General features: G+C 37.4%; 2 long non-coding RNA genes across 4 annotated transcripts; both read left to right on the forward strand.

The window, feature by feature from the left end:
- The first annotated feature begins 8,004 nt into the window (after positions 1–8,004).
- On the forward strand, positions 8,005–15,011 carry LOC111925968 (uncharacterized). 2 transcript variants are annotated; one of them, XR_015282746.1, is made up of 6 exons: positions 8,005–8,109; positions 8,861–10,588; positions 11,732–11,840; positions 12,226–12,356; positions 13,780–13,904; positions 14,004–15,011. It is a non-coding gene; the product is annotated as an uncharacterized LOC111925968 (long non-coding RNA). The 2 variants fall into 2 exon arrangements; XR_002862607.2 differs by lacking the exon at positions 8,005–8,109 and having other exon boundaries at positions 8,155–10,588.
- A 12,259-nt stretch (positions 15,012–27,270) lies between these two features.
- LOC111925967 (uncharacterized) lies at positions 27,271–42,646 on the forward strand. Of its 2 annotated transcripts, XR_002862605.2 has the most exons (4): positions 27,463–27,745; positions 28,106–28,199; positions 30,689–30,868; positions 40,840–42,646. It is a non-coding gene; the product is annotated as an uncharacterized LOC111925967 (long non-coding RNA). The 2 variants fall into 2 exon arrangements; XR_015282747.1 differs by lacking the exon at positions 30,689–30,868 and having other exon boundaries at positions 27,271–27,630.
- The last annotated feature ends 29,443 nt before the right edge of the window (positions 42,647–72,089 follow it).

A 72,089-nucleotide genomic window follows, 5' to 3' on the forward strand; every position in this document is an offset into this window, starting at 1 on the left:
CAAAAAACAGTTTCATATTCATCATAAAATGAAATATAACCAGTCCAACAAGGACTTGAAAACACCCAGGAACCTAGGTGGTTTCAAGTCTCTCCAAGACTTGAAACGTCATTAAGTGCCTGAAGATCAACAATTCACACCTCTCTGGAGCCCAGACTCTATTTGATGACCTAGATGGAATAATGCAAAAAAAAAAGTGATTTTATGATAAAGTACCAAACTACAAACTGAAGAACAAAGCATGGGTCTTCTAGGTTGTGATTTTTAGTTCCCCTGAACTAACAGATTCTTCTGATTATTATTACTACTTATACTACTGCAGACAATGACAGTTGTACTTCTCCTGCTGAGTAAGAAGTGCCCCAAATTATTCTGTCCTGGCAATAGCATGTAACAGTCTTTGCTTCTGAAAGCCTCTTGGGCCTTGACCTTGCAAACATTTGCGTTTTTGTTTAACTTTAAGCACCCAGTAATTCTGCTGAGCTCAGTGACTGAACAAACGAGGATTGACAGCTGGAGGCTCCTGCAGTGCTGATGGGAGGCACAGCTCTGCGTGTGTTCCCCTTTGTTTGGAAGTGAGGAATCCTCCTTGCCCAATCACAGCAGATGCTGTAAGGAGAAAGGATCCCTCCCCTGGGGAACTGAAGCAGACAGGGATGAGAAGAAATGAAGAACAAAATACATTCAGAGAAATTTCTTCTGGGGCAACACTGAAGAATTCATATGCTTTATTTTACAATCTCCCCTCTTGTTTCTTCTAATTTATTACGAAGGTCATAAACTTCAGCTTGCTATGTGACAGTACCTGTGGTGATAAGGACCATGCAATAAACATGTTTTCAGTATTATATCTGATAAAAATCTGGATTTTTTTTTTCTGTTATATTTTCATTGTTTTTTATACTGGTTCCTCTGTTCTCAGTCCTTAGATGATCAGAGAGTAAAAATTCATACACCATGAACAAAATAAAATATACAACTGAATCTGGACTTCTCTTACTAATTTGAAAATTGCAACAGCAAACCAATCAGACAGTTTGGCAAACAGTTCCAATGGATATTAGATAGCAGAACTCCACCAGACAAGCATCACCACAGGTAGTGACCCTTTAGCAGAGGCGACAAGGGCAGCACTTGAAGAATTTCCATTGGTGTGCTGCATGCCTGGAGGCTGGAGGTAACGCTGCTTCTTCCATATTTGGCTTTATGTGGGAACTAGAGCTGCAGACAGCAGTGGGAGACTCTTCTAGAGGTGACCAGCACCTTCTTCTGACACAAAGGCATCATCAGTGGTGTCCTGGCTCCCACAGGCAACCAGGAAACCCTGCTTTGCAGGAGAAAGCTACCTGATCTTCTGCATCTCCCTTCTATGAAAGGTGACATCTCCAAACTACAACTGTGCTGTCTCTGGTACCATTAACCTTAAAGCTTTTTTTTCCCTTACTTCATGGCAAAGCAGAGAGTAGAACGTGTATCTTGAAATATGTCCTATTACTCACTGCATATATATTTATTTTAGGAAATGCATTCATATCTAACATTTAATACCACAAAGGTGGTACATCCACAAGTGGATACTTTATGCAAGAGCTAAAACTCACAAAGAAATATGGATCCTGGACAAGAATTTGTGATATGACTACCTCTGTTTGACAAAATAGCCTTTTCACTCAGTGCTGCACAGTAAGAAAGACAGACTTCCAAACAAGCAATTCTTAACACCCTGTGTAGGCCAAATTCTGCCATGCAGACTACGAAACACCAAATATCCCAACCAGAAGTATTCAAAATGGTCTACAGCCATTCAAACACTGACAATTGTCAAGGCCACAAGTGGAACAAGGCTGATGTTCAAATGCAGTCCCTGTGCCTTTTCTCAGTAGATACATACTGAGAACGGAGGGGGTGGAGAGGAAAGGGAAGAAAGTTATTTTAGCCATTCCTGGTACAGTAAATCTTGGGATCTGAATAACAAGCAACAAATATATTTATTCAGCGTGGGACTTGGCTAACTTTGGAACTGTTTAATTTATCTATCTTATATTGAGATGAATCACTCTCAGGAAGTGTTTCTGAAGGGAATGAAGCCCAGCTAGCCCCAAGTGAGATAACTAATAGATGTCTTTGCTAAGACAGAAAAATTTCTTATCTTTTATCTCTACTTTCTCCTATAATAGTACTTTAAATGTAACATCAGCTCCTCAAAGCCAATAAAAACTCTTCTGCCTTAACCAGGTACCCTGGAAGCCACCACTCTGTACATCTATAAAAAACGCAGAAGTTGGGAGACTCTTAAATCCGTCAGAGAATTGCCTGTTCAGATAAAGCAAAATCAGATTAGTCATGCTGCTTTAATGCAAATAATTGCAGTCCTTGCTTACATTTTTCATGGCAATGCCCATCTTTTGTGAGATAATGCCTTTAAACACTACCCAGCACAAGCTTTACTGAGTCTTAGCCGACTCCCTCAATCCCAGCAGTGTTAATCCATGATTAACTCCTAGATCTGTTCACAGGTCTGTTCTTTAAACCTCAGAAAATGTAATTCCTCTTGACTGCTCCTTAATAACTTGTTCTCCTGCTCCCCTTCCTTCACAGTTTAAGGCATTGCTCTGCTCTCACTCCTTGCTGGCTCCTGGTTAATCAGTACCCAACACGAAAGTCGGAACATCATCTCTGTACGGCTGTCAGTCAGAAAAAGAGCCAATGTTTATGAGACATCCATATTATAATCCACCAGAAGGAAGATATGAAATAAGAATGTCTAGTGCTGCACCTTAGTCAGGATGATGGTCAGACTATAAAATTTTAGGACAAAAAAATATATTTTTATGGTATATTTGAAGTATTTCTACCACTATTACCTTTTATTACACAACCAAAGCTTCTGCACCACCATAGCAACAACTAGTAACAGTAACTATCTAGAGAACTCAGTGGAAAAGAACAATTTCCAAAATGCAGGGATTTGAGAATAGTCTGTTTATTAATATGTACTTATATAAAGTGTTCTAAACTTTTAGTATACATCACAGAGCTGGGAAAAACAAAGGAACAGAAGATAAGTTTGAATAGAAACTAGATCTGATTGATGATTCGGGTTCTTTGTGAAGTTGACATGATTGAAAACATTTACAAATGTCATAATCACATTGTAATGCAAAAAAAAAAAGTATTTTGGTATTTCACTCTCAAAATAGTAAACTATATCACGAAAAAGTCAATTTTGTTTTAAATAGGCTCTCATAAATGTAAGATATTAGATATATTTTAGGGAAAAAGCCTATGTATTTCAGAGAAATAAAAAACTGCCTGAAAATAGATCAGATTTCACAAGTAGGTATGTAGGAACTGAATAATCTCATACTGGTAGGGAGAGGCATAGCAAACAGAGGTATTTTTCAACATTTGTTACAGAATTCTCTGCATAAAAATATTTGAAATATTCATTGGCTCCCTCATAATACAGAAATGTCATCTACTTTTTCCTTTTAAATTTACCCTAATGTAAAGTTATTTAAGCATGAAGCTAACATTTGAATAGAAGAAAGGTATTTCACATAGACAGTTGGGGAAAAAAAAAAAGGGCCTTGGTCCTTACCACAATGAGCAGCAGGGAAAAAATATTACAATACAAAAGCCAGGGAGACATAAAGATCAGGGAAACGATAGAAAGAGAGAGAGAAGTAGGAGGAGGTAGAAGAAATAAGTCCCAAGAGAAAGAGACTTTACACAAATCAATATGGAAAATTCCAGCCCAGGTCTCATTACACAGAATGGTTGACTGAGAAATTGAATTCAAGTTTGCAAAGGTGAATAGGGATAAAGAAAGAGAACTGCTCTGTGGTCAGGAGCCCTCCCTTTTCAACTTTTTCCACCATCTTCAGCAGAGATTTTGCTGTAGTAAATTCAGTGTGTACCCAGAATAAACCAGGTAGGAGTAACAAAAGAAATTCAGGTGTAATTTTAATTTTAAGTGCTGCTACCTCGTTGAAATAAAATGCATAGACAGAGGAATATTACACCTCTATTTCTTCTGTCTTCTTCATATTATTGTATCTGTAATCTATCTGTATGAAATACAATAGAGCTGGATCCAGTTTAACAATGAGAAGGCAAGGGCAGAAGAATACATTAAAAAAGCATATGTCACACATTGGAAAAAGAGTCAAAACAGACAGAAATAATAGCTATGATTAATATGGGAGAAAATTAAAATCATGTGTGAGTTCAATGAAAACAAAAATTATCAAAAGATAAGTAGAATCATGTGTTGAATAAAGGTACTATACAACTTATTTGTCTTAAAAATAGATCTCCTTTTCCATCACTTGTTAGTCTTGGCATAACTGCAGAATTTTGTTCCCACTGCATATTTAGACCTGACAACTTGTACGTTACTTTTTCTTCCTGGAAAGTTCAAGCTAATTATTGATGCAGTGACCCTCTTTACCTGAGCATGGATTGCTCTGGGAATCAAGACTTGGCAGAACAATCTGCACATCATTCCAACAACCTCTGTCATTATTTTTCCTAACCCAGGCAGCCAAAAGTCAAATGTGACCTTGAAGTGTAGACAAATGTTAACTCCTTGGAATTATGACTAAAATCCTTTATCAGAGTAAATTCCTTTATGATTCACTGGTAGTTTAACAAAACAATTCCTCCAGATGTTCCCTTGTTGTAAATATCTTTACATGTTCCCCTTATTTTACAGGTCCAAACCAATACTTCAAGATAAATTTGGTAATATTTTTGATATACTTATAATTCATATTATTGCAGATTATGCATATATTTATGAATTACATTATTAAAATACAGCACTATTTCGTATTAAATTAATTTTTCCTATTGGAGTCAAAGGAAAAACTATTGAACTCAAAGAGAAATGTGTTTGGACATCTTTTCGTACTAGAGAAATATACTGTGCATTTTGTGGAAAGAGAGACCATAGGTTTACTTAACATGTCCCCTTAAAATCCTTGGCAGTAAGGAAGACAGAAGAGCCATCATTAGGCTTTTGTGGCTGTTACGTTGCCATGGAATAAAAGTACATACTATGGCAATAGACATTTACTGTGTGTTCACTTAAGTTCCAGACACTTTGATAATGAAAATAACGTATATAAACCTATATAGTAAGGAGTTATGAGGCTTGTTCCTGAATCACAACAATGCTTTGCAGTCATGTTAGTGCTCATGAATAAAATAAGACAGAATACAGGATGTTGGAGGTTAACATTAGGAGTGTTATTCCATCAGTATTATGTTCATTTTCTTTCTCTGCTCTATATAAGTGGGTTCATAATCATTTTCAGAGCATTAGAAGTCAAACTAAGACTTCCCTTGCCCCTGAAAAATGTATGGAATGTATGTTAAGAGAGAGAATATATTTCTTTTCAAAATATTACAATAAATCACATCACAAAGGTCAGAGCTGTGATTGCACGAACAGACATCATTATGTCAAATCTTAATTTTTGGAGTTAGTGATGTAAGCTCAGACTAGCATTTTACAGAAAGAGATCCTAGAAAGTATTGTATGTATTTGTTTTTTAATCAGCTAAAGGCAGCTTTCACTGCTTTAACTATCAAAGGACTTCTTTACATCTCCATACAATACTCATCTTACCTACAATTGGTCTTCCACAAATGCTCTTAGCCCATTTCTTTAACATTCCCGGCATTCCTACATCTCCTATCCTTTCTTATACCATTTTCAAATTATAACCTGAGTATTTCTATATTACTATTCCTTTTGGGCTTTCCACACAGTTTCAGAAAGCTAGATCTCTCTTTTTTTCATATTCCCCCATAATTTTCTGCCTCTTGCATGACTAAGTTTTTTCATCTTGATGGCCACTTAGAGCACTGCTTTGTTTGTCTTTGTATGGGTAACAAGTTTCTTGGGAAGGCTTCTTGGGAAGGAAAATGGAGAAGGAGAGAAAAAAAATAAAGTTTATTTTAAAGAAAATCAGTAACAAGGACAAGTATGATCTAAATGCACATGTCCCATGAGGAGAGAGAAAACCAAGACACAACTTTCAGAAGACAGCAAGCTGAGCACCACTAAAGATATGTTCAGAAGAAACCCATTCCTTTCACAGCCATGCATTTTCTAGTGCCCCCATTGTTTAGGGCATTAATAAGGAAAAAAAGTAAATCTGGAAAAGTGCTAGGACTTGGTGTTGATTTTGTCTGTGTGACTGATATACTACTGCTTGTCCTTTTGTCTTTCCAGGATGCATATCAAGACATCACTGAAATTGTGTTATGATTTCATAATGCAGCTGAAATGAAGTTTCCTCAATTTTGTAACTCTGACATACCACATAGTAGTGCAGCTACTGCTGAATGGAGTCTAAAAACATCGCATATAAGTTTCTTACACTTCTGGAAAGTCTTAGACAATGTTCTGGATTAGTTCTGGCAGGTACAAGTGATTGAAATGGATCACAGTTTGTTAATTGGAAGTAAAATTAAGGACTTTTTTTTTTCCCAATAACATATCAATAGTTCATATCACTTAATAAACAAACAAACAAACAAACCCAAACTATTTCAGCTTTGCCAGCCCAGATAAGTCTCTAATGGCAGATTCAAGGCAAGAGAGAGCACTGCCAAGTAAGGATAAAAGACCAGACTAAGGAATAGCAGCTTTCCTCTCTCGCTGTTCTCCCTATTGTTGTGGTTCCTCTCAGAAGTGTCCATTACCTTCACTTCTTTTTGCATTTTTAGGGATGGTAAAGTCAACATCACTGCTTTCCCTTTCCACATACCACATTCAGAAAATGAAGGTGGACGCAAAGAAGTTTATCTTCTCTACATTCGGTAACCCAAATTAGAAGGTCTGTCAACTCTGTCAAGTGACTTTATGCATCAATTTCTGTTCGAGGTGAAAACCTACCCAGTTTATACAGAGGCTTTGTAGAATAGCAACCATAACTTCAAAACATCATATAATAATTGGAATTGAATATATGTGATCAAAAGATAATAACTAAACAATATTATATCCCTATAATTTTGCACAGTTACCTCCTCTTACAATGTACATTCACTCATTTATCTGTTGCATATGTTTCTAAAAGTTATGGTATCCACTGCCCTACTAATGTGGTAAAGATTGATAATGTACTTAGAACCTGCCAAGGTATTTTAAATAGGCATTTTTGCCATTGCAGTTAGATTCAATTTAAGAAACACAGAAGAACAAAGCCAGTACCACTTTGACAAAGGAGCAATTTTTTCATCTATAACAGACTTTTACTGTTTGATACTATTTCTCTCATTTATTCAATTCTTAAGCCTAGTGCCATAAGCCAGATGGTAGGAATTTTTATACCATAGGTTGCAAAGCGGCAACAAAGATCAGCCAATGAACTTGTACGATGTAAAGCAAAGGACTTATGAAAATTATAACCTTTGTCTTTCTCCTCACTGTGCCCAAGGTCTGCCATCGGCCTCTGCCCGCAACTCAGCGTATGCAGGTCTGAAGTATCCAGTCCTTCCTGCCCAAGGCAGATTTACAGATGGAGTTTAATTTAACTCTGTCTTCCTTTGCACTTCTTGCACGTCCCTTCGTTATCAAATGATCACTTAACTACCTCAGTCTCTGCTCCCCTGTGCCGAATGGGTGTGCTCCAGCAGGCTGGCCTAGCGATCCCTGGCGACTCTACAAGCCGTGATGGACCGGAGCGGCAGAGGCAGAGGCGGTGTTCGCCGGGGACCGCCGGCCCGGGGGACCGCCGGCCCGGGGGACCGCCGGCCCGGGGGACCGCCGGCCCGGGGGACCGCCGGCCCGGGGGACCGCCGGCCCGGGGGACCGCCGGCCCGGGGGACCGCCGGCCCGGGGGACCGCCGGCCCGGGGGACCGCCGGCCCGGGGGACCGCCGGCCCGGGGGACCGCCGGCCCGGGGGACCGCCGGCCGAGGCCCGGGCAGCGCCGCTCCCCCTCAGCACCGCGAGGTGTCAGGGCAGCGCCGCGGGCCCAGCCCCGGCTGCAGCGAGAGCGGCTTCACCGCCAGGAACACCGCGAGCCGGCCCAAGCGCTTAAACACGCACCTTCAGCAGAGAACCTCTCCCTTCTTCCTCTTTCACTGACAAGTAAATGAGTGGCATGAGTGTCCTTTTTTTTTTTTTTTTCCCAATTTATTAGTAACATTTAATACAAAATTTTTAAGGCGATGTGGGATAAACAAGATAGCTACAGGACTAGCGAAACAAAGTTTGGTTATAAACTGACATTTCATGTATTCTTTTAAAAGAAAGTTCCATATCTCTCATCTCCAAAATTAAAAGGCAGAAGGTTAGAAGTTTCTGGTTCCCAGAAAAACAATCCTACTTCCTACGCTTCTTCAATTTCTTACAGAAGTCTCCATCTCTGCTCCTACTAGGCTGAAATTATTTAAAACATTAAATAATACTTTACACCTGCATGCTTTCCTCCAACAGGACATTTTCTCATGGCTTTAATGTACCCATATGCATTGTTACAATTTGATAACCTTAGTGGTACATAATCTTCGCTCAGAAACACTCCTGCAATATAAGCCCAGGGTGATGAAATAACCTTGTAATGGGAACAGATTAATTGCCTAAAGCCATCTGGGGTCAGCTCCCAACCTTTTCCCTCAGGAAGGACTTGCTGGAAGTCCTCACTGAACAGAATTTATTCATTTGTAGCATTGCCCAAAATGGGATTTCCTGCTGCAAATTTTTCCTCTTGCAGAAGTTCATTATTTAAAAGCTGTTGATTTCTTTCAGCTGATCTATAGTGGTCTGTCACCAATGCATACTCAGTGACCTCCTTTTTGTGCAAAATATATTTATTCTAATTTTTTTTTTTTATTTATAGATCATATAGACAATTAAATCCTTGCTAAATTACTTCCAGAGAAGAATCAAATTTAGGTATGGTACAAAGGACAGACACAGCTGCTTCTGAAGGTAGAATAATTTAGCTTTATATAATATGAACCCAAGTAATTTCACAACTTGAACTTCAGCAGTTATCCTTTAAGAAATATCTTCTGGTGCACTAAGCCCTTTTCTGGTGAGACAAGCTGCTCAGGAAAGGACCTAGTGGGATATAAGTGGAAGAATATTCCAATACAAGTATAGAAGTATTTCACAAAACGGGCAGATAGGTCTTTCGGCTTTCCTGTATTGAAGACAATAATTACAGGCCAGAAACCTCAAGAAATAATTTTCTGCAGAAGGCCATGCACTTTAGGTTTAGCTAAGCCATTCAGCTTCTTTGTTCAAGCAGAATAAGAACAGCATACAGGATCCAAGGTGCAGATTGATTAAGCAATCAGTTGCAAATCTGACTCATGAGCAATCAATAGTAGCACAGGAGTTTTCAGGCTTTCTGCAAATTGTTTTGCAGGACAGTCATTTTACCGTTGTCGGTCAGAAATGACAGATTGCAAGTGACTAATTTACAGTGTGACATCCCTTCCCAGAGCACAAGGAAGCTGTTCACAAAAGGGGAAATGCATGACTAATTATTTCCCCCATCTGCATTTCACTGAATATAAAGGATAATTTGCCCAGCCTTGTTTTGTTACTGGCTAATTGTGACCTGAATGATGTAATCTGAGTGAGTAAATGCCCCAACAGCAATACAGAGCTTGGGGGAGGCTGCAGATTTTCTATATGTGGCCTTTGCAAAGTGAGGCCATAAAAACTTTGAGTTACTGAGTAATTATGGAGCTAGTAAATCTTCACTCTTTTTGTTTAACACCTCAGTTTCCACTTGTCCTTTCATTCAGATCTTTCCAAAACAGACACTTATACTGAGCACTTTCTCTGCTTCTCAGGAGAAACATAAGAAAAACTAAATTATTTTCAAAAAATGAGTCCACTTTTATCAATAGCCCATGCTTTCCAGCCAAGAGAAAAATATAAGTAGGCAACCACATAGTTTTTACCATCCTTTGGGAAAAGCAATCCAAACATGATGAGATCACAATACTTCAAAAGTTTCAGCTTGTTGACACCAAAGAAACATGAATTTGTTCATTTAGCAGCAAATGGGAATGATTGTTTTCTCTGCAAAGACCACACTGCACTTTGGTGGTCAAGTGGACTGTTTGCTCTTCTTTCTACTTTATTTCTCATCGAGGGAGTTGAGACTGTGGATACCACTGTCTGCCAGTCCATTACTGCTTAATTAGAAACTCAGAGTTGAAAAGAGTGAGCATAGGTGACATTGTGTCTTAGCAGGAAAGCTGCAGGAGGCAACAGGAATGGATAGACACAAATAAGGATGGCAAGCATGACTAGGTTGGAAAAGAGCAGAAAAGCAGGAAACTAGATGAATCAGAAAAAATCTGCCTGTGCAAAACTGTCTTTAAGTCACTACAAGACACATTTTTCTGTGGATCTTTGTACTCTGAACATTCTTGTCCTTCCACTGCTGTAAAATATCTGGACCATTGAAAACGTAATGAAATACTTTCTCCTCTAGAGGGAAGAGCTACCTACTAATGCCAACAGTATGTTTAATCAAGTGAGTAGTTTTGTTAGTGACTTCTATTTATGCAAGTGACACCATTCCAGGCTGCCAGAATAACTTCAGGTAAGCAGTTCTCTAACAGAAAATACTTTAAAATTCAATCACTTTTGTCTGCACTTTTTTCTGAAGGAAAGAAAAAGCACACAAATGTCAAAACATCTGATTATTCCACTTAAAAATAAATTTTTATTCCAATATACAAGTGTTTTTTGCCTTGAATTTAAAGTACGGACATTTCAGTCTTATGGAATTTAAATGCATGTACATCTGCAACAAATTTATTAGACATCTATTTCAGGAATAATATTTTTTACTTTGTTTGAAACAGAAATAAAAATAAGCTTCTAATAAAATAATAAATAATAAAATAATAATAAATAATAAAATAACTCTGTGATGGAAAAAAAAAAGGAAATATGTTCTTTCCCTAGTTTTGTGATGTATACTATTTCATGTGTGGAGTTGGTTTTTTTTTCCAAAGGATCCTCACTTAATTCAATATATAGAACATGCTAGAAAATGCATAATGGTCTTTCCTCTCATTTTATATTTGTATTTATATGTATTTGTATATTTTTTAGTGGCTGCTCTATAGAAGTGGTGACAAAGGTGGAAAATACTTTCTCCCTCTTTCAGGGGGCCCATTAGGGATCAGACTAAATCACAGCTCTCACCCCTGTGAGGGCAGGGAAGAGAGGTGGCCGTGATTCAGCCTTCTCCACCCTTGGTTCTATATCAGCAGCTGGGCTACATCTACCAAAAACTGCTTTTAGAAAACCTAGCTACACCATTCCTAGCAGTTCACAAAGAAAGCTTCTCTGCTCCTCCTTGAGGCACATGCCTGCCTACCAGCCATTCCAAAGGCTCTGCCAAAATGCCCCCCAACCCTTGGATCCCCATTCCCCCCTAAAAAAGCCCTTTAGGTAAAGAGGTTGGTTCACATGATGGTAGCTCTCCTGGTTCCACCTTCTAAATCCTATTAAAAGACAGCTAAAATATGTGATTATTATTCAGGATATTACTTTTCAATCCAAACTATTCCAGCAGCTGTCACATGGACAGTTTTCTCAGTCTCAGAATGGACTGACAGAAAAGAAAAGCAATAGTCTAAGAAACTGCTAATAGGAAGAAGATGGGCAAACATTTTTATCAAGATATAGAAAAAACTTGAGAGCTCTGTTATGAGAAATGTATGTTTTCCCTTAGCAGGAACAGCCAGGGAGGCAGAAGACAGCAATTTCCTTCATTTGTGTGAGTTCATCTGTTGTTGAACTTTGCTTTCCAGCAATGACTTCTTTCCCTTAGGACCATAAGTGTGAGTCTAAGCCATACTTCCCTTCTTTCTGAATAATAGTTAGGGGCAGGCATTTCCAATGAACTCCTCTGTTGAAGCCTATGCTCTTTCAGCTCTCTCTTTTTAGCACCTTGAAGCTCATGTTCACTCTGCTCTGTACTGTGAAAGCTCACAAAACAGATAGCTCAAGGAAAAAGCAAAAACTTTTCCAGACACTTGAACTTGATAGAAGTTTATTTGCCCATAGCAATCCCTTCCTCCTCAAATGCAGTGTTTATGAAAGTGTTTGTGAGAAGACAGCAAAGTAAACACATTATTGCTGCTGTTTCTGCATGTATTTTCTCTGCAAATACACTTTGCCTTCCCTAAGGATACCAGAAGGGGCCTTCCTTTTGCTTCCTTTCAGTGTAAGCTGAAACTCACTTTACTGAAGAATTATGAAGCAATGCCAAAATAAAAAAAAAGAAATCACAGGCAACTGTGTGCTGTGGTGGAGGAGCTTGTAGACACTTTACATGCAGCAGGAAAAATGACAAGGTTAGTGCTTCACTCAGCTAAGTAGATTACCAAATGTTCTGAATTTACAATTTAAATGAATCAATAATTTTGGCTATTACTCTAGATTTACTAGTGGAGTTAAGAAAAAAAAATCTGCCCATTGTTTTTAAGGCAGCTGTTAGATATATGAAAATTAAAACAGGCTTCCTAATGCAAAAAAAAGTACCCTAACAACCAAACAACAAAAAACCCTGACACCCACACATATATCCTACCACTGCTAGCAAAAGTACATTAGAAAACTCAAGATCATTACAGAGGCAAAAAATTGCCATAGACTACTTTACAATGCAACTAATTTGTTGAATTATTTGATAAATCATCTTTCTCTGCAAAAGAGCAGGTTTAGACAAAGGTTTTCAAAAACTAAAAAAGGCAGTTGGCACCTAAATCTCATCATCTTCAGTGAAGATGGTGTTCCTAGCTTCCATTTATTTTATTTGGAATCATCATCGCACTTAGATTTTCTTTTCACTCTAAACTCTTAGTTCTTCAGTTTCCCTTGACAAATCTGATGTGAGCATAATTAGAGTGATGAAACAATCAGATCCCTGTCCTGGTCTGGATAAGCCGAGTGGCTTTTCAGTTGTTTTTGTTAGAAGTTTTTGCCTGCATGAAAAATGTTTTTCTTTCTCTTTAAGAAGGATGGACAAACGTGCCATGGTTAACAAACAAACTGCAGACATTTATGAGAATGTACAGTCTCATCTGGGAAACATTATGCAGTGATTAAATTCAAAGTAATTTCAACCTAGGACTTACTATTTTTTCTTGTTTGTTTGATTTGGCTATCAAGATTGATCACTGTGGAGAAATGAATCACAACAGTGGCAAATCCTAGGACAGACCACTTAATTAGACCTGTTGCTTTCATTAAGAGTTAGGTTTACCTTACAAAAGAAGACACTGAACTATTTAATATAGCTAAACATTAGCAAATTAAAAATACAGTACATCTGTAGAGTACATCAATGTGAATTGATCTATACTGAAAACATTCATCAGTAAGTGTCCTTACACCTGTAGGATGGTAGCATGTTAATGACCTGGTTGAATGTGAATAATGAGGAAGACTCTTCCAATCCCTGCTTCCCACTGCTCATTCTCCAGCATCACCCATATCATTCATCCCTCTTCTTTTATCTCCTTCTACTCTGATTTTCACTTATCTTCACACTCCTCATCACTCCACCCCTCTTCTACTTGCAATGCTCAGACTTGGGAGAAGAGTTTCCTCTTTGTCTTTTTACAACTATCCTTCTTTTTCCTTTGAACCCTCCTGACTCCATACAGCTTTAACAAGAGTTCCTAGTTTACAGTGGTTTACAGTGGGTGGGCACTGAGCTGCACTAGTTTGAGGACAACTCTGTGATCACAAGTTCCCTAAAAACGCCGCTTGTAGGTGGCCCTGAGCACCTCCGGAGGGCACTGTAAGGACACCTAAAGGAGGCTCTGTCTTTCTCGTCTGAGGAACCAACAAACAACGCTGAGCATCTCCGTCCTGCCAGAACCTAGACCACCACGCAGGTAACTGTTACCCTTTACAGAGGGAAAAATATGGGGGTGCTGGGGATTTTTGCTCCCTCCTATTAGTCACTATATAACTGTTTTTGTTTTGCTGGTTAGACTGAGACACAGAAGCTTTGGGCTCATTAATCTCCTCTGCTCAGCCTGACAAGAATTTCAGATGAGAGCCCTAGCCCCAGACCTACTTTGTGAAGAGGGATCTCTTTGTGAAGATCTCTTTTGCTGAAGAGGGAATTCTATCCAATGATGAGTTCTAAGGCAGACCAGGAAAAAGTCTGCTACAAGTAGTGTTTCAGACCTTACTCCTTGCAGTATAAATGGACACTATTAGACCGTAATAAGTCCCAGTTTTGTACAATCCTGGGAATATGAACCTAAATATGAGAGCATTACTCATCAAATGTCTGCTCAGACTGTTGGGGCAGAGAGTGGGGCAGGAGAATCCCTTCCCTTTTCTGAGTAAGAGTTTGCTCTTTATGTTATTATGCAAAAAAATAACATTTCCTTGCATCCTTCCCCAGAGCAAGGTAGTCTGAACTATGGTGTGGGTACCTAGTTCAAAGCATCCAGTCCACCCAGTGTTCCATGTACAAAACAAGACAGGGACAGTGAACAGATGTTCTTGCTGCTGACTGGGAATCAGGTGGAACCTATGAGTCAAAATCTCAGTATAAGCAAGACTTCAGGAAGCTCGTTCTTGTCCCTTTATACATTGACTGTTCTATAATCAGGACTCAGAAAGCGAAACCATGGCTGCTATTCTTATTACACTGATAATATTTTCCCTTCCTTCTTCTTCTGTTTAATAAAAGATATTTCCTAAGCATAGACTTGCTCAGCCTTTATTGTCACATCTTCCTGGCTAATACAATAGAGCTGATAGATGATAAGAATCTGGAAATGGTCAAAATCAGAAAAATGGCCACTGTACTAAATCAAAGTTTTGGTTGATAAACTTCTCTCAACACACTTTTTAAAGCTTGATACTTATGCTGAATATCATTAACAGTATAACCATGTTTACCACTCAAGGTAAATTAATTTTCCTTCCTTAGTTCTACTTTTAGCAAACACAGCCATGCCGTATTGGTTTACCAAAAATAAAAATAACTAGAATGATCAGATGCTTTCTGATGAAGCAAGAAATCCATTTTAAAGCCACCCAGAAACTTAATCCTCAGTGTAACTCAGCTGAACTGTTGTACTAAGTAAAAACTGACTGAAATGAAGGTATCTGAAGATCCACATCTGAAAGAGACGCCACTGAGACAATCCACAAGTTAGTGTAATCCTCTAATATCTGATCTGGAAGCAAGTGATCAGAAGGTAATTTTCCATGTGATAATGTCAGTGCTTGTACATCATGACATAACCCCTCCTTTAACCGCACATTAGAAAAACACATTACATCAGTACATTTAAATCATCCTGATTTTTTTTTTTTCTTCTTTTACATTGTGTTAATCCATGTTTCCTGACTTATTGGCAGAACAAAATGAAAACCTATAGACAGCTGGATGTCATATTTCAGTCTGTAAAATTATTACTTTGCAAACCACATTTGATTCATTCCAAAGCTTCAAGAGGAGTTTAACCTCAGCAGGCACAACCCATCACATATTTACATATGTAAGAAAATGTATTTAAAGTCTGACATATCATCTGATGTCAAAACAAGTAAAATCTATGAAACTATAAAACTGTGGTAGTAGTTTCTCTCTTTTGTTTTTACTGGCTATATAAACATGCTGATACAGATGTCTTTATGCTGCCTCAACCAGTTTCAGATGGAATGAATAAATTTTGTTCTGCCCATAGATTTTTTTCTTTTAGAAGAGCAATTAGTAGGTATTACCACTAGTAATTATACTGTAAAATGGTATAAAGTTTCAGGCACCAAGGAGTGCATTGTGCTGAGGCACTTCAGAATCACAGCAGAGAAGTGGTCTCACCTCCAAGTAATTTTACAGCACATGTGAATCATCTCAAGGCTACAGATATCTGAAATCTGTTTTACTGCTAGCTATTTTTGCTACTTCTAAATCTATTATCTTACTAGTCTGCTTCATTGGCAGTGAAAGCAGTGGTTTGCAAATTACACCATATTCTCTGTACAAGTAACCCTGTAGTTTCTTGCCTATTTATAAAAAGTCATGATTTCCTAAGTAGCTTTTTAAGATTTTGCAACATACATTTTGCTTTCAAACATCTTCCAACATTTTACACCTTTTGAAATGTCTCTCTTAGAACAGTCTAGGATCACTAGCAATGCACAGCTGACAGGAAAATCACTGGGTTTTACTAAAATGACTAATAAACAAGTCCTCCTACCTTTAAAGTGAATGGAAAGTCTGACTTTGTCTTTCGTGGGCGTTAAATATAACTCAAAAAACTCTCTTCAAATTCATGCAGCCAAAAGTAAAAGGTAGGAAAAAAGAATATATAGCATTTAAGTTATTTTTATTTAACTGTCCATTTGTTACCACCACATTAGAGGGAAAGATCAGCTATAATTTGTGCCTAACTGGATATATTTTTACCCTGATAAGTCAGGTGATAAATCTCTTCACCTGATTGAATCCAGTAACAAATATTTAGCTCTTGCATATTTTAGGTATTTCTGTATTTTGAAAATGTAGCCATTTGCATTGGCTCATGATGTATGTAAAAACCTCATAACTATTGCTGTTATTTCAAATACAGTAGTTAAGCATCACAATAACTCTATGAGAAACACCATTACTATGTCAATTTGTAAAAAAAAATATTTTTTTTTAAACCAGGCAGGGGTAACTGCCTTATTTTTGTAGTTTGTTGTTTTCAAGAAAATGTGATCACAGAACAATGCATTTTTCATACAGCTAATATTATCACTTCTATCACTCCAAATGAAAACTGATATTTAAGACAGAATTGGAAAAAAAAAATAGAGAAAGAATAAAGGTAAACTCATCCAAAAGTGAGCCTCTCTATCTCTTTTGCCTAACCCTGAAGATGCCATTAAGTACACATATACCTAAGGAAGGAGAAGAGTGATTTCTTTGCATTTTCACACAATCCCAAGCACTGACATCATTGCAATGTCTCACCTTGATCTAGTTGGGTCAGGTTGCATGCAAAACACATTAGCCAATACTTAATTTGAAATAATGTTGGTATTGGCAAAAGCTAGAGTCCCCTTTAACAGAGTGGTCCACCAACAACTTGAGATCTCATGCAAAAATTAGAAGGCTAGGGAAGGACTCCAAGTTATGGATCTCGGGTAAGGATGTCTTCCTAAGGCATGCAGGCCCCAGGGAGTTTTAGACTGAGAATATTTATCTGTCCAGTTTAACTTTCATGCGACTTGCTAGCACTTGTTTTTAGGAGCCCAGTCTTCTAAATTTCTTGTGCAGGGGCTCAGTAGAGAAATCTGATTTTTAAATGAGGACAAGATGCTATGTTAAGAGTTCCCAGCCTTTTATCTGAGTCTTCACCTACACCAAGTTAAAAAATAAGGGAGAACAGTTAGAGGTAAGAAGTTTTTATATGCTAATGAATGCCATCTATTTAAAACCTCATTCCACCTGCACTGTGCCACAGCTGTTACCACTAAAACCAATAAGCAGAACTCCCACAAGCCAATAATAAACATCAGTGACATACACATCATGCAAATCACCAGTTATTAGTAATATAGAGAAAAGCAAAAAAGGTTAGCAAACACTGATCTTCCCTTGTCCCTATTACTACTATTACTTAATCTAATTTTCACTTTTTTGTATAGATGATTTATGGTAACCTTATTTTTCACAAAAGCAAAAAAGTGATGTCACTACAGAACAAGTTGTGATATTGACCTGTTTTTGCAATTACACCCAAGAAAATCTTTTGCTGAGCTGGTACAGATCTAGGAGTACTAGGAGACCTTCAGTCTTACACTGAATATAACCAAACTTTTTATAATATTCAGATCAGTTTTCAATTCTACCACTTTTGAATCATTTATAGAGATTTAGATATGTCAAGATTCGGCAAACCAATGCAGAGGACACGTGGCAAGTTTTTCCTTCTTGTCTATTTCCAGACCCATGAAAAAATGAAATAATAATCTAAGGACAAGAATTCAGAAAAATTAAAAACAATACCTGCTATCACAAGATTAACTGATTTGATGTTTTTGTTTTGCTCCTCCATATATCCTAGGTATAATAGCTGCTGTGATAGTTTAGGCATGGATTTAAAAGGAAAAATTCCTGCATTTGGTTTATTTTTTACTACCTTTCTTCTCATATCTATAAAAAAGTGCCAGTTATGACACTGGTTTTATTCAAACTAATTGTAAGACTACAATTGAAGAGAAATTAACCTAAATAACAATTGATTAAAAAAAAGACATTCCTCTTACCTATAAAAAGTGTTCCTTTTATCTTCTTCTGTGTCAGAGTAAATACTGAATAAGGTCGTTTGCCATGGCATCCACCACAGATGGCAAAGGGTGGCTACATCAAGTACAGAGTCCTCCTTCTTCTCACAGGCAGACACAAGACACTGTGCCACAAACTGACATGGAAACCAGCCAAAGATGTCAAAACCGTCTCTACACCTGGAGATTGCTGCCTTGCATATTTATAAAAGGAATAAATCAAAATGTGGGATAGGAAACTAAAAAGAAATTTATTTACATAAATTTTTTGTGGTTTATTTAGAGAGAATTTGTCTGCATGCATTCCATGTGAGGCAGGGGGAGAGAGCATGCACAGGTGCACATGGCAGGGTATGGGTGCAGGCACTCAAGGTAGAGAAAGGCTCTAAGGACATCCACATCCATTTTCTGTCTCAGAGTACAGAGAAATTTGTGGAGGGAGTCCTGTCACAAAAGATTGTGACTGAGTCTGGTGCATGCACACCAGAAAAAGCAGAAAGGTTTCATTTGCTCTGCTATTGCCTTCTAAATCAAGTTAGTATTGACAGTTAACTTAAGCTGACATAAGACCCTATGACCAACATAAGCTGACAAAGGCCATTGCCAAAACAAATATCTTGCCCTTTTCCATTCTCTTTCCCCAAATCCTCATGCCAAATGCTTGTCCCTGCCACAAGGGAATACCAAAGAGACTAAAATGTAATCTGACAAAAACAAAATAGTATTAATTTCCACCTGGACCATTTTTTTGACAAGCAAATCCAGTCGCATAGGTAATTGCTACTGCAGACACAGGGAACACAGCAGGACACATGGGCAGAGACTAGGGATAGAATAGCACCTAATGCTTTAATCAGTTTAAAATGTTCCTCAAAGCACCAATAATTCTCTTTCAACAGAGAAACAATAGTCCTGTGTGCTGTTGTGTGCCCTGCCCTGCTCTTTCATTCAGTCAGATTTTGCTAATCGCACCCCTGAGAAAATGGCATGTCTGGAGGACTTCTGCCAAGAGCATGAAAAAATATCAAGTACCTTTATTCTATTAGCATTTTATGCAGTGATTAGTGTCTAATTACAAATCATTATGGTCATGGTGCATTTAGTAAGTATATCCCAACAGCACAATTTCTCCAGGCTCAGTATCAGTTGAGTAAGTAGTCACCTGGAGGAACTGAACCTGGAAATTCAAGTTAAACTTTGGCTTTCTGTTACTAGAGCTGAAAATCAGATCTCAGATCCAAAATTTTCTTAACCCTCACAGCACTAAAACAGGTACACATGGATCATAACATCCTCTTTCAACCACAAAAGCCTGTGCCATGTTCACTCTTTTAACCCATGCTCTGGGAATCACACTTGTATCTCTGATACTTGTGATGGGATGACACCTGCTGATATTAATTTGAAAGCACAAATCAATAATAAACAAATAAATAGGTAATATTTATTTTATTTGTAAGCACAAACTTACACTAATTCACCTGAAAAAGCCTTGCTATGACCATAGGGCAGGCTGGAGTTTTAAGGGGGAATTTTCACTATTCTGTTATCCTAAAACAACCAAAAGGGGTTTCAATGGAACCTCCCTATCCTACATTATTTCTTGCAGGTGAGCTCTTCTACTAAGCTTGACCTGAACCAGCACCCTGATATTTTTCTGTGTTGCAACAAACTCTATACAGACTCTCTAAAGTCTCTGGAAAGCCTCTTTCCATCCTGTCAGCAGCCTAATGATCTGCAGATATACATCATGATCTTCTCCAAATCTCCTAAACTCTGATGTGTTCCATCTTCCTCACTGTGTTTTCATATATCCCCTTCTTTCTGTTATGCTTCCTTTTTGTCTGCAAAACCTCTCAAGGAGCACATGCTCCCTCAAAAATCTGTCTGTTCCAGATGAAGGAAACATCAGCCACCTTCTCAAAGGCCCAGCACCTTCCTTCTGAAGGAGAAGAACACATAATTTTTGATAAAATGGTTATTGCCCATTACACCCTGCAAACTAAAACTGTTTATGCCAACTTTACAGTTAACTTTCATACAGCATTATCGCATCATGAAAAAAGTGATGACCCCAGCAGGGATGAAAACAGCTTTCACCAGAACTTTAAAATTAATCAAAAATCTGTTTACTTTTCTTAATAATATACACAGACATACATTTCTTTTATCATGACAAATGTTTACCAATAGGAAACTTCCAAAAGAAACTATCCCTTTTTAAATAAAAATAAAAAAATAATCAGAGAAATGTTTGTATATCATTGCTTGCAACCCAAACACTGATCTGCAAGACTAAATACAAGATAACTACATTAAATACCAGATAAAAATGACATTGTTTTTCTCCTACAATGTTTTCAGTTAACTTTGTGGGTCCTCATATGGCAATGTACCAAGCTGTTATAAACTGTGAGGGCAAGGGCAAGAGCAGCAATCGTAGGCTGAGGACAGGGCTGACATAAACACTGTGATCCACACAAGAGAGGGGAAGAGCTATAGCTCTATATTATGTTTCCAGGAACAGCAGGACCTCTACAAATTAATTTGTATCAGTATTTAAGGCCATTCTCAAATGTCACTCATGTTTGACATTTCATGCCACAGACATTCCTTACCCTTTTACAGAAATCTTATTCTGTGTGCTCAGACAGAAGCTTCCATTTTTTGCTTGCTGCAAGATGCTGAGCTAATGGATTGTGGAAAATCTTTTGTATCTATGCTTATAGAAACTTTTACGTGACTGAGGCTTTAAATGGTAGCCAGTCAGTCATTATCTCTCAAAAATTGTTTAGAACTAACTGTGTAAGGGATACAGGAAATTACTTTGTTAAACAGGACCTTTATTTAGTCTATGAAGAAAGAAAGTTTATGGCAATAAAGAGATCCCAATGATAAATTAAAATTAATAAAACCCTTACCATTTCTGTGTAGGATAGCCTTTTTTTTAACCAAAACAAACAAACCAACAACAATAAAACCTCTCTCTCAACACAAAAGAAATAAAAAAATAAAAAAATAGAAAAACCTAGAAAAATACCCCAGCCTCAATTTAAACAAAATTTAATTTTTCATAGTGAAATATTACTCAGTCCCACATTTCAATTTAGTTATGTAGTAGGTGGATTCCCTTATATATTTAAATACTGATAAAAATGATTGATCCTTATTTCATATCATTTATATCATTCATTTTCTTAAGAAAAGTTAATGTCTGAGATAATGGAAGACAGAAACTCCTGAATCTACAATCACTGGTCACTCCAAAGTAAAGATCAATCCCATTAAGTGTTGTGAATAATGATTCACAAAAGATTAATTTGACATATAAGCTCACTTTGGGGAAAATCAAGTAGTAAAATTGCTATCTATACTTTAAGCCATTCTTTTTCCTATCTAGAATATTAATATCAGTAGATATGACTCTTTAGAAATATATAATCCACTTTATAACACTCTGCTCTGTACATGCAGTCTTGCATGTTTCCCAAAGCATCACTGTCCAAAGGTTACAGCAGTAACATTACAAAAATCAAGGAAGGGGCATAAGATAAGTGTATATAAATTATAATAAGAACAGGTTGCTTTTATATCCTTTCCAGTTTAATTACACTCACTTGTCATAAAAATGGATTAGATACTGCTGTTTTCTCTTCCCATTACCATCTTTGTCATAAGAATGAGAAATCCAAACTTCAATGCTTGTCAGAACTGTGTAGTTCTTTAACCTTTCCACAGCTATGTCATTTTACTGGCTAGCTTTTCAACTTTTTTCATGCTTAAACCAAAGTAGCTCGAGGTAATGAACTGGAATGGATAACCAATCCCATAACAGCACACTGAAAAGGCCAAAGCAGTTCATCATTGTGTAATCAATATAATAAATTAGACAACACAAATCTTATTCCCATGAAAAAAGCTAACAAAACATGCTAACAATTATTTATAGTGATAAAGATAGCTTATATGGAGAAAAAAGGCCCATCTTCTTACAGTTTTAGTATTTTATATACTGTTTTTTATATTCTGACATTGAGCTGAATTTCCAATTGAGAGCACTGTAATACTTTAGACATATGCATACTTTCCATATATTGTTTAAACAATGTCATCAATTTGTTTATTTTATTTCAATGTTTGTATTTGAATTGAAAATTCTATCTTATCTTTCAGGAGAATGGACTATGGTATAGTCATAAAAAATAAAATTCAGTAAATTTTGACATAATTTTCAATCTGTAATGCCCAATATTTCTGGCAAAGTTTATGCCCTGATGGAAGAAGCCTTGAGACATGCACAGGAAAATATCCATCATCTGCCATGGGCACCTAGAGACCCCCTGGGAACCCAGGTGTTCCTGGACTGCCAGGACATCTGGGGAGAGCCTGCTCCCATTTCCCTCAGGAACCTGCAGGAGAACTGTGCTCAGGAACAGGCAAGATGAGACTTCCTGAACCCCACTCTCAGATCTACCAACTGAGCAATCCCACCCAAAATCAGCAGGATTTTCACAATACAGAGCAAGCACCCGTGAAATATCAAACACGGTTCCAGCCTTGCAATGAATGTTAATCTTCGCAATGAAATGTATCACAGTACTCTTGCACTGCAAAATCCTATTTTCACCCTAAATACTGAAAGATGAGACATACACTATTTCTTGGTACTTATTCTTTGTTTAGTTGTGTTTTTATTGGGGATTTGAATACAGCTAATCCAATGTATGCAATGTAGACAAATTTATTAATTATATCCTGCATACTACCTTGCATTTAAGTGTGGGCACTTTTTACATTTATTTTTAATGTACCAATTTAAGATGAGGTAGCAGTACAATTTTACAAAAGGACAACTAAGCAGACAAAGATTGAGACATAACAGTTTCTTTTCTGTGAGGATCAGAAGCATCATTGCTAGAGATGAACTCTTTGAAGATAATAGCTGCCAATTACTTGAGGATAAATCTAGGTGTATAGAGAGCCTGGATTATTTCTTTTTCCTACCTTCATTAAGAATTTTACTGAAGTAGCTGTAGTCTTTACATTCATATTCACCTGCTGTGTCCTACTGCACTGCAGACAAGTGTTTCTCTCTATACAGTAGATTACTAAGAGAGAAAAACATCTATAATATATATGGGAGTAGGTGGTATTAACTTGAATAGTCAATCATTTTTACTGTGCAAGTACCAAATTAGATGAGGAATATGCCTGCAGAAGGAAGAAAAAAAATGTCAATAGGTTGCTAACTGCTACTTATTTTGGTCAAGATAATACCCTAATTTCAGATTCCAGGCATAGGGATTAACATGATAAATATGCAAACTTGCACAGCTGAGGTTAAGATGCAGTGCACAGTAAATATTTTACCAGCAGCTAAGTGATAGGCCCACATACTGCAAGTGGCAGCTTTACTGGAACCAGGAAGGGAGCTGAGGTAACAAAGAATTTGAACCTGGCAGTAAAAGACAATATATATATTCTATTTTAACAAAGATTCAATAAGTCTGTTTTAATATAAATGTTGCCTTAGCCAAACAGATTTCTAAACTGTGAGTTTGTTTTTCTAGGCTGCTAGGTGAATGGAGATAAACAAGCTCCTTGGACAGCCTTTAAAAACAATATTTTTGGTAGACTGCACCGCTGAGAGTTGGGAATGAATATTGAAAAATAAGTACTTTATTTTCTCTGGGTCATGTTCTTCTGTGGATATTTGCATTATGAAATATATAACAAAAAAAGCATTAGTCACCAGACATCAGAGCCTGGTCCAGCACCCACTAAAGTCAGAGCAAAAACTTCCACTGACTTCAGTGGAAATTGGATCAGGCCCACAGCAATTTTGTCCAAACTATACATTTTGTGCCAAACATTGATAGTGGAACAAAGCTTCTGACAGTGAAACTATTGTCATGATATGACCTGCCACACTGCCTTTTCCCATGGCAAGCACCTGAGAGGAGCCCTGACTGCAGGAGGACATCTACACCAGACAAAGGGAAGGAGCCAGATGAGACAGAAAGGAGGAAGAGGAGCCAAAGGAGAATGGTTACGGAGGAGGAATTGGTCTGACTTGTAAATTGGAAATGGGGAAGCTGGGACAGACTCTGAGGAAAGCTGGACAGGAGCTGCCTGCAAGCAGTGCTGCAGAGGGAAGTTTCCATGGGGAAGCCTGGAATAGCTGGAAAAAGGTAGGCAAGAAGCTACTGAGACAGGCATCAAAAGAAATAACAAAGAGAAGGCTCAACAAGAAACATCAGCTGCTGTGACCACAATCATCTCCAAAACACAGAAAGGAGTTTGTTTGGTGAAGGCTGGTCTGCAGCAGGTCAGCAGTGCCCAGTGACAATTGCAGACAGTGATGGACACAAGATTCACTGGGAGAGGAGGGTGGTAAGGAAAGGATGGGCTACAGACACTCATACACAAGTGTACTTTTCTCCAAAGATGCCTTAGTCAAGGCTTTTGAAAAACAGAGAAATAAATCACTATTAGAAAACATGGAAAAAGAGTTAAAGCTGTTAAGGAAAACCGAATAAAAATAAAAAACACATAAAATGAGGAGAAACAACTTTGATAGTTTATAGACTTTATTGCTCCTATTCTCTCCAAACTTATAAAACTCAGTAGGTGCATTTCATTCCTTTATTTGAATTAAAGTAAAACAGATAAAATCTGGAGTCATTGTACACAGTTAATAGAATATAAAGAGATAAACTGAGGGTGGCTTTAATGGTTTACATTCTATATTGTTTTCCTGAATCTTTGAATAAATATTTCTCAGCACAATAAATTTTATATTAGGCTATATTTAAGAGGAGGATGAAATTACAGAGCTGCTGCAACGTATCATTCTTCCTAGGCAACAAAAACCATGGCTGAATGGTTTTGTGATGAATTTCAGATGCTTGTGTTCATCTGGCCTGCATAGCATTTATAATATTATAAATTTGGTAGAGAATTTCAGTTCTCAGTTACTCTGTCCTATGACAGCAAAAATCCAAATAATACATTTGAAATGCAAAACTACCAGAGAAAAGATTTAATTTATTTTATTCACATCAGTAATATTGTATCAGTGCCTAAGAAACTTAAAAATATTCCTGTCTTGAGAAAAACTACTTTTACAAATAAATAAAAAGTCTTAACTGATTGGAGAAATAAATTGTTGAAAATGGAAAAAAATAAAGTAGTATCCTCAATTTTCAGCTAGGAAGCAACACACAAGAAGCCTCTTGTGGCAAAGCAGAGGTTTAAAACCAGTCTGGTGACTTGTCCAGAAGTTAAAACAACTGTTTTTTCTCAAATTACTTGCCAAAGGGAACAGCACTATACCCATGAGTTGTAACCAAGAGTTGTAGACTGTGGTCCTTTAACGTGGACAAAATCAGTATCTTTCTCAGTAATGAACATTTCAGGTCATAAGCTGCTTTGTCCACTTAAGTGAAAACAAGCAAGCAAACAAACAAACATCAAAAGTGCATTCTTAAATGATATTGTAAATGGTACAAAAAGGATGATCCATTAAAAAGAAAATTAGGCAGCAGCTTTGCATGAATTGAGTGTCTGCTGTATTATATTAATGTCACCTGTCACTACAGAGATTTAAGAGTGCTTCAGAACTGAAAAAAAACCAGCATTTGTTAAAAAAAGGATGCAATAACAATCAGTAGCTCACATTATTTTCTCTTTTATTTTTTCTTTTTTCAAGACTATATTAGTAATATTTTTATTTTATTTTTTTTTTTATTTTATTTTAGCCAACAATCAAATTTGCCACTTGCTGTCACTGTATGGTACATGTAACAGAAAAATGTATTTACTGCCTGGTCATTTTTACTGCTCCATCAGCAAATCCCTTCCCCTGCTCTGTTGCTAGGAGCACATGTTGCTGGTTCCTCAGTCTTACAGACCTTTACAAGTTGTAAAGGAAATGAAGTTAAACCTTAGGGTTGTTCTAGTCCAGCACTGATACAGGTGAGCAAGAAAAGAGAGTTACCAGGACTTAACTATTCACTGGGGAGCTTGAGGTGAAGGGATGCCTTCATCATGTGGCAAAACATTAATTGAACATCTGTCATCTGTAGTTTTTGGGAAGCAGGAGAAAGCAATAAGAAAAATGTTGAATTGTCTTTAACAAGAGTGAAAAAAATGCAAATCTGAAAACTATAAATTTTAGAAAGCTTTCTTTTCTGGTGACTGCAGTATTAAAGAAGTCTTATCAGGCTTTAACCTGATAAGTAATGTAGATAAGTAATTGCAAGCTGGGGCTTCCCTCTCTTCACAGCAGACAGTGTGATCAACTTTGAACAACACAAGTAATGAGGCCTCAGATAGCAAAGACATGGCAGACTTTATCTGACGTGGCCCTTAATTGCATTGTTTTAATTGCCAGAAATCTCTAAAACCTCATGCTGGGCTGCAGACAAAAAGTGTCTTCTGAAGGCATTTAGATTGCTGTTAAGGAGCTACTTCCTTCCACTGCATAGCTGGGATTTTTTCTGTCTATTGGGAGCCTCTTAGAGCCTAGGATGATAAAATTAAAGTGGAGCAACACTCTTAGTATGAAATTAAATGCTCAGTGTAGGAGCAGGTTGAGACCAGCTGCTTTTGCTGTAGCACATGGAGGTTTCAGAGGAAGGTAGGAAATAAAGATGCTGATGTAGCAAGGGTTAACCATGGTTGAACAAAATTATTTAAGACTGAATTAAATACCATAGATGCTATGAAAGCAGTGAGAATTGGTTTTATAATGATAGAGGGCATCCAGTACACACTAATTAGTTGCAAAATAAAAAGGAAAGGAAACATCAAGTAAGAACTGTCTTATTAATCTGTACTTTTTTAGAATTAGAAATCAACTCTTAGCTCTTATATTACTGCTTGCTAGTGAAATGTGTGAAATTAAAAGCCTCACAATACACCAAAATAGTGCATTAGGCCAAACCAGCAGCTTCAGCCAGAGGAAAATTGTTGGACCATGAGAGCCTGTTCTCATTCATTGTACTCTTGTCAAATCCAGCAGTTCAAGCTCAGCTTTTTAGGCGAGATATCTGTCTCTGAATTCTTGGATGAAGACATGGTTGAAATAATTCGGCTCTTGTTAAAAAAGGGCACTAGGAATAAAACGTTTCCGAAAACACGTTGGTCTATGAGCTGAGGAGAAGTAACTGCTGCAAGAGAGCCTGCTGTCTCTAGCACCCTAACTTTGTTCCTGTGAAAAGCTGAGAATCTAGAGAAAATTAAGTACTAAGACTAGAGAACAGCCTCTCCATTACTTAGGCACTGGGAAGGACAGGGCTCAATAGCTACCTTTGTCAGGTTTCTGTGCAGCTTTCAGAAGGAAGATTCCCAGGCCTGTGCAGGCCGTGCTCAGCGGGGATGACCGGGGGCCAGATCTTTTGGCGGTGTTTCTCCACAACAGTGCAGTACTGAGGTGCACCAGCCTGAACTCTAAAAACTACAGGTCTTTGTTAGCATGAGGCTTCACAGAGACTAATCCTTTGCTTCTTGGCCAGTCTCAGGGAAAGAAGAAAGCAGATTAGGTTAAGCAAATGTGTTGCTTGCAGAATCAGATCTGCTTTAAGTAGTTGTAGCTCTACTGTATTTGTTCTCACAGTAAGAATGAGACAGTGAGTCACAACTAGAGTGGTTGATAAACCCAGTAAACCAGAGACATTTGACACAGAAAAACCAACCTCCTATTTATTAAATTGTGAGTTATCCCAGCTTCAGCTGCTTGGAGCTGGAGTTGTACAATTGATAAACATTGTGCTACCTTTCTTCTTCTCCTTAGGCACTAACTCCAGTGAGCTAATCAGCCCTCCAGAACTACCTATATTCCCTAGGGAGTAAAGCTCACACATCTGAACTTCATGACAGCTCTTCAGGTGAGAGTTTTTCACCTTTATCCACTGATAATCATTAATTTAAAAGAGTGGACTAACCCTTAATCTTTAATGTAGGCAGGGTTTTGGTGAAGCAGAAGCTTGCATGAGTCCAATTAGCTCAAGACTTAAGAATCTATTTTTAATTTCAGTAGCTCAGTATTTCTGTAAGACTTCAGTAGCTTGATATCTTCTTTTCACATAGAAATTGAACATGTATGTAGCTTCATATTTAGTTAATACCAGTAAAACCTTAAATATTACTTTTAAAATTCAACTAATATAAAGACTTCATAGATAGGGACAAAAAAGAGATGAAATTTAATACTTGTCAGTCTTCTGCTGCCTTCATAACTAAGTCTTTCCAAGATTGCTTTTGGATAAATACTTTCACTCAGAAATTATTCACTCTCTGTCCCAAGAAAAATACATGCATATACAAGGTTAAAAGTAAGCACAGAAACCAGTTCAAATATTAATGGACCCATTGCTTTTAATGATTCTTTTGCAGTGTTACAAACAGTCCAGATTTTGAGATAATTTAAGAGTTTTATAGGGTTTTAAGGTTAGAAAGCATCTTTAGGTGTATCAGTGTACTGAGATGCTTAAGAAACTTTGTAAAAGTCAGTGATTTTTCATTCTTGATGATCAAGTTTTGTCTTTATGTGTGTAAATTTTATGTGTAGATTACAAACCCAGAATCTATCACTTGCCTTGCCCAAATTTTGTTTGATTTTTATCCAAATTTGAAGACACTCTGTGGAAAAGCCATCTTTCCTAACTTTCACAATTCAGCACCCCAGTTGTCTACTGAACAAGATACAAGCTTCTTATACAAAATCCTGAAACACCTGAGTTTGGCAGGGACCTCGGGAGATCACCTAATCCAAGTTTCCTAGTCACAGCAGGGTCATCTATGACACGTTGCCCAGGACTGCTATCAGTCAGGTTTGAATACCTTCACCAAAAGAGACTCTACAACATCTCCAAACAGCCAGTTTCAGTACTCGTCCCATCTTAAAGTGACAAAAATTCTTTCTCACATTTAGAGAGAATCCCTGAGTCTTCTGCTCTCTGGCCTCAGCCTCTCTGTGTATGAAAGGTTTTCTAGTCCTTGTATTATCTCAGGTGCCCTTTACTGTTTACTCTCTGTAACTCCATGAGGTACTGGGGAGCTCAGAGCTGGACACAGGACTCCATGTGTGGCCTCACCAGTCCTGAGCAGAGAGGAAAGATCATCTCCCTTGACCTGTTGGCAAGAGTTTGCCAAATGCAGCCCAGGATGGCTTCTTCACCATGAGGGCCACACTGTTCATCTTGTTCCCCAATGTTCCTGGGTCCTTCTCTTCAAAGCTGCTTTCCAGATCATCAGCTACACCCTTTTAGTTTAAACTTTAAAGACACCCCTGAAAGTTTAAAGACATTCTCCCTTCTTCTATCACTACAGGCCTTGTAAAAACTCCCTCTTCAACTTTCTTGTAAGCACATTCTATGTATTATCTTGTTGGATTTTTTTTTTCCCTCATAAAAGAGTCCATGTTAACAATTTACTGTCAGCTATGCAACAGCTTCTGTATTTCCCATGAGCTCCACTCTAATCTATAAATTTGTGACACCGAAATCTACTGGCACTATGCTTATAGTGACATATATGGTGATATGCTTACAGTGACTGAGCTTTTTGTGACCTGCACATCTTCTAGCAGCCCCAAATTCTTGCATATTGCACAATATTTATCACAGAATTGAAAACAGTTAAAATTATGAGATTATTTTAAAAAATATAAACACTTGGTCTTTGACAGTGCTCCAAGCTGTGCTTTTTCTTTGATGCCCAGTGGCTCCCACACAGACATCACACTGCTATTGCAGCATTGCTTTCTCTTACTAAACATATTTACTTTCAGTTTGAGTAAAGCAGTGGATGCAAAAAAAAATCTTCACTCACTGGTAGCAGAGAAAAACATTTATTCCATTTTTTAAAAATTACAGGAAATTCCACATCTTCTGATCAATGGGAGTCATTCTGCTGTACTTTTTGGCCTCATAAGTATCAGTGAAGGTTAGTTAGTCTTTCTCAAAACAATGGGACAGATTTTGAACACAAATGTTCTGCCAAACAGCCAGGCCCTGCTCCTTCTTTCCCCTGTTAAGGATACATTACATCCTATGTCTGCAGGCTGCAGTTGTATTTTCACTTCCAGGAGGTCTCCAAGGACACTGCATTCCTGGTTTATGTGCTTCCCATCATCACTGAATGTTGTGTCTTTCCTCTCTCAGCAAGTGAGCATGAGGGGAAACTAGACAGATACAGCCAGATAATTGTCTTTATCAGTTACACAAGGTTTAGCTACTTAGGGCCCCACCGCTCCAGCCAGGCTTACACAGTAACAGCAGGAGGGTTGATAAAACACTGCTTAACTATTTTGAGGGATAATATAAAATTACTCCAGATTATTCCTTCTATTCCTGGAAAATGTCTTGTTTTGCAGCCTGTTCCTGCTAACAGCCATGTGTACCCAGTACTAGACAAGCCATGGCAATTTGTATTATATCCCAGAATGTCCCTATATACAAGTTTAAGCTGGACTGACTTGCAGAAAGAAAAATTAAAATTCAGCCTCCAAGTAAGTATTTTTGATAAAAGAACGGGATGTTTTTAAGAAAACTCAGCAAAAGATTTACATAAATATCCTTAAAGGATGTTAAAAAAATAAAAAGGTTTTAGTTTTTTGGGGATTTTTTTCCACAAAATTTCACGTTAGACCTTTTTATAAAGGTTACATGGGCTATTTTTGGAGTTGATGTTAAAAATTTTGGCTCAGCCAGTGGAGAAAATAGAGGTTTAAAATTGCTACAGTGAGAGAAGGGCTGCCTGATGCTTGCTTTTCTCCATGTCCAATGCACTAGGAAATATTGCTGCCTTAGAAATCAAAGAGTTTTCAGAAAACTGAATTCCCTATATAGTTAGAAGACTATACCTACTTGGAACAAGAAGGAAATGGACTTTGTGATACCACTGTAGTATTTCTAGCAAAGATGAGTCATGGACCTTGACCAAATATAGTATTGCTTAAGGGAAGTTAGCCTTCAATTGACACTTTTAAATTTTTTTCTCTCTCCGGGAAAAAAAAAGCTCAGGTTTCTCTTGTAGAAAATCTGGCAAAAACAACAGTCTTTTTTTAATTAATCCAGGAAATTTCATGAAATAATCTAATTTTGGATGCAGGGTACAGAATACAGATTTCAGACCTCAGATTTGAAAGCCACTTATAATCGTGGATGTTTCTCAACACACAAGTTGCTTCACTGGAAATGTACTGGCACTCAGGAAACTATCTTCAAATCAATGTAATTGCCTGTGTATATCAGTACTTTGCTGGTGCAAATGTCACACTACAGTTTTTCCATCTGTTTTATTTTTTTTCAATGCCCAGAGTGAGATGATCCAACAGAACAGAGGAAGTAAAAACAGAGTTTACCAGAGTCTTACGCAGATTTATTTCTTTCATGTGTTAATATTAAATCCTCACTCCTTTGTGAAAAATGCAAGGAACAAAGAAATCTGTTAAAATTCTACTTTACAATGTAATACAGAACCTCCTTCCAGTACCTGGGAGGAACCTACAAGAAAGGTGGAGAGCATTTATGAGAACATGCAGTGACAGGAGAGGGAGGAATGGATTCAAACTAAAAGTGAGTAGGTTTGGATTAGATGTTAGAAGGAAATTAATCATTGAGAGGCCAGTGAGCCACTGGGACAGGTTGCTCAGAGGAGCTGTGGATGCTCCAGCCCTGGAAGTGTTCAAGGCCAGCTTGAATGGGGTTTTGAGCAACCTGGTCTAGTAGAAGGTGTCCCTGCCTATGGCAGGAAGGTGGAACAAAATGATCTTTAATGTCCCTTCTAACCTAAGCCATTCTATGACTCCATGGTTCTTTGATTCCATGATTAGGAAAAGCTAACATTCCAACCTAGAGTTTATGTACTCTTATTCCTGAATTTATTTCTGAAAAACTCTACAGTATTATCCTGATGACAACCTCATTTAAGCAATTTTCACACCTCTGTAACACATTATCTTTGATTTATACCAACATAAATCAAAGAAGTATTGGGACAAGCTATTTAAAAATTCAGAAAGTAGCTGAAGAGACCATTCATATCTTGGTGGATGCATTCAAAACCAACATTTAAGAATATGTGACTTATCAGGTAAAACTTGTTTTTAACAGAGGTTGGTGTTGAACACTAGATTGCTACTAGGTCACACAGACTGAGATGTTAAGGAGCAATTTGTAGCTATGCTGGGTAAGTTAGCATAGACTTATTTTGAAAGAATTTGACTCAATAATTTATTCTAAATCATCTGGTGGGTCTTTTTGTTGTTTGTTTGTTTTTTGAGTGTTTTGGTTTTTGGGGTTTTTTTCTGAAAAGCATCTTCCACTTAGATTTTTGGTTTCTATTTTGATTTTTTTCCCCCTCAACCAGTAAGTTTCACTGTAGACGTGCTACTTTAAAATCTTAACTATAATATACTCAGCTGATGTAAATTGCTATAGCATCAACATGGATGATCATTAATTCACATTGCATGTTAGGTATCAAAGGCACAGAAGATGTAAAAACTTACAGAAGTGTTAGCTCTTTTATTTTATTGCTGTAATTCATCATAAAACTGGTTCTCTCCAGTAAAGCCAGTTGCTTTAAGACTGCTGACAACATTAACTCATCTGACCTGCACGTTGTTTCATTCCCATTGGGACTAAAACACCCTTAAAGTGAAATTACTATCAGCTGTAAAGATAATATATGCATTTATAAAAAGGAAGCAGTTCAATAGAAACATTTCACAAACACCTGACAAATTTCCATAGCATAGCATTCACACTTTGAGAGAACTGAAGGAAAACATTGCTGAAAAATGCATTTTTTGTTGAAGTACTATGGCACTACAGAGTCTTGCCAAACTTTTCAAATAACAAGATTTTTGGTTTGGTTTGTCATTGGAAAAAAAGGACAAGTGAAAAAAGAATTATGCTATGATTTAAAATTACCTTTCTACAAGATGAAACTCCAAAACCACATTCTCTTCTGACAGGATCATTTCTTAGCTAGTTCTAATCTTCAAAGGCATATTCTGAGGTGATGGTTGCCACATGCAACTGTTTTTTAATTTTTTTTTGTGGGGTTTTTTTTTTTTTTCAGAAGAAGGGACTTTTCAAATGTTCTGTCTCTTTCTTTAAAAACACTAAGTAATCTCAGATAGGTGTAATATTGAGGGTGCAGCCAAGGTGTTATATCCAAATTGGAGGGTGTTTAATATCCTGCAAGTGGTGTCTTATCAGCTGAAGAAGAAGAAAACATCAGTCTATAGGCAGAAGTTTTTGAATTCTTCTGATTTTTGAACTGCTATAGTTATCCCAATATTGTTCATTTGAAATCCATATGACTGCTGGAATCGCTAAGTTCTCCCAACCTTTTTATCACTAGAATCCTTCAGAAGATAGAAAAACTACACAGTGAAAATGTAGGAAATATGATTCTGTGAACAGAGCAGCACATTTTACTGCATATGGTATTGATAAGTTCCATCTGAATATAAAAGTACTTGGGTTATTCCCACTGTTTGTCTAATGGCCAAAAGACCAAACCAGAATTCTCTTCACTCCTCTCCAACATAATGATGCCAATCCCATTCTTCTACAAAGCTGTGTGGTGCTTATTCTGTAAGTTCATTTTAAAGGAGAATTATGTCTATGCTATATCATGAACACTTCTTGGAATCTCCTAAGCATACAAAAAATTAAAAACTAGAGCTTTCTATTGATTTCAGCAAGGCACCATAATTCTCTGAAGATAGGAGTCAGCTGCTTCTTCTGTGAGAAACAGAAGCTTTGGAGAGTGCTTAACAATTCCAATACTCCTATTTTTTTGGTTGCCTTTATTGCTGTTACCAAAAGACTCTTGCTGTGGCCTGATAATGTCTAGTACAGGTGTCTGAATAGAGGGTGTATCAGAGCTCTGAGCACCAAGTGACATCCCGCCGAGACATTATTTCTGCACTGTCAATGAAGCTGAAAGCTCCTGAGGGATTCCAAAATGGGCCACTACCAAAGACTGATCAAAAGGAGTCAGAAATCAAGCAATTTCCTCTAATTGGATTTTTGCAGCACTTACAGAGAGAATTCTTTCAGGAACCCACTTTTAGAAGGCGGCGTGTAGGAAGTTTCAAATGCCACATAGAAAGAGTACCAGTAATTAAAATTGGACTACTATTCATTGTATAATTTAGAGATGACTGATTTCCTGAACACTCAGAAAACCCTTTTCATCCTTACCAAATAATACCTGAGCCTGGGACAACCTACCCTCTCTATTTTCAGACTCGGTTCTACTATTCTTATCTTCTCTATGTCAGCAAACCCTGCTCAGGTGCTCAGAAATAGTGTGAAATGTTTAGTTCATGTTTAGATCAGTACAGTTCTACTAAGGGCTGTGAGGAATAAAAGGGATGCCTTGAATTTAAAGCTCCCTTAGTACTGGTTTGAAATTGGTGGTAAGCTAGAGCACGGCTGTGCATTTGGGATGTTACATTTGGATGGCACCTGCACTGTTGAAGGTGTCAGCCCTGCTGCAGAGAGGTTTGATGTGACACTTAGAGGCACATATCAATTAGCTGAAGTCAGGGTGCTTATTCTCATGCAAATTATGCATTGTGAACATGAGAAGCAAACTCAGACTAACATCTGTCATATACCACCTACAAAAGATTTCTGCTTTCATGTCTCAAGGCTGTCTTGGGTTAGCCATAAATCGTATTTTGACAGGGTTTAATAAAATACAAATTATGAAACTAGTGAGTCATGCTCAGTATTTCCATCAGACAAATTCAAATGGGTGTACATTTTAACTGAGCTGTAAATAGATTAAACTATAAACCTAATCCTTGGAACTTTTGCACCTTTACAGATTTTAGAGGAATGTGATTTCTCATTCAGAATTCATTCCTAAATTAATGCTGAGCATGACTGTGTAATGTGTTTGTTATGATGCAGGATCAAAGGGATTTATCAGATACTGTGTGTATCAGAATGTTTTAGACATTCACATAAGCCCTTTTTTTCTCACATTTATTTACCAGAAGGCCTCTATAAAGAAAAGGAATCAAAATGTTCCTTTCCTGCTTTGCAGTGTGCTGCTTCTTGGCTCAAATTCATTCTGGTGAGCCATGAATGCACAGTCAAGGTGTTTTTATTAGGAAAGAGTATGTTCCAAGCTTCCTTTGGGGTCAAGAGCACCTGGAGCTCCAGCCCATGGCTCACCCTGTCCTGCCCTGACCTTAGGAAGCTGCAGCCATGGAGAGAGAGCTCCATCTCCCTGCTTTGAGAAGGCCTCAAAGTAAATTTCCTTGTCTGTTTGGCATTTCATATAAATGCTTTATTCTTTCCTGATGTGCTGTGATTCTCCTCTCCTTTCTATCTCATAGAATTTATTTTGGTGTCAAAAACATAATTGTCTTTTTACAGCACATATTAGGGAAATACAGTGTGAAATGTGAAGGAAAAAAAAAGATGAGAAGAAAAAAAAATTAAGTTGATATGTCCAAACATTTTGATCAAACACTTGTAAGAAATAGGGCAAAATAGAAACTTTTTGTGAAATACCATTCAGTGTTGAATGAATCTGGAAGGAACTTTTTTATTTGCTTTCTATCTTTCCCTTTTCTCTTGCTTTTTACTTTTTTGTCATTTTTAATTCCCTCTTGGGGTGCAGACTACATATTGTTCATGCAGTGAAGTATTATGGAACTAAGAGAGGAATATATTAAAGCAAAGACTAGTTCAGCTAAGTGACCTGCATGATTTTCTTCTGTCAGAAATCACCTTTGCATCATGAACAACTTCCTGAGAAGTGTAGAAGTGCCCAGGTAGCCAAGCACCTTAGTGGGCAAATGTACATAAGAATGACATTATGTCACTGCTCTCTACTTACACTTTGCTATCACCTACTCTTTGATGATTGACCTAATTCCCTTTAAATGGGCTTTTCAGGCAACTTTTCTAAACATCATAGAATCATAGAATAGCCTGGGTTGGAAGTGACATTAAAGATCATCTCATTCCAATCCTCCTGCCATGGGCAGAGACACCTTTCACTAGAACAGGTTGCTCAGAGCCCTGTCCAACCTGGATTTAAACTCTTCAAGGGATGGAGTAGCCACAGATTCTCTGAGAAAAGCTGAAAAAAAAGGAGATATAGTGGTCTTAAAAGTGAAGTCCTAGAGCAAGTGGTATTCATGATTTATTACTTATTTTCAGAAGTTAAAGGTGGGTCTGGGCTGCAGTTTACACACACACCCCATATGCATCCTGATAACTCAATGGAAAATGGTCTCCATTTCATGGGTTCATCATTAGTGCTACTTTACCTTTTTTAACATTCCATTTCATTGATTATTAGCAGACTGAAATATTTCCTTTAAACCACAGAATGTGTGTGTCTGCAGAACACTGAGCTGCTTTGGATCTACTTCTCAGTAGTAAGAAAACTCTCAATAAACTTAATTTAAGAAAAGATAAAAAACATTTTTTAATTTCAAACTAACAATTATTTTCCGATTAATTCATCCTCATTTCATTTTTTTTAAACATTTCACATAATTTGTTAAACTATGAGTACAAATTTAAGTTTTGTTATTTTTTTATTGACAAGTTGTGAGCAGAGCTGCATTAATGAACTATTGCAGAAAGAACATCTACATTCTTTCTTAAGGCAGAAGAAAGCATGTCTGTAAAGTTTTTATATTTTGGAACTTACTACCATCGTATTTATTTCATTTTACAATACAGAGGAAAAATAATAAAAAAAAAATATATTAGAAAAAGCTGTTGCAGAACATAAGTTTGCAGCTTTGGGATAAATGAGTAATGGCTACATAACTGTCATCACACAATCAGTTTTAAGCCTTCTTTCATGGTGTACATCTCTGGGCTTGGGCAATGCAACTAATTAGAGGGTGAAATCAAAGCCATATATCTTTCTTCTCCTGTGTATTTTTACTTCTTGTCTTTAAATGGCTAACATGCCCTTCTAACTATGTGAAATAAAATTAAATTGCATCTTTGCAACTAACATTTCCATACTCCTGTCAAATAATGTACATGTGCTAAAAGAAAAACATATTAGTAAGTGAAAGACACTGCTGTCAGTTGTAGATAAGAGAAAAAAAAGTCCTTAAGAAACTGCTGCTCTTCATAGCTAGAGTATAACTATGAGCCCTGCTGCTGTTCTAGGAAAAGGAAGGATACAGTCAGAAAGATGATGATTTAGCATCTGGTTTCAGTGGCCAGCAGCATCTTAATTTAGGTGTGCTATGTTAAAAATAGCTTAACTTATATTCACACAAATGTGAAAATTTTGGTAGCTCTAATTTTACATTAAAAAAAGCTTTTATTTTTGTTCCTCTAGTGCTTTTCTTGATGGTGTGGTTTTATCAAATTTGCAGAGGTTCGCTTAACTGATTCTTCTAAGTCCAAAACCAAATTGCACTCTTGATACCCTAATTCTGAAATGACCTTTAACTTTATAGTTTTGTGTCTATGACCAGAAGAGTTAAACACAATATTCCAGAAGCAGGCTGAAAAAAAGTATTTGATGATCTTCTGGGAAGATTATTGATATATACTTTGCCATAAATACAAGAGCCCTGAAAAACCTTGAAGGGCAAAAGGCAACTCTTTTATTAATATTTGCACATTGTTCACACCAGTTTTGATTTCCACAACTTTTTCAGATTTCCACAGACCCAACTAAAAACTTTTATCTCAGCCAGAACTCCAAAGCAAGAAAATTCAGCCAAATATATGTTTTCTGAATTTCACAAAATACTACTAGACTTACAAAGACAGATTATATTTTCTAACTCTACCTAGTAGAAAAAACGTGTCTGTGGGAAAGACATATGTTTCCAAAGGAAAATTATTTTAGTCCTGAAATGATTCCTTGTGTATTCAAGTCTACTAAAAGTACTAGTTTATGTGTTCCCAAAAAGTTCAGAAAACCTAGTTTGTTTAAGAGCTGGTTTTCTCATTGTCCAATTAGTGAGTTTGCAACAGTCCTCATCTAATCACATGAAGATTTCTCAAAGGCCTTCTGTCAATATCAAGACCACCATTGTCATGAGATCAGAAGGCAATACTCAAAATGTTATTTAAATTTCTATCTGAGGCACCAGCCACACAATCTCATTTCTCCTGGAGACCTGCCTTCCACATGTAAACTGTATGAGTTCATATTGAGGCAGAAACCTCTGAACCCATCTGTGTCCCAGCACATCAAAGTTCTTGCTTTCTTGAAGGAGTGATGCATCTCATTCTAAAACTGATCAGAAATTTGCCTCTAAGTGCTTCTTTTTTCTCCAATAAGTATGAAGAAAACCACAATAAATAGCCGAAATGCAGGCATCTGCGTAGCAAACAATTAAATTTACATGAAATGAAATCTCGCCCGAAGGGTCTACAATTAAAGTGCAATTATATTCCCAAGTTACATGAAGAGGATCCCACCCACTGTCTTTAAACTACTGTTGCTATTATCTATTTGCAGTGAGCTAAAACAAGCAGAGTTGGATCAGGGTTGACATCTCATGATGCTCTGTCTCATACAACCACTGTTTCAAAGCATGAGACTTTCTGTTTGAATATGAATGGGTATGGAAGGGACAAAGAAAAAAATACAACAGCAACATGATGTGCCTACAGACATTAACTAATAATTGGTGTATTAATTAAAAGTAACAATTGATATTCTATAAATTATATTATATATATAATACATCATATATATTATATATTATATATTATATATTATATATTATATATTATATATTATATATTATATATTATATATTATATATTATATATTATATATTATATATTATATATTATATATTATATATTATATATTATATATCATCTATTATATAATATATATTATATATTATATATTATATATCATCTATTATATATTTATAGAAAATATATTGTTATATATCACTATATATTTCTATAAATATATATAATTATATAGAAACATATCTATATAATACATAATTATACATATTATTTTATATTTTGAATAATTAAAATTATAAATCCATAAATTCAGAGATACTCACAATCTCCACTAAGTCTTATCTGGACAAGATGTACTTCCAGCATGACAGAAAAATTAATTGAAGTAACCTTTGGGGGAGGAACATACAAACTTTACACAAGAAAAGAGGTGAGAACATTAATGATGAAGAGTACAAGAAACATTTTGCAAAAAAAACAAATATATTGCTTAAAATTGATTCAAAATCCTTCCTTAATATATTTTTTTTTATTTTCTTCCTTGCTTGCTTTTCTTATTTCTGGTCTCAAATAATAAGATTATTTGAAATCTTATCTCTTTTTGTTACAATATATTGTGGTAAAACAGTCTTAGTTATTTACACATAAACCAGTAATAGTAATCAAAGTTTGCAGTTTAAAGCTATATAAAATCAGTATTCCTGTAACTGCAAAATGTCTTGAATTGTACCTGTGCATTTGTCCTCTCTCCTACCTACAGGTTATGGAGAGGGAAAAGTGGAGTGGCCCAGTGGTGATGAAATGCTCCTTGCTGTTTGTTCTTACAATACCTATTGCAATTTTAAAAACCATGAATGGAAACAATAACAAAGGAACAAGAAAACAGACTTCCAAACAGGAAGGGATGAAAGCAGTACGTATTACAGATTGACCAAAGAAGAGGAGGCCCCCCAAGCAGCCTTCTGGGTGTGCTGCAAAAAAAAACTTATCAGATAATATGTGATAGCATGTGGAAGAGTGGATGATAAAAACTTTCAAACATAAAATCTGCAAGGGGTGAGATACTAAAATCTGCTGGATGATACTGCTGAGATGCAGAAACCATGATCCAAACAGACCATGTTTGGAAAAGCACTGGATGTACCTTACAATCTTCTAAGCTCTTTTAAATAATATACTTGTGTGGTTTTCATTTAGCCCCCTTTGTTTCTTCCAAATGATGATTATTTCCTAAGCATAAACAAAGTGTGCAAAAGTATTATGTGCATTCAAAGACGTTACTAAGTGTTGTACATGAAGAAATCTGTATTCAATTATATTTGAAGCAATTACTTTTGTTTACAGTAAGCTACCATGAACAAGGATGTCCCTCAGGAAAAAGGATTTGAGGAGGACATAGGAAGAAAAACAATGAAAACAATGTTAGTTTTGAAGTTTTTTCTAAGGAGAGAAAAAAGAGTCATGTACAAAGTCTGTGTAACAAAAGAAATTTTTGCTCACCAAAAAGAGTTTGATGACAGGAAACAGGAGGAAAATAGTTGACATCCAAGGGATTTTAAGAATTAAAAAACGGAAAATGTCTACGGATTTTAAGGTAGCTTTGCCTAACACATTTGTGGGGTTTTGTTCTTCAGTGGGTATGTTTTTCTTAGGTAGCTGATAAAGAACTAATTGCTTCCATGTTCAGCAATGCTTTGGCTTTAGCTTAATTTCTTGATTTCTTGAATGCAAGGGAAAAAGGGATCTTGTTGACAGTCACACTTTTCCTTTTTTTTTTTTTTTTTTTTAGGTAAAAGTCTTGCTGCAGCTACATGTAAAGAGCAGGAGTTTTTGAACTGCACTTGTTTGCTTCCACAATGAACTGTAGAGGAGGAGCAACCCACAGCAAAACTTGTGTGTCTGTGCCATGCAGGGGGAGCAGAGGTGCTGGGACATGAACCAGGCTGGGGCAGGGAGCTAGATTGCAGCACTAATTGTGACCTCAGATCCCTGAGCAAATTAGCCTCTGGAGAGAACTGAAATGTGTGGTCTAAAAACAAGTGAGCAATGCTGCAGCCTGGGACCAGACTGACACCCCTTAGACACAAAGGAGGGGATCTCTGCAGGCTGCATGATGGCAGCAGTGCTTTCCCCCAGATACCCAGCATGATCCCCCAGGCCTCCCCAGCAGACATGGCTGTGTGGGCTGTGTAAAACCAGGCTTCCAGGCTTCTGGAATAGCACTAGGTGATATGCAGCCTTAAAACAATCACTACAGACCAGCTCAGACACAGGAGCCTCTGTCCTTATCAAGGAACTCAGAACAGCCCAATGACATTCTGGCACATCTGAGACACAGCTTGTGATATATCTCGAGGATATAACACCTGAATATCAAACTTTTCAAGCTCTAAAATCAATCCTTAAAATTATAATACATGGGCTTATTCTGCCCATATAACTCACAGGAATAATTTTTGACTTGGCCCACCCAGCCATCCACAATAAAATTATTATAATTCTGTTGGATCTGTGTACACCAAATTTGCCTCGGGACAAACCAGTTTTCTTAGGGTGTTTTTTTGTTTGCTAATGGTATTTCATGAACATTGGGATGTAAGGATGTGACCAGAGTCTCAGGGCTTCCTCCCTGCCTCTATGTAGTGACAGACCCTGAAAAGACAGAATCAGACCACTAATATAGAGTCTGTCTGTAATAGCAGCATAAAAAAAAATTCTTAAGAAAGTAGAAGACATAGTACCTTGTTTCATGCAAACATATTATAGTGTGAATGGGAATTGATATCTTTGAGTCCTACAGAAAGATCTTGCAATTTTAAAACCAAAGTGAAATACAATTTTAATACACTTTAAAATGTATAGTGAACAACAAGAAGCTTTCCCTTATCAAAATCCTTCTATATTGCCTTTCTGCTTTTGTTTCTCTAGTCACAGGAAATACCTGTGTGTGTGTTTTCAACACCTAAATCCACTTTCTTGCCTTAATTATGAAATCAGAAGTTAGGAAAATAATATTCTTTGTGCTTTGCAGGTTTCCCCTATGAGGAATGCAGGTTACTGCAGTATGTTTGTTTAAGTGCCATGCTTACAACTGCAGCTCCCACATGTGACTTGCTAGCTCAGTTTTCATTGCCCCTGGCTCTCTTTTATTATTTACCTTGTTTCTGAAGCTCCTTGTGAGGAGAAAAGAAGCCATTACTGAAAAATACAGTAAAATGTAGTTTACACCCTGAAAAGAAGGATGAATAATTCTTTGACTGAATCATAGACTCATTTATGTTGGAAGAGTCCTTTAAGATCATTGAGTCCAACCATCGAGCACTTCAACCTGTTGCCCCAGTATCCCTGAATGGGTCCCATCTGGCTCCATGGACTTTTGTGTGTCCAAGTGGTGTACCAGGCCACCAATCATTTATTTCCCTTTGGATTATGAGGATTTCCTTTTGCTCCCCATATCTGTTTTCTAGGTCAGAGGGCCTGGTACTCCAACAACTGCTCTTGCTATTAAAGGCTGAGGCAAAGACATTATATACCTCAGACTTATTTCATCCTTCATAGTTATGAACAAGCAATAAAGGATGGAGTTTTTCTTTGGACCTCCTTTTGTTGTGAAAGTGTTTATAGAAATTTTTTTACTGTGTTTTACATCTGTAGCCAGAAAAAGTTCTAGTTGAGTTTTGGCTCTTCAAATTTTCCTCCTGAAAAACTTCACAAAATCCTTATAGTCCTCCTGAGTTCACTGTCCCTTCTACCAAAGGTCATAAACACCTGGGGTTTTTTTACTGAGTTCTAGCCAGATTCTCTGTTCAATCAGGTCAGTCTTCTTCCCCACTGGTTCATCTTTTGGCACATTGGGTCAGCCTGCCCCTACTCCATTAAGATTTCTTTCTTGAAGAATGTACAGTCTTCCTGGATTCCTTTGCTCTTCAGGATTGTTCCCCAAGGGACTCAGCCAGTCTCCTAAACAGACTAAACTTGCCCCCTGGGAATCCAAAATGGTAGCAGTTTTTCTGGCACTCATCCTTGCTTCTCTGGAATTAAGCACTCTTATTGTTTCATGATCGCTGTGCCCAAGATGACCTCCAATCATCACATCAATCACAAGTCCTTCTCTGTTTGTGAAACCCAGATAGTGGAACACCTCCTCAGCTGGCTGAGTCACAAAACTGACCTGAATGTCTCCTCATGACTGTGGCCAGGTCTGTAAGGAGCCAAACAGGCTCATGGACCATCCTACACCAGGAACAGAACAGAGGCAGAAGAGGAAAGCAAGGGAGGAGATGAGAAAGAAGTGTGGTGAGCAGGAAAGCAGCTGAGGCATTTGAACCTATCTGTAGAGGGATTATGAAATGAATCTTTAGCCCTGGACAGAATCCAAAACTACTGAAGAACCTGAGACATGACTGGGGGTAGGAATGCAAATCTGTCTTTCAGCTACTGATATGATGTGAGGGGACATCTGCCAGCTCAGGAGGGAGTCCAAAGCCTAGGAAGATAATCAAAGCAGGAATAAAATCTCATTCAGGAATCCATTTTAAGTTAACACTTTCCACTGCAGCTACATTTTAGAGCAAAATCTGTCTTTTGCACATTTCAATTTGCAGATACCCTCCCTTAACCCCCTTTACAGCATACTAAGTAAAGTAGGCAGGTGGAGCCTTTTCAGCTAATGATAGACCAAAATCATCTTCTAGCAACTGGTGGTGCCTAGCAGATGCCTGCAGATGCCTAATTAACATTCATGAAGCACTTGAATCCCTCAGATGAAGGCAGTATACAGTAAAAGCATAAATTATTATTATGGGTACTAACTGCTTCAGAAAACAATTGTGACTATTCTAAAAAAAAAAATGGTTTATTATTCCTTTTGCTAAGAAAGAATTGAGTAAAGACCAACTAAAAAAGCTTTTTTTTCCCTACACAATAATTATTTTACTGCCATGTAAATAGCAACAAATAAATATTAAAAGCTTCTCAGGTGTTTCAGGAGTTTGGATTTCTAACAAAATTTAAGATTCCAGCTAAATCTGACAGAAAGCTGGACAATCAACAATCATTAATGTGATTGAAATTTTAAACCAGTCTACTCAATCATGCTACAGAGCTGCTAAGAGCATTCTGTGTCCTTTCCTTGTCCCTGACCCTTAAGCTGCTTTGCATCTGGATATTTAAATACTTTGCACAGCTGTGTCTTGCAGACTTCTCCTTCTCCATCTGCTTGTTTGTTTTCCTGGTTTTATTTTTCAGGCTGCTATTTTGTATAAGCAAAATTATCCTTTTATGCCTCCTCTGCCTCTGTTATTTCTTCTAGATATTGTAAACTACAGCATCTGTGGTTCTTCTCCTGTTATAGATTTATATTCTTCTAGGTAGTGTGGGATAAAGATAAGAAGCCTGAGTTGAACATGAGGCTGATGCCCTAGTCTGACACATAAATCCCCAAAGCTTTTTATTTCTGAAATTTTCTATGGAGTATCCCCTCAGTGTATAAATGACTTTTTTTGATTCTTTACAAGTATGTATCACAGGTCAATAGAAAAAATAGACAAGCCATTGGGCATTTGACAGAACACAGTAACCCTCTATATGAGCAAGAGTGGCACTTTTTTTTTTTTTGTCAGATAATCTGAATACTCTGACAGTAAATATTACTAAAAAAGAGTTCATGACCTAAGAAGAGTAGGGATTCAGATTTGGTTTTTTAAAGCATTTCTTCAGGTCAGCATGTTTGCAGAATGAAAGGATGTTTCCTGACCTTTTTATCTCTGAAGGGTGGGAAGTAGCTCTAGGTTCAGGCATTTATCTCATATCCTAGAAACAAATTGAGCCAAGTTTTCAAGTTCTATCTCCCAGTTATTTCTGGATTACTGAGCTTTGCTTACTCTGAACTGTTTCATAAAGGAAGTTAAAAATTAATGCTGCTGCTTAGCTATATACTTAAATATGAGCTCAGCTTTCAGCACAAACAGATGTTCTTTGCTTAGTTGGGATGGTCTGGAAAAAAAAACAATTACAAAATTGTTTTGATGTGTTCAATTCTAGGAATCTGTTAATGGCTTATGAACAGAACACACTGATGGCTCTGTTAGATCAGGACTGTGGCTTTTTCACCAGATATCAGAGGCGGATATAATGGGACAAAAGGTGGGGGGGGGGTCACATACTAAAAACCCACGTGGATTATAATATCCTACAGCTTTTTTATGCTTTAGTGCATCCCTGATTATCTGTTTCCTGTGTTATCCATACCAAACCCTATCAATGTGAAAAAAATTGCAAGATCAGAATCTTTCCTGCTTAAAGAAATCACTCAGATTACCTTAAAAATTTCATTTGTCAGGTTTTGTAATAGCTGTTATATCCTGCTGAATTACTGTGAAATATAAAGAGCAAGGTAGCAAAACATGCCCTACTGAACAGAAATTTAGGAAACATGAATCACTGAAATATAATTCTGAATGACCTTGGGGAGAGGGAGTGGAAAGGAGGTAAGGTCAAATTTATAAGAGTAACTTCTGATCATGAGCTTTGCTCTTGGAAGCAGTTTACATTCAGTTCATGGGTGGTGCACTTCCAACTCTCTTTTGCTTCATGGAAGTTTTAGAAATGTCTGGAATTTTTGTATGAGCCTTACAGAGATATCTAATCATATCCAGGTAAATTCTCCTTAGTTCTATAAATAATAACCACACATCATCTTGAAAAAAACACAAACTTTAAACACAGCATGAAGCTAAGGGGAATCCATTTCACATGTTCTTTACTCCTAAGTTCTTCTAGAATCAGAGACTTTGGAAGAAAGACTATTAAACTACCTAATATTCATCTCCTGATTATCACAGATGCCTAACATTTCCCCAAGTTACCCCTGAACTAAGCACAGTAGATCACATTTGATGGAAACAGGTGATTATGTTGCCATTCATCAGCTCTTCCAATGTCAGCACGGAAGCCTACTGTGTACTAGCTCTAATTAGGACATGACTGAAATAAAAGTTGTTGCTGATTTGTAATTTAGTGGTTGTGATTAAGAATCCCAGTTGTAGACCATCTTACATTCAGCATTCAGATGTGCAACAGGAATTTATTCCCTGCTTCCCATAGCTTACAGGCTAGAGTTCACTTGGGAAGAGTGAACCTTGACTTCTTACGGAAACTCCAATGGCCAAAGCTTTGGTTAGAAAAGTGAAAATGGTTTATTATTGCTAATGCAAATTAAAGAAAAAAGAGTGATTCAACACACTTTTAAAACAAAGCTTAGGAACATGAAGAGCTAGGTCCAATTCTTACCCATTTAGGTTTTGAGCCCTACTTCAACTGTGAAAGGAGGAAATGTAATAAACTTGCTGAATGCCCTAAGGACTGAGGCACCTGAAAGATTTTCAGCAAGTGTCAATAGCAGCCCTGAATATGACTCTTTTTATGTTACCTGCTAGTTTGTCAGTTATTCTGAAATGCACTGATTTATGTACCCATAACAAGGGACTTTAGGAACTCTGTTTTATTACTAGAGGCTATAGATGCATAAGACAGACAATGTCAGCTTTAGGGCTCCTGATACTGGTTCAAAACATGAAAGCCATATGATTGATTCTATATTATTTCATTCAGCTGAATTTAATTTCATTCACTTTTTTTTTTCCCCCTCAGAAATAACTGAAGGGTTGAATTTGTACAAATATTTTTCATTGGAGTAGGTATTGTTCATCATCACCATTTCATCTTGATATCAGAGCTGATATTATATGTTCTCCTGTCTTTGGAAAAATGCATGATGCCAAAACAAACTCTGTTCCTGTGTAGTCTGGCTAATAGGATAGAAGTAGAGTCATCTGATCACAGACAAGTGAATCACATTTGTTCCATGCAGGATTGATTTTGCTATTGATCACAAACAAAGACAGTATTTGTGACAGTATGATTGAAGTGAAACTTGCCTCACTTGAAGGAGGGCTATATGAACAGTCTTTTATACTATCTCTTGATATAACATCTTTTGTCCAAATTAGTATTGATAAGAGCAAGTCTCAGGTGTGGAGAAATCTTTCCTGGCCCAACTGAAATACCCTCTCCTTCAAGGCTGCAGCTGCGAGTTTCCTCCACCCAAACGACCAAGGCATACATTTAACCTCAAAATGAAAAAGGAAATAGTTTCATACCTGACAAGGGGGTAGTTTTTCATTTCCCCCACCCAAATACCACATGGGAAATTTGTTAGGTGGGTAGAGCTAATACACACCCAAAAAAACCCCATGGTTCCTCTAGTAGTCAAAACATCTTACATTGTGTTTACACCATGTCCTGATGAACGTGTCCGGGGTGAGGCTCTGTGACTGGTTTTATTTGCAACATTCTGCAGTTATTTGCATGTCATTTTCACATAACTATATGAAAATGCTTTCAAGTTTTTACAGACTTCTTTGGAAGGAATTACTTTTACCTTCAACAAAAGAACAGTTTTGTTTCTTAACAGCACTCAAGATAAGCCAAAAAGCACTAATTTCTCCTCACTTGTAAAACATTTAACATATCGCTACCCACACCCTGTAATTTCAAGACTCCTAGGATTTATATTTTAAAAGCATAATTGAAACTTCTTGGCAAAGGCCCTATGACTTCCAGTCAAAATGGTTATAGAAGAAAAATTCTCTGTCTTAATGTAAAAGAAATCCTGCCTAAATTAAAAGCAGCTGATATTAGCTCTTTTTCCCCTATAATAATATCTACCATTAAGATGACAGCCAAAATATAAGGTGTTCTTGCATTTCAAGGGACTACGAGAGGAAAAGGGATTTGTGGGGCTATTTTAGTGGTGCCACGTGAAACTCATAATATAGTTTGTCAAAACAACTGTTTATTCATATACATAGGGAAGTGTATTTTTAATTTGGAATTCATTCAGAATCTCATGCCTTAACTCATTGAATCATAATAACCCAATGCCTAAACTACACAGGAAAGAGAGTACAAAGGTTCATGTTGAGTGTGTTATACTGTAACCACAGCTTTCTTAACATTTGAGAATAATTTTAATAAATTCCTCTTATTATCTCATTGCTCCTTTCTGGAACAGATGGGTGCAGAGGCATTGTTGAAGTTCAGCCTGCTTTTCTTCACTACACAAAAGCATTGCAAAAGTTCTGGAGAGAGCAGATCTCAGCTCACACAAACATAGATCATACCAACAGAGGAGGCACACTCAGCCTCCTGTATAATGCAGATTCTCACATACTGCCAGTGAAGAATAACTTAAAAGTAGCAAAATGGATCTGATGGCAGCAAGATAGGACAAACACTTTGATAACTATCTAACAGCATAACCTGAGCCCAAAAAGCCTATCTACAGTTTTCTGGGCTGTTAACTTTGCATTTATCTAAAGAGCTCCTAGAAACTCCCCATACCTGTATTGCACTGTCAATTTTTCCTCCAATTTATGGCAGGCAGAAGGCAACAACCCCAGTCCAGAATTCCTGGCCTCCAGTGACATGGCTCTGGGGCAGCAGCAATTGTCTTTTCTTTTTGGAATCACAGGATTTTACATCCATTGCTTGGCCCATCATTTTATCTACTCTCCAGAACAATAAGAATGCAGGAGTTGGACTCAATGATCCTTGTGGGTCTCTTCCAAATCATTATATTCTGTCCTACTCTGCCAGCGAATGTCTTTCTATAATACCTGACCCATAATAATCCCTATTTTATACTACAAAGACAACAAATTGTTTTGATTTTTCTTGCAAGACAGTATTTTGCTTTCTTCATGTCTCATTAGCTTACAGGGAGAATATTAAAAAAGTTTAGTGTTGATGGTAGTTCATTTCCTGCTCAGCACTGTTGCCCGTAGGCCAGAGACTGATGACATGTCTACAATACTAGATCAAAATGAAAGGCCAGCTCTGAATTTCAGTTATTAAAAGTGGTGTTTAAAAAATGGTCTCTCGCTGCTTCAATCTGCATTCGCAATTATATAGTGACACTGATGCAATGGTAACTATAAAACAGAAATGTGAAATTCATGAAGGGGACAGCATTTAGTCACCAGTTTACTCAGAGTTATGAACTGCTGTTGCAAAGGGAATAAGAATGATCACTAATCTTGGTGTGTTTGTAACAATTCTCCTATATTAGTAGTCACTTATTGTAGGAAAAATGAGAGATGGCCTTATAGATTAAAAAAAATGTTAAAATCATGCTAATGAAAAGCCAAATGTACTGCTGTGATTATTGTTACAATCTTTTCTTTTTATGCTTTCCTCACCTCTGCAGTCTTGTCTGTAGCTGAACTCTAAAACCCTTAGGGCAAGGAAGCTGATAATTCATCAAAGAAAGAGCTCTCTGTTCTAGATCTTGTATAATACTCATGAAATCAGCCTTGATCCCTTTAACATAAATAAAAACAAAGATATCACAGTTCTGTAGTATTAGAAGAGACTTCAGTGATACAGAAGTCTATCTGCTTTCTTTGAGGAAAAATTAAATGTACCTAGGCTATCTGTGACAAGCCTACCTAACTCATTCCTAAAATAGATTTCTCCTTTCAGAAGAGGCATGGGATTCTTTGGTTACTTTCTGAAGTCTGGTTCATTGCTTATCTCTTCTTATATTTAGAGATTGTTTTCAGCAGTTCCGTGGATGGGAAAAGCAAGAGGAAATTTTGATTATGATCAAATGTTGCTTTGTTTTTTTGGTCAGGTACCTCCATATGACACGTGGATAAGAGAGCAAAAGCCCTAAGTTCCAGCCGTATAGTTTTAGAGAGAAAAAACACATTTTATCTGTAACATCAAAATATTTCTGAAGTCAGTGCCTAGTTTCATAAGTGGCTATCAAATAATAAGTTGTTTTCAAGTAGCTTCAAAGCAAAAACCCATGAAATATATATTTGTCAGGAAAGGATTAAAAATTACTAGTGTTATCTCTCCTACCCTTTCCCAAAGTTTTAATGCATTAAGTGCTCCCTTGTTTCCTGAGGGCATCTTTCTGATCTTCATAATAAAGACAACTTCTTATTTTGCTAATATGGATAGTGAACCCTGGTCCATCATTTCATGGTTCCTGGCATCTACTCTTGAAACTCTAACATGTAAAATATCACAATTGAAAAGTTTCTTAAGGCGTTTTTTTACTTATTTACTTTATTTTATTTCTTTCGTATGCATATATATTGAAAACATTCTGTGAAATAATCTATTGCAGAATAATATTTTGCTTTGTTTTTTTGCAGTTCATTGAACATAGACATAAATATCCTACTGTTACACTTTGAAAGATATTCCACATAAATTCAGGTTAGTAACAACCAACAGTGTTTGCTGGCAGAAAGCTCCATCTAGCCTTCAGTTAGGATACAGGTTTGCATACATAGGCATAACAGGTCTAGTTCTATCTTCTGATCATCTGTTTTTTTCCTCTAAGCATTGCACAGAACCCCCCTCCCAGAATGTTGGGTTTTTTTCTGTGAGCTGAATATGCTTGCAGTCAAACCTGAATACTTGGCAGCTGTATGCTATGGCCTGCAGTTTCACATTAAAACTAGCTTGGTATGTGCTGCGTGTGTTGCAATCACACTTCAATCTGAAGCCCCCATATATCCTAAATTGAAACAGCAATGAATACTTGAGACTCAGAAATGATCTTCCATCTCTGGCCATCTGTGGGGCAGATGTGCAACACTACTCTCACAGCTACACCAAAAACAGTTTCTAACTCACCTTCCTGTTGTGCTAATCAACCCATTTCCAGCTCTCACTGCTGGCAGCAGTCATATTGCATGTTTGGTTTAATAGCTCTGCAGCCCTGATATAATCCACCCCTTATGTGTGCACATATTCTCCCAGGCTCTCTTGGCAAAGTTCCTGAGGTGTACACAAGTGAACAGTGAGGAAGATCACAACTGTGGCACTGAAATGAAAGTGCACCTACTGAAAAGAGAAAGTGATGCAAACTGGGAAAATGTGTGGTAAACTTGGGCACTGAAGCTATTGGAGCACGAAGTCTGGACTCTCAACATATTTTGGGAGCATGTGGGCAGATCTTATTAAAAAAACCCCAACATGGTCCCTTCCACCACTATGATGACACAAACACACTCCCTACTGCACCAATAATCTGGAAGTGACTACATGTTCATTGCAAGTCAAACAAGGGTCTCTAGTTGCCTTTTCTCTGTGTGTTTGTTTAACCATTTTCTTCCCCAAAAAGCTATGGTTATATATAATATATTATTATAAAATATTAATTTCATTATTATGCAAATATTTAGAGAAGAAAATTCAACAGGGTTTTCATATAAAATGAGAGTTTTCACATTAAAAACTTCTTTGTCATTTTCCACCACCTCATCAAACAAGTCATCCAGTCCTCCCCAGAGGAGACTCCACTCTGACACAGGATGCTGCTGAATGGAGATGGCTCCCAGGCAAACCTGTGTCCCTCCCTGCAAACCATGTGTTCCACGTAGTGCCCAGTGACAGCACACACTAAAAAAGAGAGGAGGGTCTGAGCAGGATGAAGCAGGAGACACTCAGTGCACAACCATTTTACAGCAGAAAGTGAGCTGGCTTTGTCTGATAACATTTGAGCCTCGGCTCTGCACATCATTGATCTACAAACTACCCTGCTGCTTCTTCTGTGGCTGCATAAGGAAGTGGGAACACATGGAGAAGGGGTCTAATTTATCTCTTCACAGTTAACTGAATTTTATTTGACACATATCTTCAGATCTCCTGGTGAAAGTAATTATAAAAGTGAAACATGTGGTAGTATATGATAGCAACTGCTTATTTTCTTACTCAATAAAGATACTTACACAGTATCTAGTGCACCTCTAGTCTAGGAATGTTTGGTACCATTTTCATATAAATATCTTGTTGCTTTGTCTCTGATGTACAATAATGATAAAAATATTTTTTGTTAATACTAATAAAACTTTTGAAGAGTTTTTAGTTTGTTTCATGAAGAAATAATACTTAATAAAAAAGTCTTTATGGCAATCTTTTGCTAACCTGACTTGAGGATTTTGTTATCTGTAATGAGGCTTTTATCCTAGTTTGAATAAATAATTTTTTCTTCCATTTATGTCCATGAAGGACAAGACTAGTACCTGTAGATTCATTAAACACGAATATTTCCTGGTATTGTATGGATATCCATTACAGCCCAGCTAACATTACTATGTTGTATTCTGCTTGATACTACCTAGCACAGTGTTATTTGCTAATGTTATTAATTCTACAGAAGTAAAATAGGTCAAGATTTGGGTACTGCATTACTACAAACACACAGGTTCCTAGCATTTAAAGGAGAACTGCTAAATTTTGAAGATAGAAAATGGGAAAGCTATACATATATATATATATATATCTGTGTGTGTGTGTGTGTGTATAAAATAGAGGTCCCCAGCCTGCCAGAAATGCTAAAGACCCAAATCTGCTCCTAGTGATTTTGTCCAAGCCCCCTGGTGGGAGTCCATCAGAAAGAACAGAGCCTAGTCTAGCAGTGAATCACCTTTCCTTATGAATTAAAATTGCTGGAGAAGATGCTCCTGTACTTGGCAATCCAAGGAGTCCCAGCCAGGATGAGCAGCTCCATTCCCTATTTCTGCCCTTTCCATATGCAAGAACAGAAGGATGCACATTCAATTTCAAACAGTTAAATACTTTAAAAAGCCTTTGCCAAATGCAATAAGGCTGTTTGCAGATTGAAACTTTGAGAATTTCAGCATGCATTTTTTTCTTTTTTTAATCAATAAGTAAACATTTCATAACCCTTGAAAAAAAAAGACATGTTCCAGATTTTGCAAGAATTTTGAAAATCACTTAGTTAAAATCTATTTTATTCCCATCATATGAGTTTCTAGGTAATGAAAGTATATGATCTCACATCACACAATATGAGATTCAAATTCTGTTTTCATACCTATCTAGTGCTCCTAACTTCACTAATGTTATCTGAATACAGTTAAGAGCAACTACTAAGAAACTTTTAGCCTGTTTGAGACTCAGAATATTTTCTAAAGTGGGAAAAAGAGCCTTGGTAATCTCCATACAGGAGTTTAAAAAGAAGTCACATTTGGAAACTGTATTTACTGATTATACAGAGAGCACTGCATTCAAAATAGCTGAAACAGTTTGTACAATGTTTACTATCACAAGAGATTCCTGTCATAGGATGAATATTTCTCTTTAATGTAAATGCACTGTAGAACACAATATTGCTTGAAAATAACGTCACAAATTTAAGAGAAAAAATAAAGGACTACATTTGCCTCAAATGACCAAGTTCAAATTTGAACCATGTGGCCTGAGATTTGAGCAGAAATCCATTATTTGATATCCTCAAATCAGGATGTGTTCATTAAGAGGTTCAATAGACTTTAGAGAGAATGTAAGTGTATACTGAGAGCATCAAGAGATTGAGAGAGGGAATGGAATGATATCACCACCATGAGCAGCACTATCAGCACTGGGGTGGGTAATGCACAAATGTGGATTTCTGAAGGGACGAGCCACAGCAAACATCCTGCAATACAGTATGTAGGAACACAGAATACAGCTTCAGAAAATATCCACAGCATTTAGAAAAATTTTATCAGGTAAAGAATGCCAAGATAACATGCTGTGTTAAGCCAATATCCTAATATCCTGAAATATTGCCTTAAATACTTGTCAGTTTTTTAGGAAAGAGACTGGATCTTAGTAGTGAAACATTTGCAAAGAATGTTAGTTTCAGTCTTTCCTATGACCCCAACACAGAGATATTCAGATTTACTAATATATCCTGGGAATAACTATGAAAATAGCTTACCCTCTTGAGGAGAATATGGAGAAACAGCATGCCCTGCACTTATTTTAAAATACAGATCTGCATCTGTTTGTACTGACAGCTTCAACTTAAAATTGGAAAAAGTGGTATTGCTTGTAACAGGCTTGAAGAATATCTGTTCCACTTATATCTGCTGAGAGCTAGCCCTGAGATGAGCTGCACAGCAGGTCAACAATAGCAGAAGGTCAAGCAAAATGGAACCGGGGAATTTTACTGGAATTTAGGATTCCATACTAATGAGTTTGGAGAATTGGCAGGCTGATACACATCTGAGCATTTGCCCCAATATAGATTTATTTCTGCATTTCCTGTTGGCTGGTTGTTAAAGCTTTTAATTTGTTTTTTCCCATGTTTTCAGTGAAGAGTGAACTTACCAGAATAAATGATAGAACCTCATCTTGAAAAGTATTTTTATGCTCTGAATTCACAAAATATTTTACTCTGCAATACCAAATGTGTATTAGATATTTACTATGAGGTAGAGTTTCTTTAATTACTTTGTTTACATAATTAGATGCCAAATGATTAACAGAATGCTCTCTTCTGAATGGTGGAAGACATATCAACAGTTCAACAACTGCACTCTAAAGGTTTTGGTTTGCCTTTATTCCTGGTCATTTTCACAGCAGTCTGTGTGATTTTAACAATTTCACTGTAGTACATGAGGATTTATGTATGACTGCAAAAATAAAAATCTGTGAGAACCCTTCCAAAAATAATGGTGGACAGAATATTGTACTTGACCTATGCCCTAAAATTTCTGTTGACCTTTTTTTTTTGGAAAATTCCAGTACCCTATTATTTGAAGCATAGGTTTCAAAATACATGGGAAAAAAAAAGTCTTTTGTAAGATATGTCTCCTTTGTTGCTCCTGCAAAAATCCATCAGAAACATGCCATGCCATGTTGCCTTTGAGAAAAGTCAAGCTTCACTCCAAGAAACAGCACAGCTCCCTTTTCTGTGCCTTTGGCACTCTCTGTTGCTGGAGCCAGACCCTGTGAAAGAAGAAACTGCTGCATGGGAAAATATTTTCACATTAGGGACAGAGAGATGCATGGGAGACAAGGATATTAGGAAAGAGGACTAGGGGGGAGACAAGCTGGACTTTTACATGGAACCACACCAGAAAATTGATTGATTGTAATTAGCCGCCTACAGAGGTTGAATGTGCAAGACAAAATCTTATTTTTGAATGAAAAAACACCTACCAAGCATCCATGAAGAAACATCAGCAGTCCCACAGTGGAGCAAGGACCAGAGGGAACATACAACTGTACTAGCTGCACATTTTCCCTCCCTGTGCTACACAACCAGGACACACAAGCCACCCTAGGCTGTGACCAGTTCCCTGAAATCACCAAATAATCCTAAACTGAAAACAGTGATGCTGATAAAAGAAGCTTTCTGGTAATTTATGTCTAAGTCAGACACAAAGGTGCTACACAGAAGGACAGAACACAGTTCCTTCTCTGTCATAATCCCATTCTTGTCCTATTTTATTAAAATGGAAGAGAAGTTAATGGCAGTGGCAATGGTGGTATTTTTGTTGTTTGTTTGAAGTGGTCAGTGCTTCCTAGGAATGGATCTGAGAGCACAGCCTTCACTTTACACAGGCCAATGAGCTCACCATATTTACATTAAATTCTTAGGAGGCTGAAGATGAAATAACAGAAGCATCTCCCTCTGTGGCTTGCATGTACTGAAATTTAAGTGAAAGTTGATTTGTGCTGACATTCCTATTTACTTTCCGGGGCTGTAATGACTAATACTTCAGTAGATACTATACTAAAAGCTTCCACCTTCTCCAACAATAAAATTAAAGGATTCATTCAAATTAGAAACCTCCTCTGGCCAATTATTTTGATATGTAAGGATGCTCTAAAGTAAAGATTACAGAAAAATAATTTCTATTAGTTATGCTTATCTGATTTTTCCTCCTAAGACCTCAATAGCTATTGATGGACTGTAACTTTTAATTTGTAGTAAAATAACTAGAAAGAAGATAAAGTGGGTTTTACTGTCAAATTTAGGTTTCATCCTAGCAGGACACAAAATTGTAAATTGAATCCCCATGCTCAGCAACTGAAATTTAACACCTTGGAAATTATTTTTGGGCTTGTATTCTTGGGTTTTTTCTTTTTCTCAGAAGAAACAGAGAATCATCTGGAAAATATTCCACCCTTTGATCCAATACACATCAATTTTAAACCTACCTTAACAGCTTTAAGGGTGGAATTCCTTATTTCCAGCCTTCCCTCTGTTATCAGAACAAATAGAAGGTTCTGTTTACCAGCAGTCAAATGATTTGCAGATGACAGTCAAAAAGGAATTTATAAAGTTTCTGTTCCAAGGAAAGCTGTGATCCCCTTAGCTTAAAAAAAATCTCCAAACTGACATTTCCAATATTTTCAAAAATGACTAAAATTCTAAAGCTCCACCCTAAAGCTTTTCCTCTTTTTTCTTCTATCCTTTTGTTCCCAAATATGTTAAAAAAATTCCTATCCCTTGATTCTATTGTGAGTATGAATTCGCATTTCATATAAAGAGCCAGAACTCTGAAATTTATGGGTATTTTAAGGGTAAACTGTTGTTAAGAGAACACCTTTTCTTCCCTTTAAACTACTCTCAAGAACAGAGCCAGATGTGAATACCGAGCTCTTGGCCACTGTAATACTCTTCCTTGCGTGTGTGTGTTTTTATGGTGTGCTCTTGCAAACCTTGCTTGCTTTGGGTAATCTTCCCTAACATCAGTATTTAAACAGAAGTGAATGGAACTTCTTACATAAGACACTGCTTGACGTGAGCAGTGGATGATAAAGCCAGGTTTTTGTAGGTATTGCAGGATGTGATTTTTTTCCCTGGCAATAATAGCATACTTCAAAAGAAAGGGCTGGAAAGGAAGTATCCTTTGAGCAGTAACCTTTTTGAAGCCACACACTGAAATCTCAAATCCTAAATCAGTGTGCACAGCTCTCACGCAGAGCACAGATCACCTTTTACCATCCTGTAATGCTGCATTCATCAGTCCTTAGGGACAATCATATTTGTCAATAGGGATTTCTTCTAAATTGTGTTTGTCAGCATTCATTTGCAAAAGAAACTGGCCCAAGTTGTTAGGTAGTATAAAGAGGTATAACTCTACATACGTCAAAAAACTATGGGTATCTGATGTTATACACACAAAATCTTAACTGCTGTATTAAAAGAAGGTTGCTCTGTACAGCCTGCAAATTTCAGCATGTGGTACAGTAACAATGTCCAGATTTTCCAGCTTTTAGGTCTTATGTAAAAATTCATGTGAAAAATGAGACAGGATCTTTTCAGTATTATTTGTATTTGAGAAGCATTAAACATAAACAATTGTGAACCTGTGAGGAAGTTTCTTAAGATTGAAGAATACTGCTACCCCAAAACTCTAAAAAGCCCCAAGACATGTTTCTACAGCCACCACATAATTCCTCAGGAAAAAAAAATTAAAAAATAAAAAGGAGGGGGGGTTATTTATTTTCTTCATGTCTTGTATATTGACCTGAGAATCAAGGAGAAATGACTGAACTTGATGGCCAAAAACTTCATAAACCACATGAAAGACAAAATATCACATACCTAGCAAAGAAAGCATCCTTAGAAAATGTGACAGTTCTTCACATCCCCTTCTTCTTGCCCATTAACACCAGTATCATTTGTCACTTATATTTCAAATCAAAATAGATTGCTCTTTTTTCCCCTATGGATAAACACGTAGATTTTATGCACAAATCTCAGAAGTCAGGTTTTAAATGTGTGCCATAAAACTGGTGAAAAGACAAGGGCTTGCCCTAAAAGTAGGAAAACTCTTTCCAGAGGTGTTTGTTTCTAATTTGTGCGGCCAACAAGGTGCGGTGGGACATGTGGCAGCCAGCCAAATAGATATGAGACAGCTTCCAGCAGAGGAAGGGTAGATGTGTGCAGTAAACCTGACTTTCTTCATGAGTCTCCAGAGAAAGAGAACTCCAGGCTCGGACTGTACAACTCCACACTGCTATACACACTGAGGTCCCCTTGGAGAGTCACCCAGCCCCTTCTGTGCTGCATAAATGAGAAGCTGAGCAACAAAGACTCCATCCTACCATTTTATTCATGTGACACTCTGAACTAGTCTGCAAGGATTAGAAAATGTTTAGAACCAGAAATGACTCCAGGTGAAGGCCTTTGATTGCCGCAGTGGGTTGCAAATCGTAACAGGCAAGCACAAGAGATCCCATAACTTAGAAAACATTCCAGGACAGTCAAATGGAATACTTCCCTTGCACAATTTGAGAAAAGTTAATCTCTAAAGCATGACATGAAAACTCTTGCTCAATAATGTTGTTTAACTTAAAATGAATAAACAGACCCAGAGGAGTCTGGCTTTAGGGCAGATTGCCTGCAAAGGTACTCAAGTGATGCAGACAGCTCTGCAATGAAATGCAACCTGAACTACCTCAGAGTACAGCATTCATTGCTGTGATACCTGAAGAAAAAAAATTCCTCATGAATTGCCTTATGAAGATGTATTCCACTCTCTTCTTACAGGTAAGAAGATCTCAGTACAGCACAAGCTCCCAAGCCTGAGCATTGTCTTCACAGCTCAAGCAGTAGGAGTCATTACACTGTGACAGCACAACAGATCAGGTAATATCAGAAGACACTTCAATGTTGTATATTCTTGAAAAAAAGATACAGAAATCAAGAAAGAGGCCTTTCTTTTTCTAGTAAAAAAATCTTTTTCTTGTATTTTATACTACATCTTATTCAAGGAAAATTTTATACAGAAAATTATATATATTATATATAGGTCATAGCTTTTTTCTATAGCAGGGTCCCTAGGTTTTGATTGAAAAATTTTCCCAGAGATCCATAATGTCTGTTATCCTTTGAATTTCCAACTGAATTACCAACACATATAATTCAGGATAGCATGGGAATTAATAGTCAGAGAAAGAGATATTGTCTAACAGGCATAACACTGTAAGCAGAGGACATTTTGCTTGCTTATCTCTTCCTACATCACCAAACACTATTCAAAGTGTTATTTTCAGAGAGGTTTGGTTTTCTTTAGCACAATCTACAGACACTTTAATTAAATATGCCAGTATTTTATTAATTCTCCATTAAATATTCTGAATTTGATGTGTTATAGCTAAATCATCTCTATATTTGAATGCAAATCTCTCTCATTGAAACACTTGACACCAAACACTGTTTTTTTCAGAATTACTGAATATTATGCTACTGTAATCCTAATAACTTGTACTTTAATTGCAATAATTTAAAATAGCTTAGTTTTATTTCATAGCTTGACAACAGGGGCATGGAAATCAGAGGTTAAAAGAAACACAGATACCGTATAAGGGAGCACAATGGAAGATTTCTTTGATTTTTTAGCTGCATCTGAGTCCTTCATCCTCTGAATCTGCTGTCTTTTGGATTGAGTTACACATGTTACCAATTTATGATATGAGTTATACTCATAATAAGGTGGTTTCACAAATCAGTCCAAAAAAACATTTGTGCAGGATACCGGGTGGCAGATACAGAAATAAGTTTTTTTTTAAAAAAAAAAAAAATTAAATCTACATTATCATGTTAAATAGAAACTTTTATTCTAGATGATTGTATTTAAAAAATAAAATTGCAAACTCCTAAAATTGTTATTAAAGAGGATGGGGCTAGGAGTAGTGGGAGGAGAATTTTTCTCTAACTAAAAAACATGCTTGGATTAGTTCAAGGTTCAATCCTGCAAGTTGCCAAGCTTTCTGGTCCCAATTTGGTAAATTACTTAAGCATGAGCATAAGTTTTAGGCACATCATCAATTCCAAAGAAATTATCTGACTCACACATCCCTGATAAATGTCTGGGCTAGATCCAGAGATCCCAGCACTTCCTAGTATTTCCAAGTAGACCTTTGTTTCCTAATTGAACTAATAGTGATAGGTAGATTGCATAGAGAATAAAACCTCCTGCAGAGCTCCTGGCAAGCTGGGAATCACAAGTGGCTCTGCTGTAACCCACACACCTCACAGTGTGACTCGACCGTCCCTACCGTGGCACAAAGCTGGCCACAATGTTCCTGCCCTCCCAAAGTTCCCCCTGTCCAGGGTGAATCATGTTCAGTGTTGCTGAAATTCCTAGTTATCCAAACAAGCAATAATAGAAACATTTGAGCAGAAAGAATTTTTGAGTCATGTAGGTGGTTTTCTTGTGTGGGAAACTACCCGCTTTGTATCTGTGATTAGGAAAGTCAGCTTCATTTGCTTCTGGCTGCCTGAGGCAGGCAACAAAAAGCACATTCATGCTCCTATTCCTTCCTCCTCTCAGCAACACAGAAGAAGGGGAAAGATTGTTAACATTTATGTCATAGTCAGGTTAAGAGAACACATTCCCTTTCTGTAAGGCATCACTTCTTACCAGTAGGATCTTTTTCCAGAATTGTACGCTGTCCACCCTGAACTCACCCATTCAGCTAGAGGAAGAAAGTGCTACTCAAATCTATGCTGCCCAGTGCACAAAGAATCATGAAGTATTGTTCTGGTGGTGTTCAGCAAATCACCAAACCCTCATCAGACATGATATCTGCCTAAAACTGACTAGGCTGACTCAAAAAAGCAACTGAGCAGGGGTGAGGAAGACAGTGCAGTAAGACTGTACCATTTGCTATTTGTGTCCCTCTGGTCTCTGGCATGCTTGGATAGAAATCTTAAAACAGAAGAGTTTTCATGAAAGACCAGAACAGAATAATTAGTTTTGGAGAGCTTTATAAAGCAAACATGAGGAGCAGCATGGGCTGTAGTCCAAAAGGGTTTCTTCAAAAAATTAAAAAAAACAGATAAGAGACCTGAGTACCACAGGCAGAGAAAAGAAAGCAGACAGTAGCTTCTCATGGCAGTGTGAAAATGATGTGACTGGAGAAAAAACAAGCCAGGATGAGGTTTTAGTTGAGGCAGATCTGGAGTAGAACATCAGATCTGGAACCAATCAAGCAATAAGGAGGGAGAATGAGGACAGCAATCCCTCAGACATGTTGAAAGCCCAGGGAGGACACAATTTCAAAAACAGCAGGCTGTGAACATGGCTGTGTTGAAGATGGCTGATGAGCCAAAACCCTGGCCAGAGTCATGTTGGCTGAGCAGGAGGGGAGCAGAGGGAGAGGACTCGGCTGGGACAGCACATCTCTACCACTCAATGGGATGGCAGGGAGAAGGTTTTTCATGCCTAAAAATGAGACAGGCTTGCATGGGAAGCATTACTATGCAAAAAAATTTATTCCTGTGAGAACATGAATGTGCTGGATATTAGGAATAGAAATTGAAACTTTCCCAGCCCTGCTCAGCTTTGACACCATGCTGACAACGGCACTTTTCAACAGGTATTTCAGGGGGAACATCACCCAGCACCCATGAGATTTTATTAAATTCAATATGACAAACTGTGACATCTTTCCAGAAGAGAGCTTAACAACAGGTTTGCATCAGCTTTGCAAGCAGCCCTTGGGCTGCATTTTCAATCTAAGTATACAGAACGATGTCTGTTGAAAGTGCTGTGCTGAAACTGGTGACATCACCAGTGGCAAAGGATGGGAACTGCCTTCATGCTGCTCTCAGCAGCCTTAATAGAAAAATGATTAATCATAAGTGCAAAAAAAAGTTGTCATACTGTCTCAGCTCTTCTACCATTAAATTATACTGCCTATGTTACTTATTAGTTCTGGACTGACTTTTCTATTTTTAATATAAACAAAGGGTAGGTAATTATAAGTGACATCTGCATATATGCTTCCAAAGTGTGGATAAAACCTTTCAGCACACTGAAATATACTCTTTAGTGCATGCACTTAGATCCTGTCAGATAATAAGAAAGAAATCTACAGAGAAAGATAAAAAAGGAAATCATCTATGGTATCACTGGTCACTTCCTTATTGGCATTTTAGATAAGAGATAATAATAATTCCTTGGAGATAGTCCAAGGAACATGTCATGTACATAGACAGGCTGCCTGTATTGTACACAAATAGATCTATACACTACTACTGTGGTGTCAATGACAGAGACAGACAGTTGTGATAATTTCAGAGAAGCTAGAGGAAAGTTGAAAGGCAGAATCAGAACAAAAATCCATTTTTAAGCAAACATCCACACAGAGCAGGAATGAAGGCTCACAAATGTTTTTGGGTGGTCAGTTCGGAACAAAATAGTCTGCAGATTAAATGACCACAAAAATAAAAATGTTCTCATAAATAATGTAAAATTTGCATCAAGAAAAGTCATCATTTAAAAATTAAGCACTGATAAAATAATATTTGGGTTGCACAGATGTACAGACAGGCACTCACTTGGTATCCATAGGAAGTAGATAAAGAAATTTTCTAAAAGTCTGGCCTGTTCAGCATCAGCCTCAGTGAATGTTCAAGACTGCAGCTGAAATAGTGTATTTCAAAGTTTTTAAGCTTAAAAAACTAAAATATTTATGTCTCTAATCAGAAAGTTCCTTCCTCCCTCCTTCCTTCCTTCCTTCCTTCCTTGCTTCCTTCCGCACTTCCGCACTTCCTTCCTATGGAAATAAAGATTTGGAAACTATTCCTGAAAACTTTTTCTCTAAATTGCTTTTAATATTTTTCTTGATCGAGTATAAACTATCTTTGTTTCTGTTTTCTGTAGCAGAGAATAGTATAATCAATTACCTTCCTTTTTGCAATTAAATATTACATTCTTAAGAATTATCAAGACTGAATGTTATTGATTTCTTCAGTGTTTCCTCCAAATAAAGAAGATCATATTTACTAGATCTTTGATAATTCCTTTTGATTTCTTCTCAAATCTCTCCATTGTTCCTATGTTTCTTGAACTCCTATTCATGCTCTTATTTCTCAGCATTTTTATTACCTTTTACTGAAATAGCCTCTTACTTTTGCAAAAAGCTATTTTATAGCTCACAAAATATAGTGAGGAAAAATACATGTTAATTGTATCTCTACCTCAGAGCTTTTAGAAGATAAGCTATTCAGTACAGGCAGAAAAAAGATAACTATATTAAAATAATACATTTCACATAAAAATTACATACATAGTTACAGTCACCATGACAGTCCCTCACACATTTTAGTACATTCTGCATCCCCTTGTGAGAGAGGGAAGTACCATTATTGCCTTGCTACCATCAGGGATATATCAACAATTGTATATATATCAACACAGTCATCAACAATTATAGATACAAATACACACACAATTGTATGTCATTATTTTATATATTTACAGAAATAATATATTGATACATATTTATATTTCTTATTGTCATGCTACCATGTGGAAATTGCTAAATTACCTCTGAAAGAGCTAGTAAGGGTAAAAGAAGCAAAATACACGTTTAGATGAGCTCCATCCACTCAGACAATTTGTTCAACAAGGAAGCAATATTTATTAGCTTATGTTAATATGGTTATTCTGTTTCTGATGCACAACCAGCTTAGGGCATTCCAGATAACCCAGATTTGTGTCCTGACAAAATTCTTGAGAGCCGCTATCACCAGATCTGTGGTAAATAGAGCATGTCTCCCAGATTACACTTTTTGCATGCCCAAATCACCCACAGTCTATTCCTCTCCACTTACCTTGGGTTTGAGGTTTTTTTGAGGAAGTTAAACAACACGAGAGGTAAAGCAGAATTACAGGCAGAAGACATGCCACCTCAAGTTGAGGCTCTTTCCACACTCCAAGAACAGCTCTTTCATCAGGGAGGAGGGACCCACCCCCTCTTCTGGGTAAGAGCAGAGTAGCTCAAATTCAACTAGCTGGGACTCGTGGCACACAAACATGCACCAAAAGATCCATATAGGCCTAACAGGTATAAAAAACAATCCCTTTGAGAAGGGGAGACAAGTCTAATGACAACTGATGTACGAACACAATTTAACCTTTCTCATCTAGACCATTTCTGAGTTGGCAGGCCTTGAGTCAGCCAGCCCAAATGCATGAGCTCTGGTCTTAGGAACTGCAGGTGAAACTAGGAAAGGCAAAGAGCGAGAGGGCCAGAATGGCCAGCGGGAGAAAACTGAGGAAAAAAGGAAGAAAGAATGTCAAAGACTAGAAAAAAGTAGTGGACAGAAGAATATTTGAAATTTGAAGGCTCCGATTTATCTCATCTTTAGACATTTCTTTTGTTGGCTCATCATTAAGTAGACTGCCAGTGCAGAGACCAGAACTTTGGTGAGGTTTTTTCAGTCAGCATTTGCAAAATGAAAACAGAAAATATTTTAATGTCTGTTGCCCTTAGCAGTAAATTTTACTTCCATACTCTTGAAATGTGGAAGGTTGGTTACCTTGCTGTTTTGCACATTGTCTGTTTCCTGACAGGAGCCAGCCGACTTCTTGGAAAGGGAAATCTGGGAACAAAACATATGACTCAGATATGAATTCTGCCCCATTTTATTAAAACAGGTAGCTGAAGCCATGTGCAGTTGCTGAAAACTCAAGGCTATGTTTGGGGCATCACTGATACACACTTAGCAAATTTGCCACTTAGCTGTCAGATTTTTTTACTAACTTACGCTAATTTATAATAGGCATATTATATTATATTCTGTTATTCTTTATTGTTACCATGTTTTTATAGCTGAGCAGTAAATATTAAAATACTTTTTTGTTTTATTTTTTTTTCCTCCATAAAAGAACTAGATGATTTGCCTTTGTTTTGTACTTGGAGTTTGGAAATCTTCTAAATAAATCAATTAATCTGTCAGTCCCCACAGGCACTTTAGCTGTTTTAACAATTTAGCTCCAATCCTGCAAATTTGTATGCACAAAGATGGCCAAGAATAGGACTTATCTCACCTAATCTAAGTGATAGGAATCTAATCTACACAGTTGTCTAGGCTACACTTCTGTTGTCAATTGAGAGAGGCAGAAGTCTAAGATAGGAGGTATGAATCACCCCTCCGGAGGCGAAAATCGCTCTCCATTGACTTCCTAGAGGGAACCTAGGAAGGTTGGTTATACTAGGCAGCCAACATTAAAATGATCAAAACTAAGTGAGCTAAATCACATTTGAAGTGCATGAAAGGCATGCTGAAAACAGTGCAATTCCTCTGAAAAATTGTTGCACGGATGTTCAAATATTTGTATAATAAAGTTTTCCACATTGTTGAGTTTTCAGTGGAAAAGACTATTGCAATGTGTTTAGGGGAATATAGCTTTGATTCCTGACTGGTATTTTTTTGATAAAATTAGAAAGGGATGCAAATGGGAAAGTTCAGATGTAGGAAGAAAATTATTTAATGATACATTATGAAATATTTTAAAGGGTAACTAGTGCTACCTGATCCTTCACTCATTGCTAGAGCTGGTCAATCTGCTTCTGAGAGGCAGTCTTCACAAAAAAGAAACAAAAACAAAATCACATCGTAAAAATGATAGCATAGAGGTGTTTGGGAACACTGAATTGAAGAAGAACTTTTATTTCATATATCAGCAAAAATGAATTATGATACCACTGCACTCTTGAAAGTTCAGGAAGGGGCAGCTGTCACATTGCCAGATTGCCAGGATACTATTCAAACAGTTGATTATTGACAGGAACCTGTATCAAATACATCACAAGGTAAAACATTTGCTTGAGAATACGTTGGTAAACTTTATCAACAGACAATAAGGACTTGGTGGTCTCATGGGCCTGGTTAACATTGATCCTGAAATAAACATTCAAAGGTATATTTTTCTCTAAATTACCAAATCACATTGTCTTGTTTTGGTTTTTTTTCCCTTTGTGGAAAAAAAACTGCTTTAATTTTGCAGGGACGGAAGGAACAAATGCCACCCACCTTGAGGCCTCTGATTTCAAGGCACTTCCCCGTCCATTGCATGTGTTTGTGGGGAGCAGAGGTTTTGTGTGCGCACAGCTATAAACTTGCCAAAACCCTCTTGGCGGCTGCTGCCACCCCACCAGTGCAGCTGAGCGGCTGACTGCCGTGCTGAGGCACTGAGTCAAACTGGAGACTGTCCCCACACACAGCCCAAAACCTTGGGAGCTTCAGTGCCAGATGCAGGGCGGTTAGGAGTTCCACCCCCATAGCCCATGGGTGGGTGCACAGCTGGAGCACAGACCGGGCCTTCCCGGGGTGGCTGCGGGCCAGGTGGGGTCAGAAGTGGCCCCGAAAGGCTGCGATGTGCCCCGTGTTGGCAGCAGGTAAGGAGTGCCAGAGGGAACATGCCGTCCAGCCAAGGGATCTCCACATGCCACTCAGCTGGCAGCTCTGATCCCACTGCCTGGATTCAGGTGGATTTCACTCGGCGCTGCTGGGAGACAGACTTTACCGCTTTGTGACTCACGCTCCATCGGGGGGAGTGGGAGCAGCAATCATTTATGACTCACTATATTGTATAAGGCTGTGGAAAATCATTTGCCTGCATACTGTACAAATACATACTGGAAGTATATTAAATATGTTGAAGTAATTGGAACACAATTAAAATGTTCTGAAGCAAAAGAGAGAAAGGTTACTCATTACCAGTCTCTTCCTTTTCACAGAGATAACCTATTAGAAGAAATTTGCAGTATTTTCCTTCTGAAGTAGTCAAGGTTTTAAAATTCTGTCTAGAAATAGAACTGTGTGAATAATTTGGGGTGGGGGTTATATTCAAAGAAAAACTAGCAGTTTTTATCTCTTGACAGTGGTTTTTTCTTCTTTTCTTGAGCAACTGTTCCTAGGATAAGAAAAATATAAGTTCTTTTGAAACAGTAGGAATAAATATATTTTGAAACTTTCTTTCTGAAAGAAAAGTTGTGCAAAAGCCTAATGCTCAAACCAATTTTTGAATAAAACAAACTGCAAAGGATATTGTTATACCACAGGGAAAGAAACCATAGCCTGCAGGTTGGGATGCTATCTATAAAGTCCTCTGCTCTGCTAGAATTTAAATGAGAACCTTAGAAAAAAATATATCTGACCTAACTCTGAAAAAAAATCTGAGGTCCCTGTATCCTGGAGAATTTAGAACCTGAGGTTAGGTGACCTGGATGGGGCAAGTAATGGCAATATCAAGGAGACAGCTGTGTTTGAACACTCCCCTTTCCTCCAGATCAAAGCCATGGGAAGCAATACTAATTAAAGTATTTCTGCCTGGAAAGGAAAAAAATCCTGTCAAAAATGGATATTTTTAGAGACCATTAGTTCACAGAATCACAGAATATGCCAAATAGGGAAGGACCTACAAGGATCACTGAGTCCAACTCCTGGTCCTTCTCAGGACCATCCCCAAAAGTCACACCATGTTCCCTGGCAGAGTGAAATGTGGGGTCAGCCAAACCCTGTGAGAGCATGATGGGTGGTGGGAAGATGAGAGCAGGACCCAGTGCTCTTCTATGCTTCAATCTTGAGTCACAGACAGGTCAGACAGATCTCCTGTCAGGCAGGTCAGACATCCCCTCCTACAGAGGCGAACTCGTTATCACCCGAAACTAAAGCTAAGAGAAGCGCAGGGAATGCTTAGCTGATTGCTAGGCAGTGGCTATCACAGCAAACACCGGCTAAAATCAGCTCAAGCCAGAACAAGCCCAGGCACGTTTTTAATCCCTGCACTGTCAGGTCAACAGAAAGCCCCTGACCTTTTACTTGTCGTGACAAGGAATCACATATACTGAGCTACAAAATAAGGACAAGGAAACAGAGAGGAAGAGAAAGATGGTCTTTCCCCACCAGAAAAAAAAAATATTTATGCAGGATTGCCATGAAACTGTGTGGTGTGATTAAAATGAAGCACTCTGTATCCTGAGGTTGGGAACCAAAAAATTTCCTTTTAAAATAATCCTTGTTAAAATAGAGAAATTACTCTGTTCTGTCAGAGAGCAGACAGGATGCCTGGAACATCTCTTTCCCAAACTATAACCTGAGGATCAGAGCCTTTCAACAAGGAGCAAACCTTCCAGTATCTCCAGTTTCAGGTGTGTGTGAGTTGCCTTTTTCCCTTTTTCTGAGGTGTTCTTTCATGCCTGTGAAGACAAAAATGCCAGACTCATGGGGACAGAAAGAAAAAGCAAGAAGCAGCAAAAGGACAGCCTGGGACTCTGAGACCTCACCTGGAAGGGCAAAATCTGTGTTTACATTTAAATGTAGGCAAAACAGTAAAACAAGTATAGGCACCCTTCCAAATACCTGACATTTGGTCAGAACTTTGCAAAGAGGCTGGGATCCTGCTCACTTGCTCATTGGCTTCTCCTAAAAAAACATACTAGCTCTGTGCACATTTTTGCCCCTCCTTGTCACATGGACCTTTAACATCCCAAAGAAGCCCTTCTGTCTCCTGCACAGAGCACCCTACCCCTGTGGAGGAGAACATCTCAGTGCAGCCTCCTTGGAGCATTTCTGCTGTTATTTCCCATTTCTCTGGGTCCTTGGTGACATCCCAATTTCATCCAGCATAGGGTAACTCCATCCAGTCAAACCAATCTAGTGCTGGCTTTTCCTCCTAGCCGGTGAGAGGTGGCCCTCAGTCATCAAGTGGCAAGTAAGGCTGAGTTTAAAAGACACAGTGAGTCTCACGTAAGGATTTATGATACAGCTATTCTGTGTTTTCCATTTGTCTGTCTTTTTATCTCATAGACAAGGGCCCAACTGATATCCCAGTGTAGCTGATGATAGGACTTTAAATTTTAGAACATTATCAAGATCTTATTCTGTTGATGTGCAGAAACAAATCTAGTGTAATCCACAAGTTTGTTTTTTTAAATAATCACCAGCAGTAAAGCACCCAGAGCAATACTGAGACATCAAAATGCAGTATTTTACAGGAGACAGAAAATCTTTCTGAATATCTCAGACTCAAAATGTGACTTGTGCACTATCTGAGCAGGTGAAATATAGGAGATTTTATGTCTTAATCTTATAGAATATCCTGAAATGGCAAATATAAGCAGCTAAAGCCACTATATTAAAATAATTACCAGATTAAATTTAAAAGATCAGTCAAAAAATTCTGGGTTTGAATAGACAGAAAGTGGTAAAAACATTATCCTCTTGCCCAGTGTTTTCTAGTGGTTTTAAAGATTTCAAAAGACAAATAAGGTATATCTTATTGTAAAAATCATTGTGATTACTACAAAACGGGTCTGTAGGAGACCAAAGAGCAGTACAATAACAACAAAATTGCACAAAATAAAATAATAAGGAAAGGAAAAGGGTGACTGCAAACATTGTGGATTTCAAGCAAAATGACAATATTGATTTGTAGCCCAGAAGTCAGAGTAATAAATATCATGGGAAAAATGTATTCATTTTCCCTGATTTGGGGCAAGCAGTCCAGTCCCAAAGGACTCTTTTAAATTTTTCTAAAAGGAAAGAAATATGTGAAGAAAAGAGGACATTTTACTTTAATAATTTATTTTTTTTTTTTGCATTTGGGACAGTTACACATAAATTATTTTTGGACACAGAAAAATATATAAAGGCTTCACAGCAGAAAATAGAAACAAAAATTTCCAGTGTTGAATTTTTCAGAACAAGATAATTAGATATGGAATCTGAGGGGTGGGCAATGAACAGCCTTCACTTTTGAGGAGCAGACAGAGGGTAACCACCACATTGACTAACTTAGATTCACAGAATATTCTGGGTTGGAAGGGACCCACCAGGATCATCAAGTCCCACTCTGAAGTGAATGGCCCTTACAGGGACTGACCCCACAACCTTGGTGTTACTGGCACCATGCTCCAAACAACTGAGCTCACCTCCTCATTCTGTTATTAGAATAATTTCACATGATGGTATGAGGGTATTTGAGTTGATCCACATGTATGTGAAAGGGCTAAAGAGACTTCTCTTATTTGTTAAGGTTTTGGAGAGAAGTGAAAATTACTGATTTTTTTTTTTTCCTTCAACCCCAAATTTAATCTCTTATACACTGTAGATGAGGCACAAAATAGTTTTTCAAAGAAAAAGATTAAAAATGTAGCTGGTTGTTTTCCACACAGATGAACAAAGACCTCTCTGTTCTATTATCAGTGCTCATATCTGTTCTGGTACAGGATGTGTCATTGCTCCCTGTAACAGAGTGTTACTTCATATTGTAATGTTCATTGAGAAAAATAATTAAAAGGAAAGCTCAGGACGTGGTTAAACCCTACCCATGTCAGTCTGGGCTTTACATGCATAAATCATGTCCAGTGTTATGGAAAGAACCCAAGAGACCAAATTAATATTCTGTTACATCCTTGGAAACTTCCAAAGACTTTGGCAAATTCTTGCTGATTTTATTCAAGTGTTGGCTTAATATTCAAATTCATAAAGCACATGAAGGTGCTTTAGATTTATTAAAACTTATTTCTACTCAGTATCTTTGGAAGTCAGGTCACTACATGACTATAGATAAAGAAGCTTAGTAGGCTGGCCTGATTTTTGGAAGTGCCAATTTGCCATGATATTTACTAAAGTTGGTGAAAAAATGCAAGTTCTCAGTAACTAGAAATCCAGTAGGCTTTCACTGAATTTTTTAGCTGTACATGAAAGACTCTGGCTACCTAAAGATGAAAAACTGAGGCTTGATCTTGTAACTTCACAGTGGAACACAAAATTGGGTCATTATATTAAAAGAAGGAAACAGCAATTGGGTCATTGAGATTGAGGTAGGAAAGCAAATTCATCCTCAGTTTGCTGAATTTATTTAGTGTCCATTCATCCTCAGTTTGCTGAATTTATTTAGTGCCTTTAACATTAAGAATTTCTCAGTTTTCAGGATTTTTCCTGAGGTTTCATTTCAAATGTAATTAAAAAAGTGCATACTCTCCCATGGCTATTTCAGACAGTGGTGAGATCTGGTGTCATATTCAAATACTTTTCAGAACAGAAAATTTGAAGGGGGAATGAGAATACAGGGTGAAAGTTTCACTTGGGAAGCACTCTAATTTCCACTAATTTCTACTGAAGTCAATGACAGAATTCCTACTGACTTTTAAAGACAGCAAAAGCAAGTCAGCACAAAAAAATGCATAAATAGAAGCATCACAAACCTGCTGAGACTTCATTACATAATTTTTTAAAATATGAAGGATAAATCTAGGCATCTAAATGGCATATACATGTGTTATGCACCATTAATAAGTGATGAGAAATAAATAAATTAAACCAAACATGCCCAGTGCACGGCTAGTCTTCCCAGAGATGAGAGCTGGAGAACCTAAAAATAGAAAAGATGATTTTATGTGCAAGTGCCATAAAGGAGTAGTGGTTCAGCAGGGGACGATGTAAACAGAGAACCAACACAGTCCCAGTGGGGGTGTACAAATGTGAGGAAGGGCACAGCCTCTGTCTCTGAGCATAACATGAAGAGGTCCAGGTAAGGCACAAACGGCACAGATCTAAAACATAGCAGTAAAAGCCCTTCCACAGAGAATTATAGCTGAATTTTCCTTCAATTTTGATTTTTCTCTTCTCCCTGAGAAGCTGTTTTTGGCTACTGGCTATATAAGTGTTTTTTATATGTCCATTTGATTCCTGGTTTTTGTGTCTTGCATGTCTGCTGAATAATTTATGCCATGAAAAACAAGCAAGCAAGCTTCTTCTGTGCTTCATTCAGGAAGCACTGCTGTTAGTGGTCACTGACTAGGGAAGGAAAGACAGTCCAAGCAACGATTTGAGCCAAACACTTTGAAGATCAAGACCAGATCCTTAACTTAATTACATGATAATAAAGACCAGTTGTTAACTTCCTCCATTTGAGAATGATATGTTCATTCTGTTTCTAATTGGCAGCTGCTGTAGGGACCCACGGCTCTGCAGTGATGTCAGTACAACAGCTCCAAGCAAGAGCAAACAAAGCATCAACAAATGTATATTCACAGAGCACAACTGTTTCCTCTTAGCTGATGATTTGTCTACAAAAATAAATCCCACTTCTTTCAAGACCCTGACACAACAATGAAGCAAAAGCAATATCAAGCACCTTCATCATTTCTAGAGTAGCCACGGGAGCCTTCCAAAAGCCCCCTGTGACTGGCTGGTAGGTGACAAAAAATAGACACACGTGATGATGTTCATGGGATGAACATGTGTTAGCTGTGGGTGTTCGCTATGTGCTGTATGTGTAAATTCTGTTCTTTACAGGAAAAATGCCATAAAAAGTAAATCAGATTATCCTGAGGAACATTATCTGTTGTGATTATGACCCTAACTTCTTTTGGGCCTCCATGTTTCAGGATTTAGAGAGTCCT

Source organism: Cyanistes caeruleus, chromosome 2 (assembly GCF_971803275.1).
Source record: "Cyanistes caeruleus chromosome 2, bCyaCae1.hap1.1, whole genome shotgun sequence".
Classification (NCBI taxonomy): domain Eukaryota; kingdom Metazoa; phylum Chordata; class Aves; order Passeriformes; family Paridae; genus Cyanistes; species Cyanistes caeruleus.